Genomic DNA, 72089 nt, shown 5'->3' with positions numbered 1-72089 from the left:
AGTCTATAAATGAGGACTTAATCTCTGATGATTTTGATTTGGTTCAGATACAGATACGGACAGCCATTCAAACCTTCACTTAGCTTTAACCAACAATGTCAGAACAATATGTTTTACATTATTCGCATGTTTTACTCAGGAAAATTTAATATTTGGTAAAAATAATATTTGAATACAATAGTTTTCATCGAAAACAACGTACATGGGTAAAAATCTCAAAACCGACAAATTTTCTGATTATCAACTTGCAAAAGTAAAAGTGTCCCTAATATAATTTTTCTCTTGATATTAGAGAATATGATACTTTAGAAGTACTTTCTAGTTCAATGCAGTGCATTGATGTGTTTAATTAATTAGAAAATAATTAATGAATGAGCCTAATTCGCCAGGACATTCAACTCCATTACGGATCACAAAATGGAAAGTAATTTTAATAGCGCTAGGTTGCTTTGAAATATAAAATCATTTTCAGCAATTAACTTTAAGTGTGAATACAGTTCAGTGTTAATACAAAGGGAAACTGGCTTTATAAAATGCATGATTGGACATTTGTGTGCTCGCTCCATATTTCAAAAGTTTGCCTAGACAACAAAGTCATTTACATGAAAGACGGTATTCAAAATATAGTATTTTTCATCTTTTGTCACAACATATATTATCATTAATCCTAATCTAAAGTGTAACAGAGTTATGGCTTAGCAAACATACTGTACTTAACATACACATCTTGATGTCATTGGCTTGAACATTGTACATAAATGTGGCATCTATGCATCACAAGCAGATGATCTTCATACACATGTTGCCAAAAGAGGAAGCATATGAGAGTTATCTCCCATAATGCAGTTATTTTTTGAGTATTGTACGTTGTAACGGAGTTGAGTGCCTTTTGAGTGACGTCTTTTTTTCCTAATTTTTTTTTTTCAATTAGGTTTTAGATGATAATGATAGGATACATGTAATTAATGTTCATTTGAGTGTCTGAAAAACAAAATTTGTTACATTTTTATAATATTTAGATATAGACTAGGTATTATTTTTTTATTCTGGTCCAGCTGAGGGACAGCCATGTTTTAAGTAAATCCAGAAAATATTTGCTTATAAACAAACAAATATTAACTTGAAAGTACAATTTTTTAGCATTTTACATTTGAAGAAAGGTAATCTACTTGTGAATAGCCTTGAAAAGGAAATCAAATATTTTAAAATACAGTTCTGCTGATGTACAGGTCAAGTGGGAAATTGTTCCGGTTTTGAAATTTTCACCCACATACAAAATGAGTAAAACTCTCTTTAGACAAAATTCAAAGAAAAATTGTAGTTTCTATTAAATAACAAAATAAGATAGCATTCATGTACTTCATGTTGGTCACCTCTACTTACTCTGTTTGCAGAACCGTGAAGTCCACGTTTAGATATATTTTATATTTTTATATTTAGTAGATTTATATTTTTAAGACTGACATTAAGAACCCGAAAAAAAGTTATCTTACTTAAAAGTATAGATCAACTAAATATAAAAATATAAAAAATATTTAAATGTGGACTCTATTATTTTGGTTATCATATTTTTTTATTTTGTAGATTTATATTTTTAAGTAAGATAAGTTTTTCTAGGTCTAAATGTCAGTCTAATGAATATGGGAAGTAAAACATTTTTAAACAAAACAATTGACAATGTTATGAAAGAGATTTCATTTACCGCTGGCGTACAGTGAAATCCCGTTTATCCGGACTCTGGTTTTCTGTTGAAATTATCCGGGTTAACGAGTATCGGGAATAACAAGTCATAGTCCCAGAATAATGTCACTCCCCGCAGTAACTGTCAGATTATGCCTTCCGGATTAACGGTGTCCGGGCTAACGAGGTTTCTCTGAATTCGGTGACGACAAAGCGCATCTCGTTAACATGGCTTATAACACTGGATTCAGGACTGACTCCATCCCACATACAAACAACTGTGGCCAAACACCCTTGAACTAGCGACCTTTTAAACTGCAAGGGCGGTTGGTGGTTTTCGGATTTTAATGGTCGTTTAAAACCGTTTGAGAAGCGTGACTGAATCAATTGGTAGTGTACCGGAATAGGATATTCCGCTCCAGTATTCCCGTCATACAATCTCTGTTGTTGGTACTAAACATAAAGATTCTTTCATTCAGCTTTCAGTAACCTATATCTTTCAGGACTAATGAAATGGAAACAAACAATTGTAGCTTTTTTATGACCCATATTAAATTATTCTGGAATGTTGGTTAGAAACTGAATATTTTTCGGTCACTGAATCAAGGCGTATCCTGAAAGAGGAAGCTAATTTTTTTCACAATCACCATCTTTATTTTCAGGGCGTCCAACATATCCTTTTTGATAGTAAAATCTTAGGCAAAATTATTTTGTAAAATACACTGCCGAGCAAGAGAAAGTATGCACTTGAAAATTTGACCAAAATATTACAATTCGTTATTCAAACATTACTAGGTTGAAAACAGTCGCTGAAACAACAAACAACTGCTCTGTGTTAAACAACAAACAACTGCTCTGTGTTAAACAACAAACAACTGCTCTGTGTTAAACAACAAACAACTGCTCAGTTTAAAACACAACTATGAGATCCGTATCAAATACATCACCATCGAATTTCGATTTCTTGTTTGTTTCATTTTTAACCACTATGTAACATGAGTGTATACTTCCTTTGCCCGGTAGTGTAGTCGAGTGGATGACGTAACACTGCTCTGTGAAATACAGACCCTAAACATTGGCGTAAAGCGAGACTTAAACAAAGAACGAAAGTGACTGGGTATGAATATTCTACAACTGATTTGCAGCCACGCACCTACACACCAATCAGTAACCAATCACACTTGATCTCGCACTTCCCCGCTTCCCGCGAGACTTGAATCGACCGAACTATAACGTAAGACTGTGAGATTTGAGTGTGGTCTACAGTTCCTTTCCATCAACAATGACGGAATTCATTTGCTGAGCTGACTCAAAGTCTGCGACAGGTTCTTGCTTGTGGAAGTAACTCACTGTCGAATAACGATTTCTTGTTTGTTTCATTTTTAGCCACTATCAAACATGGGTTTATACTTTCTATTGTCCGACAGTGTATGCAAATGCAAGGCTACTTATGAATACCCTGATGTGAAAACCAGGCACGCCAGAAACCCATGATCGTGGGTTCGAATCCAGGTTCGCCCTAATTATGCTTCAAGGTTTGTCTAGACCATTCCCGTGCTCGCGACTTTCACCAGATCTGCATCATTTCGGGCTTTCTCCCCACATCAATCTGACACCCCGTGATATAGATTCCCCAGTGGGACTGCTTGGATTGTTGGTCACACTATCAATCACTGGATTGTCTGGTCAAGACTCGATTATTTACATGCCGCCCTCATATAGCCGGAAGACTGCCTAAGGGTTGAACAACAAACAACTGCCGAGAGTTGAACAACAAACAAACAACTGCCGAGTGTTAAACAACAAACAACTGCTCTGTGTTGAACAACAAACAACTGCCCTGTGTTAAACAACAAACAACTGCCCTGTGTTAAACAACAAACAACTACCCTGTGTTAAACAACAAACAACTGCCCTGTGTTAAACAACAAACAACTGCCCTGTATTTAAACAACAAACAAACGACTGCCGAGTGTTAAACAACAAACAACTGCCCTGTGTTAAACAACAAACAACTGCCCTGTGTTTAAACAACAAACAAACGACTGCCGAGTGTTAAACAACAAACAACTGCCCTGTGTTAAACAACAAACAACTGCTCAGTGTTAAACAACGAACAACTGCTCAGTGTTAAACAACAAACAACTGCCCTGTGTTAAACAACAAACAACTGCCCTGTGTTAAACAACAAACAACTGCCCTGTGTTAAACAACAAACAACTGCTCAGTGTTAAACAACAAACAACTGCCCTGTGTTAAACAACAAACAACTGCCCTGTGTTAAACAACAAACAACTGCCCTGTGTTAAACAACAAACAACTACCCTGTGTTAAACAACAAACAACTGCTCAGTGTTAAACAACAAACAACTGCTCAGTGTTAAACAACAAACAACTGCTCAGTGTTAAACAACAAACAACTGCACTGTGTTAAACAACAGCAACTGCCCTGTGTTAAACAACCAGCAACATGATATTACTGAAATATTGTTCAAAGCTGCGTTAAACCGAACACTTGCTTACGTCAGCACACTGATGTTTCACTGTCGACGTGCGGCTACAAGTATACTTTCAGGCAGATTTCGAGTCATACAGCTGGCGACCGCCTCCGTGGTCTAATGGTAGAGCGTCCGCCCGGAGAGCGGAAGGTCCGGAGTTCGATCCCCGGCCGGGTCATACCAAAAGACGTTAAAAGATGGTACTTGTTGTTACCCTGTCTGGTGCTCGGCATTAAGGGTCTAAAACAAGGACTGGTCGACTCGGAGTCAGTATACTGTGTCTGAGTGGGGTATTCATGTTAGACTGCGCCATGGTATCTCAGTGAGCTAGCACTATAAATCGGCATCAGTCGACCGGACTACTACAAGCAGCCACACAAACACACACACGCGTACATACACGTCGCTATATAAGTGCAATAATCGTGGACGCGACGTTAAACCCGCTGGCACGGGTGGCCCAGTCGTCTAAGATGCCGCAATTCGCTATGCGGAGTTGCGTCCCTTGGGCACGCCAGAAACCTATGATTGTGGGTTCGAATCCCGGTTCGCTCCTATTATGTTTCTAGGTCTGTCAGCACCATGCCCCTACTCGTGGTAAACGTCTGAGACCTGCATCACTTCTGTAGGCCCTCCCTCATAAAGCAGGCATGCCGGGATATGGCTGGAACACTGTTGAAAGCGGCGTTAAATCCAACTCACTTTGATAAACAAATGATATTATATACGGATATATTACCTGAGTTTGTGTTAATTTGTAAATTGTTTTTGTGCAATTTGTTCTTTTTAAAAGTATAAGGTTGCCGAATCAGAAAACAAACAAGCAGACATTTATTTAGATGTTAGGCTTTTTAATTTATTAATTTGTAATTATATTTTTTAAGAATTAATGACTTCCGACCATACTAACCAGGAATGAGAAGAGGAAAATCTTAGTTTAAAGCTGCTGTGATAAGTGAGTGAGTGAGTGAGTGAGTGAGTCCGGTTTTATGCCGCTTTTAGCAATATTCCAGCAATATCACGGCGGGGGACACCTGGAATGGGCTTCACACATTGTACCCATGTCGGGAATCGAACCTGGGTCTTCGGCGTGACGAGCGAACGCTTTAACCACTTGGCTACACGACCGCCCCTGCTGTGTTAAGGCTGACCATAGTAATATGCTTGTAGGAAAACATCACAAATTGTTTCCTTGAATGTTTGTTTGTTGTTTTACGCCGCACTCAGCAATGTTCCAGCTATATGACGGCGGTCTGTAAATAATCATCGAATCTGGACCAAACAATCGAGTGATTAATACCATGAGCATCGATCCACACAATTGGGATCGATGACATGCATCAACCAAGTCAGGGAGCCTGACCACCCGATCAAGTTAGTCGCCTCTTACGACAAGCATATTCACCTTTTACGGCAACCATGGGTTGCTGAAGACCTATCCCGGATCTTCACGGGGCCATCACATCTCATGTATGAAGGGGTGGCAAGTACACAGCCCACAGTGATGGGGAGGTATTGTCATACTGGGTGGCCCAGTCGTCTAAGGCGTCGCGATTGGCTGTGCAGAGTTGCGTCCCTTGGGCACGCCAGAAACCTATCATTTTGGGTTCGGATCCCGGTTCGCCCCGATTATGTTTCTAGGTTTGTCAGCACCATACCGGTGCTGGTAGGTTTCGCCGTCTCATCGACGTCGTCAGTACGCCTGATTCTGTCATTAGACACTGTCGCCATTCTTTCCTCTGCGGCTTCAAGATGTTGACGGTTCTGTGGTGGATGAGGACGCCTCCTTGGCCCACCTGCACAATGCGATCTTAGCTCTTAGACTATCTTAAGCCTATGTTAAAGTATGGGAGTTACGACCATGCTAGCACTCAGATCGCTTTGTGCAAGTGGGCCAAGATCTCACGACCCAGATACACACTAACACCCCCTCCCCCATCCCCCACCCCCCTCCCACGTTGGATTTATGTATAGTCGGGGAGCTGGCCATGGAAGAACGGCGACGTTGTGCTCTGCCAAGAAATCCTGGGCGACTCTTGCAGTGCAGTGCAGTGTGCGGCCTCGCGTTTCGTACTGTAAGAGCGTTTCCTGCTGCTGTTGGTGAAGGAATGGTAACACCAAGGGTTGAAGTACGTCATCCCTGTGTTGAGGTTGCCACGGATTGACAAATGCCGTCCGTTGGTTGCCACCACCCCACCTCCCCCCCCCCCCCCCCCCCCCCCCCCCGCCCCTCTATCTAAGATGCGATTAATGCGATTGTGCCAGTCATGGATCTCCCCGCGTTGTACTTTCAGTTGCACAGTGATGTTAATGGGTCAAGGCCATTCCACGGAAGTGGCGGTTGCCTTAAAAGCCTGCGACACAGAGACGTCGTAGCATAGTATGTCCACTGACGCGTCTGTCTAACGCTGTTGCTGCTGTTACGAACTTTGCGCACAATCTACGTTTGCAAGTATGGGACACTTTCTTAGCGTGTAGGTTCGGGTCGTAAGGGTGCATGACATTGCCAGCTAAAACTGTTACTCGACACTTTAGGATCTCCTTTTATTCTTTTTTATTATCCTTTTTTGGTCCGTTTCTACCACAATTTCTGAGTGCCTGTGTTTTAGACCGATTTACACACTCGTCAAATGTTATTTCTAAACATGGACATTTACAAAACTATCGGTAACTTCTACCACATTGTGAGGTGAAATTGGGTTTAACGTCGCGTCCAAGATTATTGCACTTATATAGCGACGTGCATGCTCGTGTGTGTGTGGCTGCTTGTACTAGTCCGGACTGAGATACCATGCCGCAGTTTAACACGAATACCCCCTCAGACACAGTATACTGACTCCGAGCCGACCAGTCCTTGTTTTAGCCCCTTAATGCCGAGCGCCAGACAGGGTAACAACAAGAACCATCTATTAACGTCTTTTGGTATGACGCGGTCGGGGATCGAACCCCGTACCTTCCGCTCTCCGGGCGGAGGCTCTACCACTAGACCACGGAGGCGGTCCTACCACATTGTAACCCACTGTTCTCAATAGCATGCCTACGTGTTTAACTTCAATGTGTATCTGAAGATAAAAAAGACACATGCCTTGACAGTTTATCTGGATGATCATCATTGCTGACTTGATAGTGTCAATTCTCTGAGTATGTAGCAAATCAGGGATAACAACAGGTAAACGACGACCAAGCACTCGGGTAATCGACGACTAAGCACTCGGGTAATCGACGACTAAGCACTCGGGTAATCGATGACCAAGCACTCGGGTAGACGACGACCAAGCACTCGGGTAATCGACGACCTAGCACTCGGGTAATCGACGACCAAGCACTCGGGTAATCGACGACCTAGCACTCGGGTAATCGACGACCAAGCACTCGGGTAAACGATGACCAAACAATCGGATAAACGACGACCAAGCACTCGGGTAAACGACGACCAAGCACTCGGGTAAACGACGACCAAGCACTCGGGTAAACGACGACCAAGCACTCGGGTAAACGACGACCAAGCACCCGGGTAAACAATGACCAAGCACTCGGGGAAACGGCTACCAAGCACTCGGACAAACGATGACCAAGCACTTGGATAAACGACGACTAAGCAGTCGGGTAAAGGACGACCAAGCACTCGGGTAAACGACGACCAAGCACTCGGACAACCGACGACCCAGCATTCGTACAAACGACGACCAAGCACTCGGGGAAAAGACAACCAAGCACTCGGACAAACGACGACCAAACAACAGCGTGTGGTATCGGTGATTCGAAATATTGACAGTAACAGTCGCTATTTCAGACGAATATATGTATGTTATTTCGATGTTTCATATATTTATTTAAAATAATATTTTTGTGTGTTTTGTTTGTTGGTTTTTGTCACAACCAGAATATACCTGCGGACACTAAATTCGGACAAACAATATTATTTTCTGAAATGCGGAGCAAAACAAAATACATTTTACAGGAAATCCAGAATACTCAAAGAACATTTTGTGTGTGTGAAACCTGATTCTAAATTGCTCTTTTTCTGGAATAAACTTTCTCTTACGAAAAACTCAGTTTCGGTCAAAGGATTTAAGAGGAATTGACCCCTTTGGAGCTTGATCAGAGGATCCGCTCTGTCAACATGCGATGTTGTTCTTGATGCGTGTCGTTACTGGACAAATAAGTCAAACCGCTGAAAACCGCTTCTGTTTTTTTTTTAAAAGAAAAAAAGAAAACGTCTTGACTTATTGCATAATCAAGAAGTAATAAGCATGTGTGTTTTCTTCCACTTCTGGCAAATAGACTTTCCTCAGGGACAGACTATGCAATAATCTTGATGAGGGCGGAACGTGGATTGGCGGAAGATGCTTCTCACTGTTTTTCTTTCTTTGACATTTGAGAAACAGTATTAATTCGTTCCAGAAAATGTTTGGGAGAAAAATTGCGTGAAGTTTTACAAAATAATATTTGTTTGCTGGATATGGTGTACGTCCTGAAAAAAAACTTACAAATGGACAAATCTCATTTCACTAAGAATGAACAGTGACCAGGAGAAAATAATCTATCTCTCCAACCAAAATTACATACAGGAACATCCCAATAGACCCTCAGTCATTACAGGATCCGCTGATCGTGGGGGCATTATGAAAAAATGACACGGCCAAAGAAGTAGGGAGGTGGTTGCCAAAATTTATCACAACTTGAGGTGTGTGTGCGTGTGTGTGTGTGTGTGTGTGTGTGTGTGTGTGTGTGTGTGTGTGTGTGTGTGTGTGTGTGTGTGTGTGTGTGTGTGTGTGTGTGTGTGTGTTCAATACATGATACAGTCCTAAGACCAATACAACCGGACCACCCACTTATACTAAATTAGGGGGCACGGGTGGTCCAGTCGCCTATGGCGCCGCGATTCGCTGTGCAGAGTTGCGTCCCTTGGGCAGGCCAGAAACCTATGATTGTGGGTTCGAATCCCGGTTCGCCCCGATTATGTTTCTAGGTTTGTCAGCATCATACCCGTGTTCGTGGGTTTCACCGAAGTGGTAAACGTCTGAGACCTGCATCACTTCGGGCTTTCCTCCCACATTAAGCTGACACGCCGCGATATAACTGGAATACTGTTAAAAGCGGCGTAAAACCCAACTCACTCACTCACTATACTGAATTATATACTATACTTATACTATACTAAATTACCATTCCCTAATTAAGCAGTAAATGCCAGCTACCTGTGTCAATTGCATTTTAAAGCGACCTCAACACTTCTACTGTTGAATGGCAGCCTATCTAGGCCTGTAATACTCTGACGCTCCGTCACTTCCACGCAAATACATCTGTGGCAAGTATGGTCCCAATACGACAGGGTACTTCAAGGTTATAGTGAGATCAAAGGCGACCTTAGTTCTGGAAAAAGACAAAACGTTTCTTTTCAAATGTCAAAAAAGGCATCACGTCCCTCAACCTCTGTTCCCCTGGAGGCTCGTTCGTCTAAGGTGCCACAATTCACTGTGCAGAGTTGCGTCCCTTGGGCACGACAGGAACCTAGGATCGAGGGTTCGAATCCCGTTTCGCCTTAAATTCTAGTTCTTGGTTTGTGGGTTTCACTTCTAAGACCTGTATCACTTCAGACTTTCCTCCCACATTAAGCTGACAGGCCGTGACAGAACTATTCAAAGCGACGTTAAACGCACTCCAGTATTCCAGTTATATCACGGCGTGTCAGCTTGATGTGGGAGGAAAGCCCGAAGTGATGCAGATCTAAGACGTTACCACTTTAGTGAAACCCACGAGCACGAGTATTGTGCTGACAAACCTAGAAACATAAACGGGGCGAACCGGGATTCGAACCTTTGATCATAAATTTTGGCGTACCTAGGAAAATAGTGGCGCCTCAGACGACTGGGCCATCCGTACCGTCCAAGCGTCATTTTAGATTCTGACAAGACCACAGAGTTAAATAATTCTTATAGGGGACTAGAGCTCATCTCGCGGGGCAAGTTGACAGTCCCAGCTAGTATATACTCATACAAAGACTCACTCACGCAGTCACTCACTAGTGGCGGTCGGGTAGCCTAGTGGTTAAAGCGTTCGCTCGTCACGCCGAAGACCCGGGTTCGATTCCCGACATGGGTACAATGTGTGAAGCCCATTTCTGGTGTCCTCCGTCCTCCCTCCCTCCCTCCCTCCCTCACTCACTCAGTGCTATTGTATCCCAGGACCAGTATTAAGAACATCATCTCGGGAGTCGGTTGACATAGTCTTTCAGTCCTCTCGTCACAAAGGATTTTGGTTTTTTTCGGAATCTACTCCTCGATTTTTTATGAAACATCTTGATTTCTAAACTGCCGGAAAAAAGAAAGTGTACACCCATGTTTGACGGTGGCTGAAAATGGTTATTCCATGGTGACGAATTTGACACAGTTATCATAAGCGATATTACATGCATCATATCAGTGATTCTACCAAGAAATTACTCGATTCTGATTGGTCAATCATAGTCTATTAAATCCAAATAAACTGACTGAGACAGCTGGTTTGACGCCCGCATCACCGCGTAAGCTAATGTTCATAGAATCGTAATATTTTCAGTCATTGTCGGTAGACATATTTAGATAATAAAAATACAAAGTTGCCGTTACTACAATATTCAAAGGAAATGTGGCAATACATTTCGTGCAGAAAACACGATAGAAATCTACAAAGAGAATGTATTTACGTTTTGGAGACAACAGAGAGCTTAAAATTTGGCGCTTTTCTATATACGACTGTGACGTCATATATTTTGCGTCACAATGCGCGATATGGCGTCATAATGGTGACGCGCGGTGTAAAACGAAAGCCTTGCAAAGTTTGCTAAGTTTGCTTTTGGGATGCGCAACTCATGTTAACTTACCAAGTTTCCGTTCGGTTCCAGATTCAATTTAGAGCGGTTAAATCTACAGGTAACCTAGCTCTACATTGAAAACACAGTATGGGTATCTCCTCAACAGGCGACGTGCACGGGACGCCTCAAGAAACATGGCGTCGCAATGTCACAGCCCACAATAAGGAGCATCAATACATTCAAAGGTAAAAAGGCCAACCAGATTCTGAACGTTTTTCTTATTTTCAAAATTTACTAAAATAGCTGTAAACGTTACATGAGCCAATAGATTTTCTCATTTATATCACCCTAACTGTAAAACACGAAGGAAGCTTTGTTGTAAAATCCAGTGCTGTGGTTGCGGTTGCTTGTTGTTGCCCAATGCTGTAGTTGTTTGTTGTAGCCAATGCTGAGGATGTTTGTTGGTGTCCAATGCTGTAGTTGTTTGTCGAGCAAAGTGCTGTGGGTGTTTTTTTGTTGTCCAATACTGTAGTTGTTTGTTGTGAGCCAATGCTGTGGATGTTTGTTGGTGTCCAATACTGTAGTTGTTTGTCGAGCAAAGTGCTGTGGGTGTTTTTTGTTGTCCAATACTGTAGATGTTTGTCGAGCAAAGTGCTGTGGGTGTTTGTTGTTGTCCAATACTGTAGTTGTTTGTCGAGCAAAGTGCTGTGGGTGTTTTTTGTTGTCCAATACTGTAGTTGTTTGTCGAGCAAAGTTCTGTGGGTGTTTTTTGTTGTCCAATGCTGTAGTTGTTTGTCGAGCAAAGTGCTATAGTTTTTGTTGTTGTTGTACAATGCTGTAGTTGTTTGTTGTAGCCAATGTTGTGGATGTTTGTTGTTGTCAAATGCTGTAGTTGTTTGTTGTAGTGAAGGTTGAATTTTCAAGCGTATACTTTCTTTTGCCCGTCAGTTAATAAGGATGTCTGTTCAAAGACAGTCAAGGCTTTTTCAGGTACCTGATCGCCAATCTTGTCACGAACTAGCTGGTATATAATATAATAAACGACCTTCAAAGAATTCAGTTTTAGCCTAAACAGAAGACACAACGCTTGGTATTAAAAAAACCCACAACATCCGCTTTTTCCTACCGGAATATTGCAAATTATTTCATCCTCTCATTTACAAAATGTCCACAATATCCTGACTTAAAAATGTCTAAACAAAAAATATTATTTATTTGACATATTTAAAGTACAACTGTTCTCATAGGTCATAAAAAAACTGCCCGGAAAAAGAAAATATACCCAAGTTTGATGGTAGTTAGAAATGAAACAAACATTAATGGTTATTCGATGGTGATGTATTTGATACGGGTATCATAGGCGATATTACATGCATCATATCAATGGGTATCTGGGAACAGGTCAGCTAGCCTATTAACGTTTGTAATTTCTTTGTCGAATCCAATTTTCAAGTGTTTTTTTTATTATCTTTTGACCTGAAGTTTATGTCTATTTTAACTTTGAGATGAAATGCTTGAAATACGTCATTCCAAAGTGATTAGGAAAACAGTGTCATTCGTGTTGAAAAGGTCGAAAGGCATTTAGTATATGATAGATATAGCACTGTAGACACTGGCCAGATATTCGGCCCATGCAATATAAATCATATCAAACGAGATTGTCTTACTCCCTATAAATATATAATCGTATAAGGGCATCTCATAATGGTATTATTTGGGGCATGATTCACGGGTGCCGTGACGGTGACGGCGGGGAGGACGTCATGGCGGGCTAGACGTAGGAGTAGTGAAGACAAACGAGGGGATCATTCGTCACCTACAGACACAGCTAACACTGGGCTACAACGTGCAAGAACAACACCTACAACATAGGGGGAAACAACTGAAGTGCTGGGCAACAACAAACAGCTACAGCATTGTGCAACAACAAACAGCTACAGCATTGGACAACAACAAACAGCTACAGCAATGTGCAACGACAAACAACTACAGCATTGTGCAACAACAAACAACTACAGCATTGGACAACAACAAACAACTACAGCATTGTGCAACAACAAACAACTACAGCATTGTGCAACAACAAACAACTACAGCATTGTGCAACAACAAACAGCTATAGCATTGTGCAACAACAAACAGCTATAGCATTGGACAACAACAAACAACTACAGCATTGTGCAACAACAAACAACTACAGTATTGTGCAACAACAAACAGCTACAGCATTGTGCAACAACAAACAACTACAGCATTGGACATCAACAAACAGCTACAGCATTGTGCAACAACAAACAGCTACAGCATTGTGCAACAACAAACAACTACAGCATTTGACAACAACCAACAACTACAGCATTGGACAACAACAAACAACTACAGCATTGGACAACAACAAACAACTACAGCATTGGACAACAACAAACAACTACAGCATTGGACAACAACAAACAACTACAGCATTGGACAACAACAAACAGCTACAGCATTGTGCAACAACAAACAACTACAGCATTGGACAACAACAAACAACTACAGCATTGTGCAACAACAAACAACTACAGCATTGTGCAACAACAAACAACTACAGCATTGTGCAACAACAAACAGCTATAGCATTGTGCAACAACAAACAGCTATAGCATTGGACAACAACAAACAACTACAGCATTGTGCAACAACAAACAACTACAGTATTGTGCAACAACAAACAGCTACAGCATTGTGCAACAACAAACAACTACAGCATTGGACATCAACAAACAGCTACAGCATTGTGCAACAACAAACAGCTACAGCATTGTGCAACAACAAACAACTACAGCATTTGACAACAACCAACAACTACAGCATTGGACAACAACAAACAACTACAGCATTGGACAACAACAAACAACTACAGCATTGGACAACAACAAACAACTACAGCATTGAGCAACAACAAACAACTACAGCATTGGACATCAACAAACAACTACAGCATTGTGCAACAACAAACAAATACAGCATTGTGCAACAACCAACAACTACAGCATTGTGCAACAACAAACAACTACAACATTGTGCAACAACAAACAACTACAGCATTGTGCAACAACAAACAACTACAGCATTGTGTAACAACAAACAACTACAGCATTGTGTAACAACAAACAGCTACAGCACTGGACAACAACAAACAACTACAGCATTGTGCAACAACAAACAACTACAGCATTGTGTAACAACAAACAACTACAGCATTGTGTAACAACAAACAGCTACAGCACTGGACAACAACAAACAACTACAGCATTGTGCAACAACAAACAACTACAGCATTGTGCAACAACAAACAACTACAGCATTTGACAACAACCAACAACTACAGCATTGAGCAACAACAAACAACTACAGCATTGTGCATCAACAAACAGCTACAGCATTGGACATCAACAAACAACTACAGCATTGTGCAACAACAAAAAATTACATCGTTGGACAACAACAAACAACTACAACATTGTACAACAACAAACAACTACAGCACTGGATTTTACAACAATGCTTTAATCGTGTTTCACAGATTGGGTTATGTAAATTAGAGAATCTATTCGCTCATGTGACGTTTACGGCGATTACAGTGAATATGTAAATAAGAAAAACGTTCAAAATCATCTTGGACTTTTTACATGTGAATGTATTGCGTTTTAACTTGGAGATCTGAAGGCCTCGTGTTTGTTGTGAAATGCGAACCGGTTTGACATCAACATGTATAATTCTTTTCTAATAACGAAAATAATACAATATTTTCACATTTTAACACCTGAATGCTGTCATAAATTAGTTCATAGTTACAAGGTTCGCTCACCAGTCGTGTTAGGTTTCAGCAAAAGAGTAAATGTCTGAGACCTACATCCTTCAGGCTTTCCCCCCACATCAAGCTGAAACGCCGTAATATAACTGGAATAGCGTGAAAAGTGGCGTTAAACCCAATTCCCTCACTCACCTCACTCACTCATTCGAGATTGGCAATTTCTTTTAGATAACGTCATGTGCGAACAAAACAAAACAGACACACAGTGGAAATACAGCGGAAGGACTTAGCAATTTTGTAGCAATATATCCCAGTGCAGTTGGCAGTAACTCTAGAAAGATCTTGATTTGTAAAAAAAACTGTCAACATGTCAGTAACGTGTGGTCAGCAGGTCAGTAACACGTGGTCAGCAGATCAGTAACACTTGGTCAGCAGGTCAGTAACACGTGGTCAGCAGGTCAGTAACACATGGTCAGCAGGTCAGTAACACGTATTCAGCAGGTCAGTAATACTTTGTCAGCAGGTCAGTAACACGTGGTCAGCAGGTCAGTAACTCTTGGTCAGCAGGTCAGTAACACATGGTCAGCAGATCAGTAACACATGGTCAGCAGGTCAGTAACACGTGGTCAGCAGGTCAGTAACACGTGGTCAGCAGGTCAGTAACGCATGGTCAGCAGGTCAGCAACACGTGGTCAGCAAGTCAGTAACACGTAGTCAGCAGGTCAGTAACACATGGTCAGCAGGTCAGTAACACATGGTCAGCAAGTCAGTAACACGTAGTCAGCAGGTCAGTAACACATGGTCAGCAGGTCAGTAACATGTGGTCAGCAGGTCAGTAACACATGGTCAGCAGGTCAGTAACACATGGTCAGCAGGTCAGTAACATGTGGTCAGCAGGTCAGTAACACATGGTCAGCAGGTCAGTAAACACATGGTCAGCAGGTCAGTAACACATGGTCAGCAGGTCAGTAACACATGGTCAGCAGGTCAGTAACACGTGGTCAGCAGGTCAGTAACGCATGGTCAGCAGGTCAGCAACACGTGGTCAGCAGGTCAGTAACACATGGTCAGCAGGTCAGTAACACATGGTCAGCAAGTCAGTAACACGTAGTCAGCAGGTCAGTAACACATGGTCAGCAGGTCAGTAACACATGGTCAGCAGGTCAGTAACATGTGGTCAGCAGGTCAGTAACACATGGTCAGCAGGTCAGTAACACATGGTCAGCAGGTCAGTAACATGTGGTCAGCAGGTCAGTAACACTTGGTCAGCAGGTCGGTAACACTTGGTCAGCAGGTCAGTAACAGGTGGTCAGCAGATCAGTAACACTTTATCAGCAGGTCAGTAACACGTTGTCAGCAGATCAGTAACACGTGGTCAGCAGATCAGTAACACATGGTCAGCAGATCACTAACACTTTGTCAGCAGATCAGTAACAGGTGGTCGGCAGGTCAGTAACACGTGGTCAGCAGGTCAGTAACACGTGGTCAGCAGATCAGTAACACTTTGTCAGCAGATCAGTAACAGGTGGTCGGCAGGTCAGTAACACTTTGTGAGCAGGTCAGTAACACGTGGTCAGCAGATCAGTAACACGTGGTCAGCAGATCAGTAACACGTGGTCAGCAGATCAGTAACACTTGGTCAGCAGATCAGTAACACTTGGTCAGCAGATCACTAACACTTTGTCAGCAGATCAGTAACAGGTGGTCAGCAGATCAGTAACACGTGGTCAGCAGATCAGTAACACGTGGTCAGCAGATCAGTAGCACTTGGTCAGCAGATCAGTAACACTTGGTCAGCAGGTCAGTAACACTTTGTCAGCAGATCAGTAACACATGGTCAGCAGGTCAGTAACACTTTGTCAGCAGGTCAGTAACACTTTGTCAGCAGATCAGTAACACGTGGTCAGCAGATCAGTAACACTTGGTCAGCAGATCAGTAACAGGTGGTCGGCAGGTCAGTAACACTTTGTCAGCAGATCAGTAACACGTGGTCAGCAGGTCAGTAACACGTAGTCAGCAGGTCAGTAACAGGTGGTCAGGAGATCAGTAACACTTGGTCAGCAGATCAGTAACACGTGGTCAGCAGGTCAGTAACACGGGGTCAGCAGATCAGTAACAGGTGGTCAGCAGGTCAGTAACACATGGTCAGCAGGTCAGTAACACTATGTCAGCAGGTCAGTAACACTTGGTCAGCAGGTCAGCAACACTTGGTCAGCAGATCAGTAACACTTGGTCAGCAGGTCAGTAACACGTAGTCAGCAGGTCAGTAACACTTAGTCAGCAGGTCAGTAACACGTGGTCAGCAGGTCAGTAACACATGGTCAGCAGATCAGTAACACCTGGTCAGCAGGTCAGTAACACTTGGTCAGCAGGTTAGTAACACTTGGTCAGCAGATCAGTAACACTTGGTCAGCAGATCAGTAACACGTGGTCAGCAGGTCAGTAACACTTGGTCAGCAGGTCAGTAACACTTGGTCAGCAGGTTAGTAACACTTGGTCAGCAGATCAGTAACACTTGGTCAGCAGATCAGTAACACGTGGTCAGCAGATCAGTAACACGGGGTCAGCAGATCAGTAACAGGTGGTCAGCAGGTCAGTAACGCGTGGTCAGCAGATATTCCATAGTTCCTCCCCCACTGCCCGGCTCAACACAAGGCGATATCCTATAACTATAGACAACCATATATCAGGCTCCTAGTCATTATGAGAGGAACTACGTTTGCATCGTCAACATAGTCTATCCCCTTGATAAATCTAAAATCTCGTCAAAATTGACCTGCCTTCTGGGATTTGCATCGAGATTAGATAGCTTCAGCTGCAAACCCAGACATGTTTTTATTTAAAACCATGTTCCTGACTTTTTTTTTAAAGAAAATAATAACCTTGCAACAATGTCATTTTTGTGGCAGGCAATTTGTTTGGCTTTTTCCAGAGGTCTGTAGCATAGCTATTTTTGTCAAGAATGTTCGGGGACAATCTATTTTTCGATAAAATCCCAACCACCACCACCATCAACGTTGGTTTGTTGTTAAACGCCGCATTCAGCAATAGTCTGGGCCAGACAATCCAGTGACTGAAATCGCAAGATACGGTGACATGCATCAGTCAACTCTGACCCTGACAGCGCTGCGCCCTTCGTCGCATCTTACAACAAGCATGGGTTGCGGAAGACAAATTGTGCAACTATATACAATGTGCAGGGCAACTTATATTTAACTATTTGATAACGTCAGTGATAATTTAGCTCAGGGCCTAACTGTCTGATACATAAGTTATGACTAAATATATACATAAGAGCTAAGGCATGCAGTATTAGATTATCTACAGACAAAAAAAAGCATACACTTGACACCAACAATGATCTTCGTGTAAAATACATCTCCAAAAAATAAACATTTCCTGTTTGTAAACTGTTTTTGGTATATTATGACCTTAACATATTAAAACAATTACAAACGTAAGCGACCCGTGAAGATCCGGGGTAGAACAGGTCTTCAGCAACCCATGCTTGCCGTAAAAGGCGACTATGCTTGTGGTAAAAGGCGACCAACGGGATCGGGTGGTCAGGCTCGCTGACTTGGTTGATGCATGTCGTCGTATCCCAATTGCGTGGATCGATGCTCATGACATCAATAACTGGATTGTCTGGTCCAGGCTCGATTATTTACAGACCGCCGTCATACAGCTGAAATATTGCTGAGTGCGGCCTTAAACAACAAACAAACAAACAACAAACGTAAGCAGTGTCTGAAACTCAGCAGAGTAAACTGGGAGCCCAAACATTTTACCCCCCGAAAAAAACACTGTAGGCAGCAAACATATTCGCAGAAGCAGGGCGACATACTCTTGCAATAAAATTACAAAACACATCCAGTCAACCAGAAGCTTTTACTGCCATCGCACCGAGTTCCTAGAGACTCTATGGCGATAGATGAAGCCGTGTGGTGATAGATGAAGCAAGATAAATACCGTGCTAGGTTACGACTTGTGACAAAGATTAGTCATGCATATATTTTGGCATTAATCATCGCGTCCGAGCCTTCAAATCGAGGCGTCGAATGCTTAGATGTCATTTCACTTCCATTACACGATCGCACGAAAAGATGGAACCAGTAACTTAGGTGTAAGTTTGACAATTTTGAAAAATGTGGTGTTGATTCTTTTTATTACTTTATTTTATTTATTTACGATTTGCTTGAATCGTCTTTTTTATTGCTCTTTGACATGTTCGATGTGGACCCGTTGTCGAAGCAAGTGCCCCTGATTATATCCTTTTCAATAATATTGCGGGAAATAGTTCATGATATTAAATCTATTGATAAATTATGATAAATTGAAAAGAAATTCGCATGTTCTAACTTTGTGAAAAGTGATAGATTTAAATAAGGAATGATTTGACAGATAGGTTTATGAAGCTAAATATTATTTTGACGAGGCTTCGGTGTGGTGTTGGTAGAGATAACGAGCGAGTACTTTGACGCTTGGCCCTGTATCACCAAGCAGTCTCAGTGATATGATTTATTTACCATTTTTACAGCTTAAAATAATCTGCTGAATTTTTTAATCTATCAGCCCGAGAACAATCTGTCGGCCTCGGGCCTAGGGCCGATGTCTATTTCGAACACTGAACGTAAGTCCTAAGCACAAATACCCGTATCAAGTACATCACCATCGAATATTATTTCATGTTTGTTTCTGCCTCCATCAAACTGGGATGTATCTTTCTTTTGGCATTGTACTTGATTTCCACGTACTTCCTGCGATTTTCCAAGTAGTAAACACGCCTATCCTTCATAACAGATATCTCAGCGGTAGTTTCAACTTCCGACAATCCTCCCCACGCAGAGCGGAAAATTCTGACCGACGCTATCCCTATACCAATCAGAAGGGTTCTCCCAGTGATACTGACAACTTTATAAGTGACGATTTACGATCAATAAGATCAAGAGTCGTGGGTCACGGTGTAGTGTCCGCGCGTCCGTGTCTGCACACCAGGTAAACCAATCAGTGACCGCGGCCAGGTGTGCATTGAAATTCCTTACGGGCATATAAACCCAGAAATTTTATATCTGCAAGCACTGGTAACTGTTGGCAAGAAGTGAAACACTGTGTATTGTGAAACGAGCTGTCAGTCAAGAGTGAGAGGCAAGTCGCATGCAACACGCGCACGTGGGTTGGGCACAGAACAGAACAAAACTGGCGGCTTCCTGCGCTGTTCTGTCTTTTCACTACCCCGCGAGCAACATGATTAGGGGCCAGCAGAACACGCTCGTGTTGACCGCCGTATTCCTTGGGACCCTAGCCTTGGCTACCGCGTTTTCCCTGGAGCCATTTGCAGGTAGGTGACTTTTGTGTACCTCTGTTTCTTTTAAGTCTACAAGATCGTTATACTATCGTTTAGCTTTCGTCCGAGTCTCTCAACGCGCACGCCACACATATATCTACGTGTGTATTTTTTATAGAGCTGAATGTCATTTGAAATAGGTAATTGAGATAGTTTTACAGGTATTGAATATTTTAAATATTCCCCCCCCCCCCCCCCCCCCCCCCCAAGCCTTTTGGAAGCTTATTAAACATATCTATTTAAGAAATAAACTGCCGGGAACAGAAAGTCGGCATCTTTGTTTAACGGTGGCTAAAATGAAGCAAACAAGCAATGTTATTCGATGGTGCTGTATTCGTATCCAACTTGTGTTTTGGACCTTAAGTTTAGAGAGTTTCAGAGCCTGTTTTTCGGCCTCGTCACGTTTTGATAACGTTTATAATTTGTTGTTCAAATCCAATTTTCACATGCTTTCTTTTGCCCGGCAGTTTATATATATAAGTGATCAGGTTTATAGCCCAGTCAATTACAGCACTACAGTAAACTACGGTTATAACGAACTCAAAGGGAGTACTAATTTTAGTTCGTTATAACCGTAGTTCGTTATAAGCATATATACAGCATAACTACAGCAAATAGTCGGGACCAAAAAAGTAAGCTCGTTATATCCGTCAATTCGTTATAAGCGTGTTCGTTATAACCGTGGATTACTGTATTTTATTTACAAAAAGCTGTATCTGCGCTTGTCCCTCGGACCCTTTCCTACCTGAATCGTTTGTTGATTATCTGACGGAATTAAGATTATTGAACTTAGAAGATCTTTTGTAAAGGCCAATAAGCTGATGAGATTGGACCCTAATATTTATATATATATGACTATATAACTATATTCATGAAATAAAAGTTGATGGAAATATTCAGACATAGAGGGTAAACTTTAATCCATCGAAATCCATGCATGTTTTATGCATAAATTTGTTTAATTTCCCCTGGACATTCATACGTTTGCTTTGCTGGTGAATTTGATTAGACGACTCGGTTCAGTAAATGACGCAGTAATGACTCGTCGGCACAAGTCAATGTCTAGAGTTGCGTCCCTTAGGGGTGCCAGGATCCTATAGTCGTGCGTTCGAATCGCATGTTTGCCCTGATTATCATTAATGGTTTGTGAAAAAAGTTATAACTGTCTAAGATTCCACATTAAGCTGAGAACCTCAGATACAAATGAATTTCTGCGAAAAGCGGCGTTAAACCAAACTCTCGCCCCTCCTCTAACCCGGAAGTGGTAAACCTTCTTAGACGCGGAAGATTAAACACTTAGCCTATTATTGATATGTATCATGTCCCAATATTTGATAAAAGATTTCATTCAGTATCTTTTATGCGTTAATATTAATATTTATCAAAGAAGTTGTCTGGTAAACATCACCCATTGCATTATGACTTAAGTATTCAAGAATGACGTCATGTATCAAGGAAGTGTATAAATGTAGAATACTAAACGAGCTCCCGTGTAATACCAATTTTATGAAACGAGTGACAACTATTCAAGAGTTTCATAAAATTGGTTTTAAACGGGAGCGAGTTTAGTATTTTATTTATTACTTGCCATTTTATTACGTTTTTGATCGGCTGACACCTACACGATCCACGGTAAGTCCAATTGAGTTTAACAGAATAATACTTCAAACACGTCATAAGATGAACTAAGACTATCGCAACTCTCATACTTTAACTTAGACTAACTACTGCAGTTGCGCTACAAAACGAGTGGGCCTTGCACCTCAAAGTTTACAAAAACGTCACAATACCCGATGACGTAATTTGTGGAAGATCCATCGGCGAAACATTGCCATGTGACGTCAGCCTAGCAACAAGGTTGCTGGGGTCATCGTGTGTGCATAAGCTCCTCTCAGTGATCTATCACTTCCACACGCACTGTCGTTAAAAAAGCCAAGGGATGTTGAGAGCTTTCAATATTTGTTCGTGAAACGTGTTCCGAGAGTACATAGGCACGCGTTTTGGTATTACAAAATGTGTAATACAGCTGTATGTTTATTAAATGGGTGATCTCTTCACGGGCAAGTAATAAAGAATATTACTTATAACCTTCTGTATTTATATTAACATTACGTGTTTTGGGTATTTGCGGGTGCTATTGAGTAGTTCGACACGCGGACATACAGTAAACTACGATTATAACGAACTCAAAGGGACCACTAATTTTAGTTCGTTATAACCGGAGTTCGTTATAAGCATATATACAGCATAACGACAGCAAAAAAGTAGGTTCGTTATATCCGTCAGTTCGTTATAAGCGTGTTCGTTATAAACGTTGTTTACTGTATTGCTTTTTGAAACCTCCGCCTTCCGCAGTTGGTTCAGAATGAAAATACAGAGTAGTGATTTATCAATAGTACCCGCAAATCTGATAGCACGTCATGTTTATCTCCTTAATTTACAACAGCGACTCGTTTGTGCCTTTATTTCTCGCTACTACAGAAGCCGACCCTACTTCCCAATGATTTATATAACTGGCTGAGTTGTCGATAGGTCAATGTGACTGATTCTTCACTCGACTGTTTGTTATCCCGACGGTGGAGATAACATTCATAAAAAGAGACTCACGCCTCTTTCGCATTCTCGCACTTTTGAAGGGCTCAGATTACCAGTCGCCTAAGGCGCCGCGATTCGCTGTGCAGAGTTGCGTCCCTTGGGCACGCCAGAAACCTATGATTGTGGGTTCGAATCCCGGTTCGCCCCGATTATGTTTCTAGGTTTGAGAGCACCATACCCGTGCTCGTGGGTTTCACCGAAGAGGTAAACGTCTGAGACCTGCATCACTCGCACTTTTGGTACATTTAGCTCGTTTCCAAAGGTCGAGTTCGCGAGAATGCGAGATTCCGAGAATGACCCTTACAGTATTGCATACACATCCCCTTCTTTACAATATAAACACGACCAGAAAACATCAGTGGAAATACACTACCAGGCAAAAGAAAATATACACCCATGTTGGATGGTGGCTCAAAAATTAAACAAACAAGACATACATACACTCCGAGTGAGTGAATGAGTATGGTTTTACGCCGCTTTTAGCAATATTCCAGCAATATCACGGCGGGGGACACCAGAAATGGGCTTCACACATTGTACCCATGTCGGGAATCGAACCCGGGTCTTCGGCGTGACGAGCTAACGCTTTAACCACTAGGCTACCCGACCGCCCACATATACTCCGAAACGTTGTACTTACTCATAATGAGGAAGTTGAAATCCATTAATCTTCTTCCTTATGTGTATCACATCCAAATGCCTTTCAAAGACTTAATAACAATTTGCTAAAAAAAAATGCTTGTTTGGCTGTAACCATGGTGTCTGCTTCTTCTAAGGACGAGATGGACACAAGCATCTGGGTGGTCATCCATCGCTATGGTCAGTGCCTGTGACATTTAGTAGCCACACGACGACCAGACACACGTGATAATTAAGGGCAATGCGATGTGGTATCTGTGTTTGAGGTCGGTCTGTGTAATAACCTTTATGTATAACTCAGTTAGATCGCGTACAGCTCTGAGACCTGTTGGCACCAGATCCGCTTTTCTTACACACCTGTGTGTTAATAACCCATTTGAGATAGCGGGTACCAAGCATGAGTGAGATAGAATTCCCTGTTTGTGATTAGCTACTCTATGGTGATGACCTAAGGTCAGATTATGCGGACTTCATTCCTGATTGTAATTCATTGGGAGCTTTATCATGCTTTAGTCGAATTCATACGTATGAGACGAAACATTTTGGTTTTAGAGTGTTTAATCAATGTTCTTTGAGCTTATCTTGTTTGCATCATCATCATCATCATCATCATCGTCATCGTCGTCGTCGTCGTCGTCATCATCATCAGGGGCGGCCGGGTAGTGGTTAAATTCCCGACATGGGTACAATGTGTGAAGCCCATTTCTGGTGTCCCCCGCCGTCATATTGCTGGAATATTGCTAAAAGCGGCGTAAAACCATACTCACTCACTCAATCATCATCATCATCATCGCTTTGATAATCCACAGATGTAACTGATTTTGTTTTTGCGGAGGGTCAAACTAGGTATGAGTAGTAAGCAGTAATTCGGATGACGTCACTGATGTCCGTTGTGTTATTGCGCTACTGCGATCACGAGAATAGACGAATGCTCAAATGTTGTACTTTTAGCAATGCCTAAGGAACATGATTGTTAGATACCATTTATCGCTTTTGCCGGCTACATTCGTTATGAAACAACTCGTTGTTAGATAAATGGTCTTTAACAGGCACGAATACAGTATTTTCTGTGTCAAACACAAATGACCTGTACAGAACCTCGTTAATACAGACACTCCGTCTGGATAAACGGGTTAGCGACCCATCAACACGTAAATATCAAAGACGAGATTCCTTTGCTCTGTTCACCCAGCAGTGAGTGGGTACCCGGTAGGATGAGATGGTAACGTGGCTGTTAACCTTCTAGCGCCTCACAGGCAGCTTGGGTTGTATATCCCCAGGGAGCTGAGAATGAATATCGAGTGCGCGCTGATCCATTCACCGGGGTAATAATGTAAGCGCCATGACCACGCGAGCTGGTATGGAGTTTAGCGCCATACAAATGGACTCATTATTATTATTATCATTATTTGTAATTTCTTACCCAAACCGTGAACGTGTAGGCTCTCCACGCGGACGTCCCGGGTTCGATTCCCGTCTTGGGTACAATTTGTGGAGGCCATTTCTGTTGTAACATGGCTGGAGTTTTGCAAAACGCGGCACAAAACCTTACGCGTTCATTTATTAAGTCTGACGTATGATGAAATGAGATCCTTCCATCGACGGGGCATGTGATGGAGAAGATAACGAGATGACATATTGTCATTAATCGTGAATAAATACCCATCTGATTGCCAAGACACCTTCTTGTAATAAAACTCTACAAGCCGGTTGGTCTCTATGGACATCATGACGTCATAGTGTTTTATGTGACGCCACATGCTTGTCACATCATAATTGACTCATTTCTCGTTTTGTTTGTTTGTTTGTTTCTCTCTTTGTTGTATAACGCCGCAAGCATGGGTTGCTGAAGACCTATTCTGCTCCGGATCTTCACGGGTCTTTCCCGTTTTGAGTTTTGTTCTAAATATGCCTGTTCATCTAGCAGTGAATGTGTAATATAAGATAGCTACGCGATAAATCGCAAAGAACAATGAACAACGAAGTGTGGGTTATTTCCCCTCATGGTTTATTCTCCCTGCAGTGTTTTACTGTACGATACACAACTCCCACTCGTCGTTTATTTCTTAAATCACCGCCGTCGTCATCGTCATTATGATTGTGACCGCCTCCGTGGTCTAGTGGTAGAACGTCCGCCCGGAGAGCGGAAGGTCTGGGGTTCGATCCCCGACCGCGTCATACCAAAAGATGTTAAAAGACGGTACATGTTGTTACCCTGTCTGGCGCTCGGCATTAAGGGGCTAAACCAAGGACTGGTCGGCTCGGAGTCGGTATGCTGTGTCTGAGTGGGGTTTTCATGTTAAACTGCGGCATAGTATCTCAGTGAGCTAGCACTATAAATCGGCATCAGTCCGGACTAGTACAAGCAACTACACACACACACACACACACACACACACACACACACACACACACACACACACACACACACATACACACAACAAAGTGCAATAATCTTGGACGCGACGTTAAACACCATTTCACCTCACCATTAGATTGTAGTTTCTAAGATAGACCTTAAAGTGTTATATATAAGACGCTCTCTTATTGCCACTGGAAGCTGTTGCACAGACAGTTAATGGTAAACATGATTGAAGGGACTGGACCAGTCGTGCTTTGGGTATTCTAAGATTTCCAGTGTTTCCATGGGAATGTCTCCTGTCACGTGATGTACAACACAGCGCAGCCAATCTCTCATCCACTATTCCAGCTATAGGACAGCGGCATGTAAATAATCATGTCTGGACCAGACAATCCAGTTATTCATATTGAGAACAACGATCCACACTGTCGGGGTACGATGACACGCAAAGTCAGCCAGCCTGATCGACCAGCAACTCTGACCAGATTCACCACGACTGCAGCTCATTAACCCCTGTACAGCGCACTACTGAAAGAGGCAGCTCACCATATTAACTGCCGGGTTAATAAAAGTATGCACCTATGTTTGATGATGGCTTAAAAAGAAACGAACAAGAAATGGTTATTCGATGGTGATGTATTTGACACGGGTATCGCAGTTGTGTTTTGGACCTTTAGTTAGCAGGGTTTAGGGGACTGTTTTCAGTCTAATAACGTTTTAATAACATTTGTATGTTTTTGTGCAAATCCAATTTTCAAGTGTATTCTTTCTTTTGTCCGGCAGTTGAGACACATGTATGATAGAACAGGAAAGTGCAAAACACAAGGCGAAGGTTTCGGAGAGCTTATAACAAATGGGTATTTTTCTTCTCAGATATCAGTGTGACAAAAGTAACACGTTATTGATTCCATTTTCATTTTTATTTGATTCCTGGAATCCCCAACCCCAATTCTTTATCTGTATCTGATACTTCAATGTCTGGCATCAGGGAAAATAATAGACGGCTTCGGACTGCGTGTCGGTAAAACAATTGACAAGACATCAAACATGACCGTTCATTACTCTTAACAGATTGAGTAGTTTAGGAACTGATGGTTATTTTTCTATATCCAGTTACAAAGTGGCTTTAAGACAGTTTGATGTTTTTGTTCTCCACAATGATGTGATCTTGCTTGGCTGTGGACTCGTGGGTTTCACTGAAGTCCGCGAATCTGTGACAGGCATCACTTTGAGATTACGTCGTAAATTAAGCTGAAACTCGTCATAATTCACTCACTCACTCACACACCAACTCACTCGCAGTCTGTGTGCGGCCGGGCCTAGGATTGATCCCAAATATTGGTGGAGTTTGTCAACATCATTTCTTATCTGTAACTGAAATACTGTTCAAGATGGCGTAAAACCTGGCTCACTCACTCACACACAAACACACACACATGCACATGCACACGCACACGCACACCTACTCACACTCATTCAAACACACACGCACACACACACACTCACTCACACACACACACTCACCTACTCACTCACTTCCCCACACACACTTATTCACTCGCCCACTCACACACCAACTCACACACTCACCTACACACTCACTTACACTCACTAACTCACTCGACCCGTGAAGATCCGGGGTAGAATAGGTCTTCAGCAACCCATGTTTGCCGTAAAAGGCGACTTACGGAATCGGGTGTTCAGGCTCGCTAATCTGGTTGAAGCACGTCATCGATCCCAATTGCGCGGATTGATGCTCATGATATCAATCACTGGACTGTTATTTACAGACCACCATCATACAGCTGGAGTATTGTCATACATTGGAACCCCGGGAATAAGAGGCGATCGATATTTTTAGTTAATCTATTTTTCACACATATTTGAGTCACCTGTTTGTTGGCTGTGATTACTGATATGAAATATTGTTGATATTGTAAAGGCATTCTTGTTATTACTTGTAGCGGCAATGGCATGGTAGTGGAAAACCTTGGAATGTAGCTATAACACTGTGGTCTGTAGTCAGCAATATGAGAAGTAGTAGCAGCAGCAATAGTAGTAGTGCTAGTGGTTGTAGTAGTAGTAGAAGTAATAGTAGCAGTAGTAGTAGTCATGGTAGTAGTAGCAATAGTCGTACTAATAGCAGAAGTAGTAGCAGTAGTAGTAGTAAAAGTAATAGTAGAAGTAGTAGCAGTAACAGTATTAATGTTGATAGTAGCAGTAGTAGTAGTAGTAGAAGTAATAGTAGTAGCAATAGCAGTAGTAGGTGGAGTAGTAGCAGCAGCAGTAGCGCTAGTAGTCGTAGTAGTAGGAGGAGTAATAGTAGTAGCAGCAGCAGTGGTAGTCGTAGTAGAAGTAATAGTAGTAGCAATAGCTGTAGTGGTAGTAGTAGTAGTAGTAGTAGTAGCAGCAGCAGTAGCACTAGTAGTCGTAGTAGTAGTAGGAGTAATAGTAGTAGTAGAAGTAATAGTAGCAGAACTAGTACTAGTAGTCATAGTAGTAGTTGAAGTAGCAGTAGCACCAGTAGTAGTAGTAGTAGTAGTAGTAGTAGCAGCAGCAGCAGTAGCACTAGTAGTCGTCGTAGTAGTAGAAGTGGTAGGTAGCAATAGTTGTAGCAGCAGTATTTTACACAAGGAAGAGATCGCATCAATGACAACTAATATGCCAGCAACAAATTATCCCCTGCATGTCAAAGCGAGGCCAGGCCAGGACTAATTTACAACTTCCGCTTGTTAAGACAGGCGTTTCCCGTGTGACACCCTTTCTCGGAACGTCAACCGAGGGTCGTGTGTTTACAATACGGTGTTCGACGTATTAACAAACATCGTAAATGTGTTGTGGGGCGGGACACACGTCGAGATACGGTTAAGTCGAAGTTATAATTAAACAAATGCCTCTGTGAATACGGCTTAAATGTTTGACAGACTAATTGTGTTGAATCCTGCACGAGACTGTATGTGGGGCTGACCAGTTGGGTGATTTATGGTCACTGCGGAACTGGATCGTAAAGAAATAAAGTATTATATTAATATTGCCGTAATAAAACGATTTGGACTCGCTCTGAACAGATTCCAGCATAACTTATGAGGAATGCGTATTCAGTGTTGATCGGGTGAAGTGGGGAATTGTGTATTCAAGGTGAAATGGTTTATATGGGTTTTTGTGCATTCAATGTGGATCGAGTGGGTTGTTGTGCATTCACGGTGGATCGAGTGGGGTATTGTGCATTCACGGTGGATCGAGTGGGTTGTTGTGTATAGCCTCGTTGTTCATCAAAGCGGTAAAACCATTTCCATAGCTGTAGTGAGTGAGTGAGTGAGTTTGGTTTTACGCCGCTTTTAGCAATATTCAAGCAATATCACGGCGGGGGACACCAGAAAAGGGGCTTTACACATTGTACCCATGTCGAGAATCGAACCCAAGTCTTCGGCGTGACGAGCGAACGCTTTAACCACTAGGCTACCCGACCGCCTCTTCCTAGTTACAAGAAATATCAGCTAAATGTAGTGTCCAAGGTACGAATACGACTATGTCATGAGCATGGGTTTATGAATCACTATCAAATATACGCATTCCCACGACTCGTCGAAGACCTGGGTTCGATTCCCAAAAAGGTGGGAATGCGTGAAGCCAATTTCTTGTGTACTCTGCTAATACGAAACTCAGTTCTGCAGGTCTTCATTGAATTCACGACAGGGGACGAGAGGAACCATCAAATATAGTATGCACATATCTACGCCGTCGGGGTACGATGACACAACAAACCAGCCAGCCAATGATTCATGAGATCACAATGGATCATGGGGTCGGGAGATTATAGTGTTCAGGGAGTCATTTTCATCGTGAAGTTGAGTATGGCTGTACTTACCATTTCACATTTGTGAGCAACTCTTGTCATTCCAGGCAAGCCGAATGGCGGCTCATGCCCCGCCCGTGGTCACTTTAGCGACTTGGTTCCGTCTTCGCGCGACTATTTTGACGAATCTTCTTGCAGGTTACGGAAAGGGGCGAATAGAGACGGAAAGAGGCGAGTGTTGATGAAGCATTTGGGTCTTCTCGGCTTATTCCGTTAGCTAAAAGATACCTCAGGCAACAATGGAGTAATGATACTGAATGATTATACTGTAAGCCCCATTTCTATGGATCCCTCCACATTTTCTAGCAAACATGACAGGCGACTTTGCGAAAAGAAAATGTTTCCTAATATTACGTATACAGTTTGATATCGAGTAACATTTACATAAGGGTCATAACTGCCGTCCTCCTATTGTGTTGTGTAATATGATAGTCACGTGAACTAATAAACTTAGAAAATACAGTTCCAATATGGATTCTTCACAATGCAGACCGAGGTGTCCTATTTGACCGAGGTGAACCGAGTGCTCTTTTGAAGGTTACGGAAAGATGCGAGTGATGAAGATCGATCATGATGGTAACTGCAGATAATGTTTGAGCTTTTGTTCAATACGTACGATGTCACTACGATGTTATGATCTGCTCGTGGGATGCTCGTGGGATGCAGGTGTCAGGTTCATGAAAAGGTGACGTGCACGGCACAAATCCCATGGTACCGACATGCTGTGTTCACAGATTCCATACAACTAGCAGACAAAACGGTCTCGTGTTCCTATTTTAAATCTCCTTATTTTCAACCCCGCTTGTTGATTTAAATACTTAGCTCCAGACACAAGGGGGGTTGTAACGCTGTTAATGGCATGTGGTTTATTTCAGGAACAATTGAAGACAATCAATTATTGGACAGGTGCGACACACAGAGTACAAGATCAAAGTAACTTAATGACGACTCTGATTACGTCACGGTTGGTCATTATTGTGGTTCTAGGTGAGGTGGCCTGGTGGTAAAAGCGTTGGCTCGTCACGCCGAAGACCCGGATTCGAATCCCCATGGGTACATTTTCCGGTGTATCCCGCCGTGATATTGCTGGCATATAGCTAAAAGCGGCGTAAAACCATACTCACTCACACACATTGTAAATGGAAGAACAGCTTTTGACAAACCGGGTAGCCTTAATTTTATGTCACCCCCCAGGATGTACTACAGTGGAATACTTCATAGCATCTACTGAAATGTTTTCCAGTATTATCAGATTCGAGGTAAAGTCCCGAACGGAGTCAGATCATCTGCCTACAGTTAGTGTCTTAAAAACTATTTCAACCCCCCCCCCCCCCCCCCAAGTCTGAGATGCCACTGAATACAATTACAGTAAACTACGGTTATAACGAACACGTTTATAACAAACTGACCGATATAACGATCTTATGTTTCCGTCCCGACCATTTATTGTATATATGCTGTATATATGCTTATAACGAACTACGGTTATAACAAACTAAAATTAGTGGTCCCTTTAATTTCGTTATAACCGTAGTTTACTGTACTTATAAATTAGGAGAGGAGAGGAGAGACAGTCAATGTTCTGCTTTCGGTACTGATATCTCTGTTGAAAAGAGTTCAAAGTTGTGACTCAATAACGACATAAATGCAGCTTTAGCCAAACTGGTACCCTACGCTGTTGTGGTGCTGTAGGCAGGAGCTACATGTATTAAATCATCAAAGTGTAGTTCATGACGTCAACCTCCGTGGTTTAATTTATTTAACAAGGATTGTGCAAGGCTCAAGTCAGAGAAGTATAGGTTGTTCTGAAATTACATGTGTGAATCAAATCTACGAAGGTACTTGAGTGAAAAACATGATTTTAGACGATGTTGTCAGATAAAACGTGAAACTTATTGAGGAAACATCAATGAAATCAATCTGCAAATGATTTTGGAGGACTCTCAAGCCTTATGTGTCAAAATCTCGGGAAACCGATGTTATAGCGCCTCAACAATGGTTTTGATTACTGTAAGGAAGCGTCGAAGCGTCGATACAACAGTATATAATTACAGTAAACTACGGTTATAACGAACATGCTTATAACAATCTGACCGATATAACGAACTTATTTTTTAGTCCCGGCCATTTGTTGTATATATTCTGTATATATACTTATAACGAACTACCTTTATAACAAACTAAAGTTCATCTGTAACAGTTGTTACTAACTACAGAGAAGTTTCTTTCTGAGATATCTCGGGTAAACTATTTACAAACATTTTAAAAAATCGCTTTACGTTCGTGGCTGGAACTATATGGATTGCTTCGTGAAGAACACGGCGGGTTTAGGTCCGGCTATTCTACACCTGGTGATATAATTTATTTAAATTACACGCTCTGTGTTCTAAGTATCTGTGTAGGCCCAAAGGCTGTTCTTACTACGCCTTCATAGACTTTAAGAAGGCATTCGACCTTGTAGATAGGAAAAAGGTTTATATATCCGTCCATCCGTCCGTCCTTCGCTCAACCTTATCTAAAAATGCCGTCTTTCTTCACCCCGCATTAAGCAGGGTGTTGGATAATCCAGTGTGTGATGTGTGCTCTCAGTACGAAGCAAAAACGTTCAAGTTCAGTTCTCTACTTTAATCTAATCAGACGATTTGTTTTCAAAGGTCTCGAAATCCCGCGAATTGTCGCGAGAGTTGGTTTTAATTGAACTGCGCCTGCCAGACACGTCATGCTAATCAGATGAACCTGCTCGTGGGCTGACACGCTGTTGAGATGCGACACAACTCTGACATGAGATGGAGAGTACCACGCTTGTCTGTGAGGGAATACCTGCTGATTAGATTACCACGGCAACCAGACAATGCCACTTGCCGGAGCATCAGTTCTTTCACACACTGCAATGTTTTTCAAAGTGCTTTATTATCCAATACAATAAACTACGGTTAATACGAACTCAAAGCGTCCACGAATTGTAGTTCGTTATAAGCATGTATTCAGCATATATACACAAATGGCCAGGACCAACAAAATAATTTCGTTATATCTGTTAGTTCGTAATAAGTGCGTTCGTTATAAGCGTAGTTTACAGTATTAGTAAATGAATAAGAACTGACAGCGCAGTAAACATATTAATAAATATAATCAACACTCAAGATACACACAAAGAACTGATCCCGTGTATGCCTAATTAAATAAGCAAAAAGTAAGAATTGTGTTTAATATTACTTAATATAAGATAGCTACGCGATAATTAGCAAAGAACAATTAATGAAGGACGAAGTGTGCTATATTTCACGATAAAACCCTGTCCTATCATGACGTCATTTCTGGAGATTCAAACATGCGCTCGCAACTTGATGACGTCAAATATTTGGACGAGGTTATTTTTTAGAGGGGAGTGTCTAGTGACACACACTCACACACACACACACGTGCATGCACGTCACTTATATAAGCGCAATAATCTTAAACGCGACGTTTAACTTCACTTCACCTCACCCCACCTTTCTCCTAGTACATGTAAGTTATACTTCTTAGAAATGTAACTCCCATATTTCTGTATTTTGGGCCATTCGCCTCTATACTGAATAAATTGTCTTGTCTTGTAAATGAGTGATTGAATATAGTTTTACGCCGTATTTAGCAATATTCCATCAACATGGTGGAGTACACAAGAAATGGGCTTCACACATCGTCCCAATGTGGGGTATCAAACCCAGGACTTCGGGGTGACGACCGACCGCTATAAACACTGATTTAGTTTTGCTGTGACAGGAGAAAACAAACACCATGATCTGTTTCAGGAGGACTATGTCCAGTGTTTCATGTTTCAGTTTTGCCCTCAATCAAATTTATGTTCCTTGAGAGAATACCAAAACCCACATCCCATTTGATCTCTTATCACAGCAGCTTCCACAAACTACCCACCCTCCAAAAAACTCACTACCCTCCCCTTTTTTCAACCCGTGAAGATCCGGGGTAGAAAGGGTCTTCAGCAACCCACGCTTGCCGTACCAGGCGACTATGTTTGTCGAAAGAGGCGAATAGCTGGGCTCGCTGACTTTTTGGATGCATGTCATCGTATCCCAATTGTGTGGATCGATTCTCATGTTGTCAATCACTGGATTGTCTGGTCAAGACTCGATTATTTACAGACCGCCATCATATAGCTGGCATATTGCTGAGTGCGCCATTAAACAACAAACAAGCAAGCAATCAAACACATTTTTTTATCCAACCTGTCCATCTTAACGAGCTATTTCTTCTGAGCGTATTTCCCCCTCTCGCATAGCATGATTGGGTGAAAAATTGAAGGTGATTGAAGGTTCCTGGGTTCGATTCCCAACATGGGTACAATGTGTGAAGCCCATTTCTGGTGTCCCCCGCCGTAATATTGCTGGAATATTTCTAAAAGCGGCGTAAAACCATACTCACTCACTCACTCACTCACTCACTGAAGGTGATGGAAAAGGTATCCATGCACGTGCAGTACATGACAAGCAACAGTCAATGTGGGTATGAAATGCTCAGTTTCCTGATGCACTCTTGTAAATTGAAAATGCGACGGGTTTTTTAATACTTTTATCTTTTATAATCTGCGTGACCCGTCAAAAATAATGCTGAGTATATATCATTTCATCATTGTCAAATTCCGTCATTCTCTGCGTGCCAACCCACGGTAACAGTTAAAACATAATAGTAATGTTTAAAAAAATCATACAAAAACATTTAGAGCCTTCCTTAAACCCGCACATTGCCGAGCGGGGTGTGCGCACGCTTCATGCACGCTCACACGTGCTGTGACACTAGATCCGGCAACCAATAACAATCCATCATTACAGAGTTTCTTCCACAAGCAAGAACCTGTCGCAGACTGTGAGTCAGCAAATGAATTCCGTCATTGTTGATGGAAAGGAACTGTACACCACACTCATATCTCACAGTCTTACGTTATAGTTCGGCCAGTGTGGTGAAGAACAGGGGTGATTCAAATCTCGCGAGAAACGGGGAAGTGCGAGATCAAATGTGATTGGTTAAAATGGTCATATGTCGGCGCATGGCTGCAAATAATTTTCAGCTCGTTGTTGTTTTTCGTACAATAAAACACTGCCGGGGGAATACACGGCGAGAAGCGCACTCGTGGTCGTTGTTTATCGTACAATAAAACCCTGCAGGGAGAATAAATCACCAAGTGTTTTATTATAAGGGTAACGCTATTTTTCAGGGCATTATCATTTGAAAAAGCCCGAGGTCTTCCATTAACTGCCCAACGAAGGAGGGCAGTTGAAAAGAGCTACGGCTTCTGCAAATGGTAATGTCCTGAAAAAAGCGTTACCGTTATTATAGCTAAAATGGATGGAATTTGTTATCAAATAAAAAGAAACAACAATATTGGCTTTGAAACATTTACTGCAATCAACACGAATGTCAACAGTGTCAATCAACACTGACCCACTTTTACAAATATGGAAACGTCAAAGAACAAACACGATGACGTCACTATTGAACGTGACGTCAACATTTCCTATCCTATGACGTCGACTAACAACGGGCGTGATAATGACCTGTCGTCAAGTTAATATGAGGGCATTATGAAGCTACAGTGGCCCGCTCATTTCTGATAACATGCGGGTGGTTTAATGATAATTATATCCATTTTAGATATAATATACGATGAACAACGACAACGAGTCGTTCATTTCTTATATCAGATATCAACATTATTTACAGCCTCTGGAGGATGGTGAAAATATACAAGCTCTAAAATATTTACCCGCATTTTAATAATGACGACTCTCTCTATAGAATTGTGGGAGGTCAACACTAGTTCGGCATGGCTTTAAATATTCATGGGGATCAAATGGGAGGTAAACATACTGCGTTTTCGACGTAGAGCTATGTTGCCTGGAGATTTGATTTCGCCTGATAGAATTTGGAAACGACCACACCTTACATTTAGTCCCCAAGGGTGAATCACGTGATACCTTACTATTCCCCACGGGTGAATCAAGTGATGCTTTACTGTTCCCAGTAGTTAATCACGTGATACTTTACTGTTCCCAGTTGTGAATTACGTGATATCTTACTGTTCCAAGTAGTGAATCACGTGATATCTTACTGTTCCTAGTAGTATATCACGTGATACTTTACTGTTCCCCACATGTAAATCACGTGATGTACTGTTCCCCACATGTATATCACGTGATGTCGTTCTGTTCCCCACATGTGAATCAAGTTCCCCATAGTTCACGCAAGATATTATTTGTCGGATTCTAATTTGCCAGAAATATGTAATTTCCTCGTTCAATCTTGAGTGAGTGAGTATGGTTTTACGCCGCTTTAAGCAATATAACAGCAATATCACGGCGGGGGACACCAGAAATGGGCTTCAAACATTGTATCAATGTGGGGAATCGAACCCGGGTTTTCGGCGTGACGAGCGAGTTGTTTAACCACTAGGCTACTTCTTCTGTTCAGTATGGAATCGGAATGAATTCCGTCTTTTTTTTAGGACCCGATATTAATATTTTCAATCTATTCAATATGTCAATACGTCTATCAATATCAACATATCCCGGTAGTGTCAAGTTCACCACCACCGCGTATACGTTGCCAGTTCACGAATACAGAGATTATTTCTGATATCGAAATTCTTCAATATTGTCTTGAGACGGTGCTCCGTCAACCTGGATTGTTTAACGTCTCGTCAACATGTTCTTGTTGTGAAATAAGTAATTCAAGCATACAAGTGTTTTTGTGGAACTACTAAATAATCTTCAGCCTAATCAATAAACAGTCATTAGTGGGGGCGGCAGGTCATAAACCCTCCTTATACACAAAACGTGTACACGCTACACTTCATATCACGACGGTGGAGGCCTCGCTTCACAGAGCTCCATACAGCGTCGTACCGATTTTATTGACAGGCATTTAGAAGTTGAAAGTACACGAACACATGGCACTTTTTATGGATAGCAACTTCTTTTATTCTTATATTGATGTTTGTTTATTGTTTGTAGATCCTGAAGGTATTCCTTGGCAATGAACATGTGCAATAATTACAGGTTTACCTGTAAACAGAGCTCCGCAGCTGTGCCGTTTCTCATCGGTTTTGTTTCGAGATATTTGAATGACCAGATCCCTAAAACTGGCTCTTTAAAAGGCATTCGTTAACACTCATGTCATTTGTGAACAAGCCGAGTGGCGACACGTGCCCATTATATCCAATTGGGTCTGTCTTCGCGCAAACGGGCACAGACAAAAAACCAGTCAAGTTGTACCAGCTCCGGTTATCTCCCTTTGTTTTGATCATCACATGAATGTTTTCTAAAATTAACAGTTCACTTGGGTATATCAATATAAATTTACTTATAAACAAATAGCCAAGAACATATACGCGCAGTCTGATTCTTCACTTGGGATTTTTTAACAGGGGTGCTCTGTTTTAACATTGGACGTAGTATGCTTGATGTTTCACATATTTAGAAGGGGACGTTTTCGTTGTCTTACAAGTGCGTTTTTCCCGAGACCGGTCGGACGCATCAAACAAAAATACGTTAAAGATTATGTTTGTTGTTAGCCAGCCTGGCCCCCGGCCTTAAGGGGCTCAAATAATGACTGGACGTCTCTCTCTCTCTCTCTCTCTCTCTCTCTCTCTCTCTCTCTCTCTCTCTCTCTCTCTCTCTCTCTCTCTCTCTCTCTCTCTCTCTCTCTCTCTCTCTCTCTCTCTCTCTCCCCCGCCGTGATATTGCTGGAATATTGCTAAAAGCGGCGTAAAACCATACTCACTCACTCACTCACTCACTCACTCTTTCTCTCTCTCTCTCTCTCTCTCTCTCTCTCTCTCTCTCTCTGGGCGATGTGGTAGCGTACCGGTTAAAGTGTAAGTGTGCCGGTTAAAGTGTAAGTGTACCGGTTAAAGTGTAAGTGTACCGGTTAAAGTGTTAGTGTACCGGTTAAAGTGTTAGTGTACCGGTTAAAGTGTAAGTGTACCGGTTAAAGTGTAAGTGTACCGGTTAAAGTGTAAGTGTACCGGTTAAAGTGTTAGTGTGCCGGTTAAAGTGTAAGTGTGCCGGTTAAAGTGTTAGTGTACCGGTTAAAGTGTTAGTGTACCGGTTAAAGTGTAAGTGTACCGGTTAAAGTGTAAGTGTACCGGTTAAAGTGTTAGTGTACCGGTTAAAGTGTTAGTGTACCGGTTAAAGTGTAAGTGTACCGGTTAAAGTGTAAGTGTACCGGTTAAAGTGTAAGTGTGCCGGTTAAAGTGTTAGTGTGCCGGTTAAAGTGTAAGTGTGCCGGTTAAAGTGTAAGTGTACCGGTTAAAGTGTTAGTGTACCGGTTAAAGTGTTAGTGTACCGGTTAAAGTGTTAGTGTGCCGGTTAAAGTGTAAGTGTACCGGTTAAAGTGTAAGTGTGCCGGTTAAAGTGTAAGTGTACCGGTTAAAGTGTTAGTGTACCGGTTAAAGTGTAAGTGTGCCGGTTAAAGTGTTAGTCTACCGGTTAAAGTGTTAGTGTACCGGTTAAAGTGTAAGTGTACCGGTTAAAGTGTTAGTGTACCGGTTAAAGTGTTAGTGTGCCGGTTAAAGTGTAAGTGTACCGGTTAAAGTGTAAATGTACCGGTTAAAGTGTTAGTGTACCGGTTAAAGTGTTAGTGTACCGGTTAAAGTGTAAGTGTACCGGTTAAAGTGTAAATGTACCGGTTAAAGTGTTAGTGTACCGGTTAAAGTGTTAGTGTACCGGTTAAAGTGTTAGCGTACCGGTTAAAGTGTAAATGTACCGGTTAAAATGTAAGTGTACCGGTTAAAGTGTAAGTGTACCGGTTAAAGTAATTCATGATGGCTAATCATATAAGCGAACGTTGTTTTGATGTATCCTAGCAACATCCTCACCAGTCAATGATTATGCAAAAAATATATCATATTTTTCTCAAACCACTGATCTTAAACAATATGCCTGCTGGAAACAACTGAAAGCGAATAACAAATATCCATTTATAACTTGAAAAGATCTTTTTAAGAGTCAAAGTTCTGGGATTAATTAGTCCTAAATGGGGTAATAACGGACAGCTGAATAAAATGGCGTGTACTTTAACAAGTGTGCGTCTTGGTATTAATGAATCTATTCACATTTACGTCACATATGTGTGATCCATACAACATTCGTTGATCTTGGGGTGAAGCAAAAACCTCAGTGATGTCTCTGACTGCAATATAGGCTCATTGATTGGGCCAATAATGTGGTAAATGAATATATAGTCGATAGAACTGCGGGCATATTTCAGTCGAAGGTAGCTGCAACGCCCTATATAGCTCAACAGGTCACCCTGCGTTTGTGAGGCTTTTTGTACTGATTGGAATAGGGCAATGGACTCATTGATATTTAGCATCCAAAACTGGCCTCCAAGGTAGTGAGTGACTATGGTTTTACGTCCCTTTTAGCAATATTCCAGCAATTTCACGGCGGGGGACACCAGAAATGGGCTTCACACATTGTACCTATGTCGGGAATCGAACCCGGGTCTTCGGCGTGACGAGAGAAAGCTTTAAGCACTTGTCTACCTGACCGTCTCGCTTCCAAAGTAGCAATCCCTACAATAACATTGCAGCACAATACTTTGTAGACTATTGAGGCGTCAATGGTGCGCCAGACATCTGTGATCGTGGTTTCGAATCCCGGTTCGCCCAAATTGTTTTAGCACCACAGCTTTAACAAAGTGGTAACCGACTTAGGCCTGCATAACTTCGGGCTTTCCTCCCACATTAAGTTGACATGCCGTGGTATAACTGGAATACTGTTCAAAGTGGCGTTAGGCCCAACTCACTCACTCACTCATACGCCGGCGTTAAACCTCACTCTCTCACTCGACAGGATCAGTGGTATCTTAAGAAGACTAGTACGAGTTACCTGTGGGACAGACGTGCTAGATCGTGTCATATTCACCTTTATACCCAACCAATAAATATTACAATGGACACGTAATTGACTGTATACTATTCATACTATATCCCGCACGTGATTAGTTTGTGGTCATCAGTATCGACACAGGAGCCCGCTAATAACATCTCAATAACACAGATGATCGGATTTCTGAAACAATGTCACCACTTCCGGTATAAACACCACTTCCGGTCAGATCGTGCCTCGGAGTTGTTGCATTTTATTATTGCTATTTATTGCAGATTCAATCACCTTAGTATTAATCTTATTGTTACACTCGTTGATTATTTATTCTATCTGCAAAACACACCTCACACGTAGGAAGACAGTGGGAATAATTTTTTGTTAAGCCGAAGATACAAGTGTGTGACGAGAAATGCTTTCGAACCATTCCCCTGAAATAGTACCCAGTACTTGTTCCGTGTTTATAATTGTTTAGTTCAAGTATGATATTAGCGGTATGCTCGAATCGCCATGCCTGGGATGCAAATCGTGAACAGATTTAAAAGTTAACTAACTAATGGCATAGCGCCTTTCAGTGGATAAGGATTAACGCGCTGTGGAGGAGTTTATTGTGTTTGTTAATGGCAGACATTAAACTCTCGTAAATCGCGGAACAGGAGACAAAATATGTGCGTGTAAGTCTGGCTTCATTTAAAAACGTGTGGATTTAACAAATGAGTTTTCGTAGAATTTAGTTGGGCGTGCGAGAGGAGCATAATTAATTGTTATTCTCTGTTTAAGTTGGGTTGGACTTCAGTCATTGTGAAAACAGTGGGAGTTGTTCATAATGTGTTGACGCCTCGTTGATTGATTTTGAAGTTTAGCGTGTTGACTGTTTCCAGACCAGAGTTCGAAATTCCTTGTAATTCTGTGATGATGTAGACTTCTGATTGGAGCGTGTATGTGTGTGTGTGTGTGTGTGTGTGTGTGTGTGTGTGTGTGTGTGTGTGTGTGTGTGTGTGTGTGTGTGTGTGTGTGTGTGTGTGTGTGTGTGTGTGTGTGTGTCTGTGTATGTGTGTTTGTGTGTGCGGTCTCTCAGAAACTTGTGATTGTGGGTTCGAATCCCGGTTCGCCCGGATTATGTTTCTAGGTTTGTCAGCACCATACCCGTGCTCGTGGGTTTCACCGAAAAGGTAAACCTCTGAGACCTGCATCACTTCGGGCTTTTCTCCCACATTAAGCTGACACGCCGTGATCTAACTGGAATACTGTTAATAGCGGCGTTAAACACAACTCACTCACTCACTCACTGTTTGTTACAGGAGATAAACACGCCCTGAATAATGTCTATTAAAGAAATGTGTTCATTGTGTAGACTGTAGCATCAATATCACTACTGATGGGACCCGTGAAGATTCCGGGATAGAATAGGTCTTCAGCAACCCTTGCTTGCCGTAAAAGGCGACTATGCTTGTCGTAAGAGGCGACTAACGGGATCGGGTGGTCAGGCTCGCTGACTTGGTTGATGCATGCCATCGATCCCAATTGTGTGGATTGATGCTCATGATGTCAATAACTGGATTGTCTGGTCCAGACTCGATTATTTACAGACCGCTATCATATAGCTGCAATATTGCTGAGTGCGGCGTTAAACAACAAACAAACAAACTACTGATGGGTTCGAATTTTATCTAACTATACGGTCTATCCACCTGTTCCTTGTGGCCTACTATTTGTTATATTCAGCCGTTCGTTCCATCAAACCGTTCGTTTTATTCAGCTGTTATATTCGGTATATCCAGTTATTCGTCATATCCAACTATTCGTTCAATTCAATTCTTTATTCATGTTCATGTGTAGGCCAGCGGCCCATGGTACAACTATTCGTTATATCAAGTTATGCTTTTTATCCAAATGTTCGTTCTATTCATCAACAGAAAAAGTCTCAGAAATGGTCATCACACATTAATACCCATGTTGGGAATCGAGCCCGGGCTTTCGGCGTGACGAACGAACGCTGCAACCATTAGGCTACCCCACCACCTGATCCGATTAGGACCCCTGGCCTGGTAACCCCAACCCCAACAACCCCATCGCCATGAGATGGAGCAATAAACCTGAAACACATCGGGATCCTTCACGGAGGGGTAGCCTAGTGGTTAAAGCGTCCGCTCGTCACACCGACGGCCCGGGTTCGATTCCCGACATGGGGACAGTTTGTGAAGCCCATTTGTGGGCGTCACCCTGATATTACTGGAATATTGCAAAACGCGTCGTAAAACAATACTCAACACGCATTTAGAATAATATATTTTTAACGTCGTCTGATCCGAATGGTTTGGCGTTGTCGAGCAAGGATTCCGAGATAGCAATGTGATATAATTCAATATAGGGACGCTACCTACGAGTGTTATTAGATGATGTCCCCCATCTGTTTGTATTAGTATGCGCGCGCACCCTACAACAACAAGATGAAAATGTCATTCATTGTAACGAATGGTTTTGTTACGGCGCACGGCGAGACCAACACAACCTGAATAAGTGACGTTGACAAACAGGGAACGCGATAAACGCTTGAGATACGGGATCGTTATGCTGAATGAATGACGGCTTCGTGAAAATATGAATAATTCTAAATGATGAGTGTGATGTTGTGATAACTGTTTAGGACATTGGTATTTTCTTGTCAGATGAAATGTTATCTCATTCAGAGATCTGATAAAGCTGACATTGTTATGATTGCCGAAGCGACATGTTCTGAAAAGAAAAGGGAAATTTCTGCTCTGTAGTTTCGTTGTGCAATGGAGATAGAACGAAAGTACCTCCGCCATAAAGTGTCGTTTTACTCGCGTGATATATCTAATTTAAGTCGCTATATAGTTGAAATAATGCCGATGTGACGTTAAATTTTGACTCACTCACTCACTATTAGATTTATGTTTGGAGATAATAATAAATAAATCTAGCACTAATTCCAGCAATGTCACGTCTTGGCACACGAACAATCATTTCTCGTCCGGCATCGGGTGAAAGTTCCTGAAAGTTTCGGGAGTAGGGTCCATGTATTATCATGGTTTTCCAGGAGAAAACAATCTGGAGAAAGAAAGTAGTTCCGCCACTCTATTGAAGTATTTGCGTTATCCCACTATTTGTTCTGGTCAGCTTTTCATTCTATCTATCATTCGTTATGTCCAACTGACCTCAGATGCAAAACGTTTTCTTTAAAGTATTCACTGTAGAGTTATTCATGGTTAAACCTTAAACCATAAAGGCAATTCAGGTGCCAATAGTCCCTAAGGGGATGCCAAGATAATTAACTAATAACCTATCATCCTCGGTTAACAAAGGCCTTATATTTCCATAAAGATGCATACCCTGGGCCCACTTGCTTCCACATCGACGTGACGTGACGGGAAGTGACGTCACCATGTCCATCGTTCTTATGACTCATTTAACACATACTTTGTCTCGCTCAAGGCTCTGATTTGATTGGACAGCACTTTTTCGCACCCCGTCTTTAGAATTGGGCTCAATACGGGCATGTTGTAGCAATCGTTGCATGGTATTTATCACCATAGAAATGGGATGTAATACCCTGCATAACTGAGGATGTATTGTAGATTAGTGGAGCTTTAGATCAGTCACTGGTAGCCGGAAGAGGTTGGTGGGGCTATATGTCAATCATTGGTCGCCGGTGTTGGTGGTCGGAGCTAAATGTCAGACACTGGTCGCCGGTATAGGTTGGTGGAGCTATATGTCACTCACTAGACACCGATATTGGTGGTCGGAGCTATACGTTTGTCACTGGTCGCCGGAATAGGTGGGTGGACCTATATGTCAATCATTGGACACCGATATAGGTGGGTGGAGCTATACGTCAATCATTGGTCGCCGGTGTTGGTGGTCGGAGCTAAATGTCAAACACTGGTCGCCGGTATAGGTTGGTGGACCTATATGTCAATCATTGGACACCGATATAGGTGGGTGGAGCTATACGTCAATCATTGGTCGCCGGTGTTGGTGGTCGGAGCTAAATGTCAAACACTGGTCGCCGGTATAGGTTGGTGGAGCTATATGTTACTCACCAGACACCGATATAGGTGGTTGGAGCAATATGTCAGTCACTGGACACCGATATATGTGGGTGGAGCTATATGTCAGTCACTGGACACCGATATAGGTGGGTGGAGCTATATGTCAGTCACTGGTCACCGGTATTGCCAAACAATGTACGGCAAAGTCGTGGGTGGTAATTACTGTTATACGAAAACTGTTATATATCAAATGTCAATAATTATCCCCTGACGTGCAGATTCAGTATCTATATTTATAAGAGTCTCGTGTCATGTCATATAGATGTAACTGATCAGTACTTTACACCACGGAATTTTTTTTGCTTTATTATCATTATTATTATTACTAGGGCTCCCTGCCTACAAGGCAAGAGTCCTATTGTAATTGTTCGATTTATTATCATCATCATCATCATCATCATCATCATCATCATCATCATCATTATTATTATTATTTTTATTTTTATTATTATCATTATCATTATCGTCATTATTATTATCATCATCATCATCATCATCATCATTATTATTATGATTATTATATACAGGGGAACATTTGAACTAAGTCACTTGCCCAGGGTGACACCACACGTTTCGCAACTTGTGTTCAGGAGTATGTACGTATTTGTGTCTCCACCATCTGGCCATCCACCATCGAACGAGTGGGTTGTTTTGAGTGCACAGGGTGCATGTTCTGTACGCAAGGGGTAGTGACACCACAATGCTAACGTTGTTGGTCCCAAGGCTGGATAACAACCCGTCTAACGCTGTCCTCATATAATGATAGTCCATATAATAACACTGAGATCTACTGATGAGCATTGTTAGGGCTGGTACCCATGAAGATCCGGGGTGGAAAAGGTCTTCAGCGACCCATGCTTGCCGTAACAGGCAACTTGTCGTATGAGGCAATTAACAGGATCGGGTGGTCAGGCTCGCTGACTTGGTTGATACATGTCATCGTATCCAAAATGCTCATGATGTCAATCACTGGATTGTCTGGTCCAGACTCGATTATGTACAGACCGCCGTCATATGGCTGGAATACCGATGATAGCGGTGTTAAACAATAAACAAACAAACTACTGATGGGTTCGAATTTTATCCAAATATACGGTCTATCCATCTGTTCCTTGCAGCCTACTATTTGTTACGAAACTGTTGTGGTGATAACGGATCACACCCACGTAATATTAGTTAGTATAAGGAATGTTTAATGTTATTTCGTTACATTTCACATTAATACAGTTCTTTCTTGTAAAAAATGTTTATGTTTCTCTTTGGCATTATGTTGCTTTATTAAATATGTACTTTAGTTACCTCAGAGGTTATACTTCATACGGGTCATTACACGCTAGCGGACACATGGGAGGTGGCCCCGTGAACATCCGGGGTAGAATAGGTCTTCAGCAACCAATGCTTGGCGTAAAAGGTGACTATGCTTGTCGTAAGAGGCGACTAACGGGATCGGGTGGTCAGGCTCGCCGACTTGGTTGATGCATGTCATCGATCCCAATTGCGTTGATCGATGCTCGTGATGTCAATCACTGGATTGTCTGGCCCAGACTCTATTTTTTACAGACCGCCATCATATTGCTGGAATATTGTTGTGTGCGGCGTTAAACAACCAACAAACAACATAGAAGGTGGGGTGGGGCTATTCTGATTTTGGTTTTGTTTTGTTGTTTAACGCCACATTCAGCAATATTTCAGCAATATTTCAGCTTTAGGGCGGCAGTCTGTACATAATAATTGTCTCTTACGACAAGTACAGTCGCCTGTTACGGAAAGTATAGTCGACTGTTGCGGCAAGTATAGTCGCCTGTTACGGCAAGTATAGTCGCCTGTTACGGCAAGTTGCGTAAGATCCATGTGAGTGTTAGGTGTGGGGTTATCCAGAATTCCGGGTCTTGACCATTTAGAGAAACCCTGGGTAAATTTCTGTAATTTTAGTACACAGCCAGAATGACGATAAACATGGTAAATTTAGCAATAGCCTCTTTTTACCTTTCTGATTCAAACTTATTTTGTGAAATTATTTATGAAAAATCGATGTTCTTTTAATTATTTTACAAAAAGACACCTTATGTATCTATTCTGGTCGGAATCGAGGGAGGCAAGCGGAATTTATCACACCAAACCATCATCTATCACGATTTTTACACAAGCGAGCCTATAAAAATAGTATTTTCCTTCAAACTTATTTCAAACCAAATCATCATCCAAAGCTTGAAATGATCTGTCATACCTGTTTGGAATCTGCACCTTTCTTTACCGAGCTGGACAGTGATGAATCGCGCTAATGGAGTGGGGGTGATCAGATAAGATCACTTAGTCCCATCCACGCCAATAGCATGTACATCTTTGTCCGATGTTTAGTCTCGGAACATGCGGAGGAATATGGGGAAAAATAAGCCATGTCTCAAATATCTCTCTTTTGACACGACGGTGTAGGCCGCCGGTCATTATTCATAGGCCAATACCGTGGGCCGACTGACGGCTCGGGTAAAACAGTAATAAGTTGGTAGGAATGTATCGTGAAAGTGCAAAAAGGTTCGATTTATCAATCGAAGCATTCGGAACCACTCGCGTCTTCCCGGTACTCCTCGGGAATGTTTCGGAATGGATCGTGTTGGTGACAGCACCAAATAGTGAAGCTTGTTATTGCAATTACTGATACGGCAGAAAGAGAGACATTCATACCTTATGTGAGGGCAATTTCCGATTTACTTATATAGTTATCCAGATTTTGGGGGGTTTAGGTTATCGAAAAAAATTAATTGCACCCGAAGTTGCTTGAAAAAATAAGTTTTTAGTTTGTTGTTTAACGCCACACTCAGCAATATTCCGGCTATATGACGGCGGTCTGTAAATAATCGAGTCTGGACCAGGAAGTCCAGTGACTGACATCATGAGCATCGATTCATGCAATTGGGATACGAGGACATGCATCAACCAAGTCAGCGAGCCCGACCACCCTATCACGTTAGTCGCCTCTCACGACAAGCATAGTCGCGTTTTATTGCAAGCATGCATGGGTTGCTGAAGATCTATTCTAAGCCAAATTTTCAAGGGTCTGAAAAAATAAGTATGCTTGAGACTGTACATGTAAATATATCTAGTGCCGTATAAAATCACTGTGACCCAGCCCCACCCCGTGGCTCATAATATCAATCACCTGTCTCATTATCTGCATCGTATCCCAATTGCGTGGATCGATGCTCATGATGTCAATCACTGGATTGTCTGGTCCAGACTCGATTATTTACAGACCGCCGTCATACAGCTGGAATATGGCTGTGTGCGGCGTTAAACAACAAATAAACAAAAAAGCATTATATACAGGCCGCCGTCATTTAGCTGGAATATTACTGAACGTGGCGTTCAACAACTGTGAGGTGAAATGGGGTTTAACGTCGCGTCCAAGATTATTGCACTAATATAGCGACGTGCATGCACGTGTATATGTGTGTGTGTGTCTGCTTGTACTAGCACACTGAGATACCATGCCGCAGTTTAACATGAATTCCCCACTCAGACGCAGTATACTGACTCCGAGCCGACCAGTCCTTGTTTTAGCCCCTTAATGCCGAGCGCCAGACAGGGAAACAACAAGTACCATCTTTTAACGTCTTTTGGTATGACCCGGCCGGGGATCGAACCTTCTCCGGGCGGACGCTCTACCATTAGACCACGGAGGCAGCCTCGTTCAACATCTGTTTGCGTTGTATATAAACTTCATAGACGCTGTCCGCTTGACCACATACATTGTTGTCCGTTGTCCATGCTTGTCGGTCAATGGCCAGTAATTTTCTGAATGGACGAACAAGTATTTTGTTCTCTTCAAACATCAATCGACCTAAAAATAGATAATGCAAAACCCACGCACCTGTTTTGCCACATGCTTCTAAAATGATTGTGACATGATTGACAGATATATATTAGATATCACGTGGACGCCATGAACAAAATTGCGTGGCAACCGTTGCCCACTCGAGAAGATAAGTTCTGGCAATACAATCGCTTTTCTTTATGATGGTTTAACGAATGGTCTTTGTGATATTTCGTGCATGTCGTGGGACGTATAGCTGCACGTGATTCATGAACATAACTCAACTCGGGTTCTGAACTCAAGTGATCTTATTTCTATATTTTTTTATCGTGTATAGGTTCTGCGTGTTGTGTCTGTAAGATCTGTATCTTGTTTTTTGAGTAAAACATGAACTATAGGAATATATATGCATACTCACAGACAAAAGAAACGCGAATACCATATATGTCGGTTAATATATAATATCCTTATTCAAGATATTAGATTGGTTCTATGCACACACGAACACACCGATATGTTGTGAGCAACGACGCTCATGAACGCATCACATGTGACATCATCAACTCATGGTGCACTTCTTGTTACGTGCAGGATTAGCGTGTAAAGTTTGAAAATCACGTGCAGCATATCGTGATAAGAATAAAGACACTGTGGTAACACTTGGACGATTGTTAGTTTCGTCATTAAGTGGGGGTACACATTGGAAACATCTCTTCTTTTCGTCCATACTTCTCTATATGTTTCTATGGTTTGAGACCGCCTCCGTGGTCTAGTGGTAGAGCGTCCGCCCGGAGAGCGGAAGGTCCGGGGTTCGATCCCCGGCCGCGTCATACCAAAAGACGTTAAAAGATGGTACTTGTTGTTTCCCTGTCTGGCGCTCGGCATTAAGGGCTAAAACAAGGACTGGTCGTCTCGGAGTCAGTATACTGTGTCTGAGTGGGGTATTAATGTTAAACTGAAGCATGGTATCTCAGTGAGCTAGCACTATAAATCGGCATCAGTCCGGAATAGTACAAGCAGCCACACAAACACACACACGTGCATGCACGTCGCTATATAAGTGCAATAATCTTGGACGCGACATTAAACCCCATATCACCTCACCTCTATGGTTTGCGTTTCTTTCGCGGTAAGTATATATTTATATATGCACTTCGCCAAGGAGCTTAAGTACTTCACATTGATTTACTCAGTAGAGTTAATTTGATATCATAATGTCTTTTGTTTTCACATTTCATAGCTTGGGTCTGCGTGGGGTATCACTGTTTAACTGCGGCATGGCATCCCAGTCGCCACTGGTATAGACTAGTTGTGTTTGTTTGTTGTTTAACGCCGCACTCAGCAATATTCCAGCTATATAACGGTGGTCTGTAAGTAATCGAGTCTGGACCAGACAATCCAGTGATTGACATCATGTGCATCGATCCACACAATTAGAATACGATGACATGCATCAACAAAGTCAGCGAGCCTGACCACCCGATCCCGTTAGTCGCCTCTTACGACAAGCATAGTCGCCTTTTATGGCAAGCATGGGTTGCTGAAGACCTATTCTACCCCGGATCTTCACGGGTCGAAAAGACTATGGGACTTATGGGTTGTTAGCTGTTCAGGTCATACGTTTATTTAAACCCTGACATACATGACATCTGTCATAAGGTTTACCGCCATAATGACTTGGAGACTGCGAACGTGCTATACGCACGGCGGCCATGTTGCCCGAATAAGCTACTGCGGTCGTTCACTGTGAAAAGTCAGTCTGTAAGGGAGGTAATCGCATATTAGTAAAACAATGGTGTAAGATGTCAATCATGGAATAAATTGAAACCAATATTATTCATTTTGTTTTAAACATGCCTGCGTTAATTGAGCATTTTGGGATATTATTTTATTGTGAATTTAATTTCTTGGCCATTTTAATACAGACGTGATGATTTGTCGCCGATGTGTTGATGCTTCAGTATCACGTTTGCTGGCACGACTTCGTTTCAAACAACAGGGCTATGACAAAGTCATAGGTGGTTGATGTTTTGACACATGTCTCATTGATTCCGGTTTTTTATCAATTATGTCAGCATGCTAACCATTACAGAACGTAGGTGATACTGTCTCGACAGACACGAACTCTAGCTGTCATATGTCACCTGACGGTAAAGGTAGTGCTTGGTGCTTGTAATGGTAGTGTTTGGTACTTGTAATGGTAGTGCTTGGTACTTGTAATGGTAGTGCTTGGTACTTGTAATGGCAGTGCTTGGTACTTGTAATGGTAGTGCTTGGTACTTGTAATGGTAGTGCTTGGTACTTGTAATGGTAGTGCTTGGTGCTTGTAATGGTAGTGCTTGGTACTTGTAATGGTAGTGCTTGGTACTTGTAATGGCAGTGCTTGGTACTTGTAATGGTAGTGCTTGGTACTTGTAATGGTAGTGCTTGGTACTTGTAATGGTAGTGCTTGGTACTTGTAATGGCAGTGCTTGGTACTTGTAATGGTAGTGCTTGGTACTTGTAATGGTAGTGCTTGGTGCTTGTAATGGCAGTGCTTGGTACTTGTAATGGTAGTGCTTGGTACTTGTAATGGTAGTGCTTGTAATGGTAGTGCTTGGTACTTGTAATGGCAGTGCTTGGTACTTGTAATGGCAGTGCTTGGTACTTGTAATGGTAGTGCTTGGTACTTGTAATGGTAGTGGTTGTAATGGTAGTGCTTGGTACTTGTAATGGCAGTGCTTGGTACTTGTAATGGTAGTGCTTGGTACTTGTAATGGTAGTGCTTGGTGCTTGTAATGGTAGTGCTTGGTACTTGTAATGGTAGTGCTTGGTACTTGTAATGGCAGTGCTTGGTACTTGTAATGGTAGTGCTTGGTACTTGTAATGGTAGTGCTTGGTACTTGTAATGGTAGTGCTTGGTACTTGTAATGGCAGTGCTTGGTACTTGTAATGGTAGTGCTTGGTACTTGTAATGGTAGTGCTTGGTGCTTGTAATGGCAGTGCTTGGTACTTGTAATGGTAGTGCTTGGTACTTGTAATGGTAGTGCTTGTAATGGTAGTGCTTGGTACTTGTAATGGCAGTGCTTGGTACTTGTAATGGCAGTGCTTGGTACTTGTAATGGTAGTGCTTGGTACTTGTAATGGTAGTGGTTGTAATGGTAGTGCTTGGTACTTGTAATGGCAGTGCTTGGTACTTGTAATGGTAGTGCTTGGTACTTGTAATGACAGTGCTTGGTACTTGTAATGGCAGTGCTTGGTACTTGTAATGGTAGTGCTTGGTGCTTGTAATAGCAGTGCTTGGTGCTTGTAATGGCAGTGCTTGGTACTTGTAATGGTAGTGCTTGGTACTTGTAATGGTAGTGCTTGGTACTTGTAATGGCAGTGCTTGGTACTTGTAATGACAGTGCTTGGTATATGTAATGGTAGTGTTTGGTACTTGTAGTGGCAGTGCTTGATAGTAGTCGTAATAATGACAGTAGTAAAGGTAGTTATAGTAAGGGTAGTAGTAGTAGTAGTCGTAGTATTGGTATCAGCAATAGTTACGATAGAAGTAGTAATGGTAGTAGCAGCAGCAGCAGCAGTAGTAGTAGTAGTAGTAGTAGTAGTAGTAGTAGTAGTAGTACACAGTAACAGACACATAGTGGTAGTCGTGTAAGTAGTATATTTTGATGTTTAACGTAGCGCTCAGTAATATTCCAGGTCTGTGTTACTGCCTGGGACAGACACCATCAGGGTACAATGTCACACACAGGCCACACAGTCGAACCACCTCTTCCGGGGTCAAGTGGTACTTAAAGTTTTGTTTAAGATACATCTTTTAAGGGCATTTATACCACTACTACTACTACTACTACTACTACTACTACTACTACTACTACTACTACTACTGACTCGCTGACTCGCGAAGATCCGAGTTTGAATGGGGCTTCAGCAACCCATGCTTGCCGTAAGAGGCGACATCTGGTACTCTAGATCCCTAATATTTGTTGCATTTAACCACTTTCTAAAGGGCATTGTGTATTCATGCTAGCAAGTAGATCCCATTTTGTCCATTCACTGGAGAAACGGATATCTACATTATTCTATCTATCGTCCTATCTGTCGTCTGCTCTGGCCGCGGTCGGGGGTTGCCTAGTGGTCAAAGCGTTGTCTCGTCACGCCGATGACCCGGGTTCGATTCTTCACAAGGGTACAATGTATGAAGCCCATTTCCCGGTGTCCCCCGCCGTGATATTGCTCGAATATTGCTAAAAGCGGCGTAAAACCATATTCACCCACTTACTCGATTGCAGTGTCTGGGTTAAAATGATCAGAGCTCCAGATAAGCTTTTGGTGTTGTGGGTATTTTACCCATGCATTTTAAAATCATTGGGTATTAGTAATTCTATCTGCGTATTCAAATTTCTGTTACCCACTAGTTTTTACACATGTGGGTATATAAGTTAAATATTTAAAAACACTATTCATCTAGCCCTGCAAACTGGTGTCGTGTGGGTTTGAGAGCTTTATAGGACTCAAAAATACCACGATACTTCCACACGAAAGTGTGATGGCAAATGATCATGATGTGACTGTCATCGTGGAGTTTGGCAAGGTTGACGGAATGCCCGTTTATAATTTCAAAATAAGTTGCTGATTTGCTAATCGAATACGCAGGGTTACTTCACAATATTTTGATGATACGCACAAATTTTATTTTTATAGCGTATCTGTAATGTTCGTTGCGTATTTGATACGCTTGGATTATATTTTTCTGCGTATTTCTGCATTTCTGATGCGTATTTCACGCAGATACGCAGCTTATCTGGAGCTCTGTAATGATATTAACTTATTTTTGTTTCTTGCCAAAACACGACGGTGTAGATTTCAATTTTATAATTTAACGTGACAAATATTTTCTTCCGCCGTCCTCTCCCCTAGGCAAGACACACGACAACAGCTAGTTCAATCTATCAATGCAAACTGATAGTATGAAACAGAAGAGTCTCCGTGTCTTCAATACCTGAAAATATGAGTGAGTGAGTGAGTTGGGTTTATCGCCGCTTTTAACATTATTCCAGTTATATCGCGGCGTGTCAGCTTAATGTGGGAGGAAAGCCCGAAGTGATGCAGGTCTCAGACTTTGGTGAAATCCACGAGGACGGGTATGGTGTTGACAAACCTAGAAACATAATCGGGCGAACCGGGATTCGAACCCACGATCACAGGTATCTGGCGTGCTCAAGGGACGCAACTCTGCACAGCGAACGCGGCGCCTTAGACGACTGGGCCACCCGTGCCCCCCCACCTTGAAAATATGAACAGAGGCACCAAAGATAGTACAATTTAAAGAGGGGATCATTATGAACATGGACACGATATTAAAATATCATTAGTGAATAGTCGACGTTTCTCGGACACTGATAATTACATCAACTCTTTCCTTTGCTTAGTGTGCGGCCTCGGCGGGGTGGTCAACAGGTTGGTGCTTATGATGATGATGATGATGATGATGATGATGCTGATGATGATGATATTGATGATGATGATTGGTGATGATTGATAATGATGATGATGATGATGATTGATAATGATGATGGTGATGATTGATGATGATTGATGATGATGATGATGATTGATATTGAGGAGGAGGAGGAGGAGGAGGAGGAGGAGGATGATGATGATGATGATGATGATGATGATGACCCTAAATATCGCTAAGTATCCATGTTAAATTGATTTGTGGCTTTAACTATATGACAGAACATATCCTAAATGCGGACTATTACGTATAGAATACTAAACGAGCTCCCGTGTAATACAAATTTTATGAAACGAGAGAATAGTTCTGGTATCTGACGAGCGAAAGCATATACCTCACATGTACCTGAAAGATTGTTATTGTGAAATATATATAAAAAAGATTGTTATTATGAAATATATTCCTGAAAGATTGTTATTGTGAAACACATATCTAAACTATTGATATTATGAAACATATTCCGACAAGATTGTTATTGTGAAACAGGTATCTAATAGATTGTTATTGTGAAACACGTATCTAATAAATTGTTATTGTGAAACACATATCTAAAAGACTGTTATTGTAAAACAAACGTCTATAAGATTGTTATTGTGAGACTCATATCTACACGATTGATATTATGAAACATATTCAAAAAAAATGTTATTTTGAAATAGGTATCTAATAGATTGTTATTATGAAACATATAGTTAAAAAGGTTGTTGTCGTGAAACATATAGTTAACAAGGTTGTTGTTGTGAAAAATATAGTAAAAAAGATTATTGTGAAACATACGTAAGGCTGTCATTGTGAAACACATACCCAAAAGCGAATCGTGTTTGTCACGTGGCTGACTTCCACCATGGTCCACGTGAACGAGTTGTGACGATTGTCTTCTTCATTTTTTAGATAAATTAGCGATTGTCGTGTTGGGGAAAATATTTTTTTATGATCTGGATAAACAATAGTCGAGCAGTTCATCATGCTATGAGTCAGAAGATAGGGAATATTTTAGAAATATTACTTTCCGCAAAAAAACGAAATAGCTTATCAGTTTTCAAAAGCACACGCTATAAATTCACATATGTAAGATGACATATATATTCTATACTGCCCCACTTTTGATAGGGATATATTTAACTTTCTATGATACACAAAACTGATGTTTATGAGTGAGTGAGTGAGTTAAGATTTACATCACGTCGGCAGTGTTTCAGCCATATCGTGACTACAACAATTTAAACATACATACGAAATATAAACTTTCTAAAATATCTGTCAGCAAAGGACAGTAAAATAACAAGAGTATCACAGACATATTTATAACTAATATGGAACGATAAAACGATATTACGATACATAACAATACATGAGAAAAACGAGCTAGAGATCGCCAGCATCCAAAGTTAGGCCACCATACTAGGGGCCGTGGGGGTTTACCATACTAGGGACCGTGGGGGCTTACCATACTAGGGACCGTGATAGATACCATACTAGGGGCCGTGGGGGCTTACCATACTAGGGATCGTGGGGGCTTACCATACTAGGGGCCGTGGAGGCTTACCATACTAGGGGCCGTGGGGGCTTACCATACTAGGGACCGTGGGGGTTTACCATACTAGGGATCGTGGGGCTTACCATACTAGGGGCCGTGGAGGCTTACCATACTAGGGGCCGTGGGGGTTTACCATACTAGGGACCGTGGGGGCTTACCATACTAGGGATCGTGGGGCTTACCATACTAGGGGCCGTGGGGGCTTACCATACTAGGGATCGTGGGGCTTACCATACTAGGGGCCGTGGGGGCTTACCATACTAGGGGCCGTGGGGGCTTACCATACTAGGGACCATGATAGATACCATACTAGGGATCGTGGGGCTTACCATACTAGGGGCCGTTGGGGTTTACCATACTAGGGGCCGTGGGGGTTTACCATACTAGGGATCGTGGGGCTTACCATACTAGGGACCGTGGGGGCTTACCATACTAGGGACCGTGATAGATACCATACTAGGGACCGGGGGGCTTACCATACTAGGGACCGGGGGGCTTACCATACTAGGGACCGTGGGGGCTTACCATACTAGGGACCGTGATAGATACCATACTAGGGGCCGTGGGGGCTTACCATACTAGGGATCGTGGGGGCTTACCATACTAGGGACCGTGATGGCTTACCATACTAGGGACCGTGATGGCTTACCATACTAGGGGCCGTGGGGGCTTACCATACTAGGGATCGTGGGGGCTTACCATACTAGGGATCGTGGGGGCTTACCATACTAGGGACCATGGGGGCTTACCATACTAGGGGCCGTGGGGGCTTACCATACTAGGGACCGTGATGGCTTACCATACTAGGGACCGTGGGGGCTTACCATACAAGGGACCGTGGGGGCTTACCATACTAGGGGCCGGGGGGCTTACCATACTAGGGACCGGGGGGCTTACCATACTAGGGACCGTGGGGGCTTACCATACGAGGGACCGTGATGGCTTACCATACTAGGGACCGTGGGGGCTTACCATACTAGGGACCGTGGGGGCTTACCATACTAGGGACCGTGATAGATACCATACTAGGGGCCGTGGGGGCTTACCATACTAGGGGCCGTGGGGGCTTACCATACTAGGGACCGTGATAGATACCATACTAGGGACCGTGGGGGCTTACCATACTAAGGGCCGTGGGGGCTTACCATACTAGGGACCGTGATGGCTTACCATACTAGGGACCGTGGGGGCTTACCATACTAAGGGCCGGGGGGCTTACCATACTAGGGACCGGGGGGCTTACCATACTAGGGACCGTGGGGGCTTACCATACGAGGGACCGTGATGGCTTACCATACTAGGGACCGTGGGGGCTTACCATACTAGGGACCGTGGGGGCTTACCATACTAGGGACCGTGGGGACTTACCATACTAGGGACCGTGGGGGCTTACAATACTAGGGACCGTGGGGGCTTACCATACTAAGGGTCGTGGAGGCTTACCATACTAGGGACCGTGGGGGCTTACCATACTAGGGGCCGTGGGGACTTACAATACTAGGGACCGTGGGGGCTTACCATACTAGGGACCGTGATGGCTTACCATACAAGGGACCGTGGGGGCTTACCATACTAGGGACCGTGATGGCTTACCATACTAGGGACCGTGGGGGCTTACCGTACTAGGGGCCGTGGGGGCTTACCATACAAGGGACCGTGGGGGCTTACCATACTAGGGGCCGTGGGGGCTTACCATACTAAGGGCCGTGGGGACTTACAATACTAAGGGCCGTGGGGGGGGCTTACCATACTAGGGGCCGTGGGGACTTACCATACTAGGGGCCGTGGGGGCTTACCATACTAGGGGCCGTGGGGGCTTACCATACTAGGGACCGTGGGGGCTTACCATACTAGGGGCCGTGGGGGCTTACCATACTAAGGGCCGTGGGGGCTTACCATACTAGGGGCCGTGGGGGCTTACCATACTAGGGGCCGTGGGGACTTACCATACTAGGGGCCGTGGGGGCTTACCATACTAGGGGCCATGGGGGCCTACCATACTAGGGACCGTGGGGGCTTACCATACTAAGGGCCGTGGGGGCTTACCATACTAGGGGCCGTGGGAACTTACAATACTTCAGCTTCCCTCACGGCTCCCCAGCAGGATTTACACCATCCCTTCAGCCGCTGGCGATTGTAGTCACTTGTAGCTATCAATTAAAACTGACAAATATTCTACGATTAAAAATGGGGTAGACCAAAATTGATGTTTATGAAATACCAAGTGTGCATGAAACAAGAGATGATATATCTGATAAATTCTACTAAACGTTCGGTAGTAAACATAGAAAATAACACGTGCATTGCAAACTAAACCAGGCAACCTATTTGTGAGTGAATGTTGTTTTGCGTCACTGCATGCAGTATTTCAGTAACCTGCTTGTCGTAAGAGGAGATTAACGGGATCGGGTGGTTCGACACAACCGGAGTTAGACTGTCCTAAGGGTCATCGCACTACAATACACCATGTATATTTTAACTTGTCATGGGAATCAGTCAGCTCGCTGACTTGGATGATGAATTCATCGTATCCCAATTGTGTAGATCGATGCTCATGATGTCAATCACTGGATTGACTCGACAATTTACAGACCGACGTCATCAAGCTGGAATGTTGCTGAGTGCGGCGTTAAACAACAAACAAACAACATTGTAAGAAATGGCTTCATTTTACGGTGAAGATTGAATAAAAATTGAAAGTTGCAAAAGTGGTTGGGTGCAATGGTGCAGTTTATTGATCAATTCGTATACATTTCACCACTATATTGCCTTTTACGCCCAATGGTGCTAAAAGCGGCGTAAAACAATTCTCCCTCACTTGAGTGACAACGACTTACAACTTTGAGTTGTTTAGTGAGTGTGTATGGTTTTACGCCGCTTTTAGAAATATTCCAGCAATATCACGGCGGGGGACACCAGAAATGGGCTTCACACATTGTACCCATGTCGGGAATAGAACCCGGGTCTTCAGCGTGATGAGCGAACGCTTTACCACTAGGCTACCCTCAAGTTTTAGATGTTAATCGTGACCGACCTTCACCCAAGACTTGTACAGAACAGTGCCTTTTTTTTAAAAAAAAAACAAAAAAAAACATTGAACGATAAATACGCTATATGGAAATATCAAACTAATTCTGGATATATAATGATATAAAATACGATCATTAATCATCTTAAACGACTTTGATGGATACAGTCATGCCGTTTACCTATAAAATAGATCGTATTACAACTTGTCAAAGGATAATAGCTTTTGTTGCATCTTCTAAGGAAGATATTGTGTGAATAGGATGTGTAGATCAGTTGAATATCAAGGGTAGTGTCTCTTTAACGTGGAATGTGATATCACCGCTGAATGTCACGACAGCTTTTAACGGTTTTGTGTTTTGTTTTGTTTAGTTTTACGTTTTGTAAATTTTCGTTGTGTCTTTTGTGCAGTGAAAAACGGTAAATGTGAACGGATTAAGACAAATCACGTATTTCGTTAACATTATCCAGATTAATTAAACGTGCGCATGCAGAAATGTTCCTGGTAAAGATCCGGGTTAGAACTGGTCAAACTAACTTGGATCAGTGCTCACAATTGTTCGGAGGGAAAGGTTTCCAGATTAACGAGGGTTCAATGTGTACAGTATCGGGAGTAGAGCTTCAATAATTGCTGAATGAGTCGCAATGTGTATCTTCTAGGGTAGGTAGTTTAGCTCAATAAAAATATAATTTTACGAAATACTGTTTAGCCTTTTGCAGAAACTGTTTTTCAAGCAAGGATAGATATCGTCACGATTTGTGTTGCGTTTGTCAGATGAGACTGGTTGACGACGTCAGTCTATACTAGTCACGGCGTTATTCTGAGTCACGTTAAGGGTGCGTTTAGTTGTCGAAGATGGTTGGTGATGATGATATGCCTACAAATCTGTTACGACTCCTAAAACACTGAGGAGTGGTGCTGATGATGACGGCGGTGGTGGTGGCGGATTGGCTACTGATGATGATGATGATGATGATGATGATGATGATGATGGTGGTGGCGGTGCTACTCATAGTGATGATGATGATGATGATGTTAATAAACTATATGGTGAGGAGGGCGTTGACACCATGCCAACACTTGCTACGACACCCAAATTCAGAGCTCTAACTTCTACGACAAACATGATGATCCTCGATAATCCAGGGCATTATGTCACGATACACATCCTGTACCCATTTGCTACCATAACTTCGTTTGGACTACAAAAGTCGTCCAATCAAATAACTCTGATAAGCGTGAGAAGATCTGTGCTACGATGGCGATAGGAGAGATGGTGGTGGTGACGTCACTTCCGAAACGGTGATTAATGGGTCCTGGATATTAATCGTAACAGAAGGGAGAAATAAACACTTGATACTCGAGGATGAACATGATGTATATGTAGCTGGGGAGCTATTCTGACCTCGAATCCCCACGGACATAACAATCTTCATTACACGGATCCCATTTTTTGCTTTGTTTCTTTGCACTTTTCCAGCTATATGACAGCGGACTGGAAAATCCAGACAATCCAGTGACTGAAATCATGAGCATCGATTCACGCCCATAATTAACCTTTTTTTCCACTTGCCTTATAAAGATGGCGCCCACGAATAAAGATTGTATTTTATACATTTTTCCAGTGATCTTTTTTGTCATTATTGTTTTCTAACTAGACCTTAACTTAAAGTTAAAAAACAATATTTGTTTACAGAACGCCGTCGCATGACAGAGACCTACTGTGTGGTGTCAGGCAATACATAATTACTTCTTTATGCAAATTGTGTGAGTGGCGTTGCTACCGATGGGGCAGGACATGTTTACCATTTTCGCGAACATTCGGTGTCTTCACTGATTTTCAGTGATCCATTTATATAATTTTCACCGCTATTTTGCCTGTTCCACCGACTGGAATCTGTTTCGGCGGATAATCGGGACTGGTTACTCTCTGGCGTTGACGTAATATATTTACCTCCCATAGTTACCTGACGCCATTATATAAAATTGAAGATTGTTCAAATTGGCGTCAAACCCAACTCACCCACTCGTTCATTGGTTCATTGTTTATTACCGTATGTATTCTATTAAATACCCGTTACCATCATGAAACAAACCTACGGTTAAATCTTACATTTCCTGGTTGGTTGGTTTGTTGTTTAACGCCGCACTCTGTAATATTCCAGCTATATGGCGGCAGTCTGGAAATAATCGAGTCTGGACCACACAATCCAGTGATTAATAAAACACGTTATTGGGATCGATGACATGCATCAACCAAGTCAGCGAGTCTGACCACCCGATCCCGTTAGTCGTCTCCTACGACAAGCATAGTCGCCTTTTACGGCAAGCATGGATTGCTGAAGACCTATTCTGACTCGGATCTTCACGGGTCACATTTCCAGGGGGTAGTTTATGGTTAAGTCGGGGTTTTTATTACTTGTGTGCAAACCAGGTTTGGTATCTTCTCCAACAATGTGATTAAAGCTGTCTGTGGTGATGGGACGTCAGGGTAGTCTAGCGGTACATGCGTTGGCTCATCGCGTAAGCCTGGGTTCGATCCCCAACACGTGTGACGCCCGTCCTTGGAGACCCATCAATAATGATAAAATGATAAATGTCTATGACATTCGCGTCTTCGAGCTTTCCTCACATTGGTAACCGACACGCCATGATATAAAACTATATACTGTTCAAAGTGGCGTCAGGGGCGGTCGGGTAGCCTAGTGGTTAAAGCGTTCGCTCGTCACGCCGAAGACCCGGGTTCGATTTCCGACATGGGTACAATGTGTGAAGCCAATTTCTGGTGTCCCCCGCCATGATATTGCTGGAATATTTCTAAAAGCGGCGTAAAACCATACTCACTCACTCACTCAAAGTGGCGTCAAACCAACTCACTCACTCACTCACTGATTGTTTCAGATTCGCAGCCGTCCCCGGCCCGGACCCGCCTCCTGGAGCTGCTGTACAACATTGACGGCCTCTTGCAAGCCTCTGCACATAGCTCCGACCTACCAGATAACATAAAGCTCGCCCAACCACGGGATACAGACTTCAAAAGTAAAGGTGAGGGTAAATATATATCTATTTCTCTCTCGACGGATAAATCACTTCAAAGTCTCTCTTTCACGTTAGATAAATCACTTCTCTCTCTCGTTAGATAAATCACTTCTCTCTCTCGGTAGATAAATCACTTCTCTCTCTCGGTAGATAAATCACTTCTTTCTCTCGGTAGATAAATCACTTCTCTCTCTCGTTAGATAAATCACTTCTCTCTCTCGTTAGATAAATCACTTCTCTCTCTCGGTAGATAAATCACTTCTCTCTCTCGTTAGATAATCACTTCTCTCTCGTTAGATAAATCACTTCTCTCTCTCGTTAGATAAATCACTTCTCTCTCTCGTTAGATAAATCACTTCTCTCTCTCTCGTTAGATAAATCACCTCTCTCTGTCTCTGTCTCCCCCTCTCTCTCCCTCTCCCACTATCTCTCTCCCCTCTCTCTCCCTCTCCCCTATCTCTCTCTCTGCCTCTTTCTCCCCTCTCTCTCTCTCCCTCTCTCTCTGCCTCTCTTTCTCCCCCCTCTCTCTCCCTCTCCCACTATCTCTCTCCCTATCTATTTCTCCCCTCTCTCTCTCTGCCTCTCTTTCTCCCCCTCTCTCTCTCTCCCTATCTATTTCTCCCCTCTCTCTCTCTCTGCCTCTCTTTCTCCCCCTCTCTCTCTCCCTCTCCCACTATCTCTCTCCCCTTTCTCTCCCTCTCCCCTATCTCTCTCTCTGCCTCTCTTTCCCCCCCTCTCTCTCTCCCTATTTATTTCTCCCCTCTCTCTCCCACTCTCTCTGCCTCCCTTTCTCCCCCTCTCTCTCTCCCTCTCCCACTATCTCTCTCCCCTCTCCCCTATCTCTCTCTCTGTGTCTATTTCTCCCCTCTCTCTCTCCCTCTCTTTCTCCCCCCCTCTCTCTCTCCTATCTCTCTCTCTGCCTCTTTCTCCCCCCTCTCTCTCTCCCTATCTATTTCTCCCCTCTCCCTCTCCCTCTCTTTCTCCCCCCTCTCTCTCTCTCCTATCTCTCTCCCTCTCTCTCTCCCTCTCTTTCTCCCCCCTCTCTCTCTCCTATCTCTCTCTCCTATCTCTCTCTCCATCTCTCTCTGCCTCTCTTTCTCCTCCTCTCCCTCTCCCTATCTCTCTGCCTCTCTTTCTCCCCTATCTCTCTCTCCCTCTCTCTCTCTCTGCCTCTCTTTCCTCTCCCTCTCTCTCTCTCTCTCTCTCTCTCTGTCTCTCTCTCTCTCTCTCTCTCTCTCTCTCTCTCGTTCCCATCAAAGCCCATGTGTAATTAGTCTGTAAAAATAGCCTCCCTCTCCACTGGACCTTCTCCCGCAATAATCAGATCACTAACACAAACTTGATGTATTGTAAATTACTTCTGTCAAATATCCCTCCGAGATTGTCCCCTGCCGTGAAAAAGGTGTATGTATCAAAATCATACCACAGAAATCCTACAAAAGTAGTCACGAAATAAAAATGAATTTTGAGCCTTTTTCAGGTAAAATGTGTAGGCACTGGAAAATTACCATTAAATATTAGTTTGTGTCGCTTGGTTCAAGCTAAGGCGATATTTGGAGTTCCTTACATATAAAATATATCAGACTGTAGCATGGTCTCCGCTTCACCTGCATGCACGTGACGCTCGTAACACGAGGACAACCCAATCCCGTTGGTCGCCTTTTAGGGGCGGTCGGGTAGCCTAGTGGTTAAAGCGTTCGCTCGTCACGCCGAAGACCCAGGTTCGATTCCCATCATGGATACGATAGGTGAAGCCCATTCCTGGTGTCCCCTGCAGTGATATTGCTGGAATATTGCTAAAAGCTGGATAAAAACTTACTCACTCACTAGTCGCCTCTTACGACAAGCGGGGTGGTCCAGTCGTCTAAGGCGCCGCGATTCGCTGTGCAGAGTTGGGTTCCTTGGGAACGCCAGAAACCTATGATTGTGGGTTCGAATCCCGGTTCGCCCCGATTATGTTTCTAGGTTTGTCAGTACCATACCCGTGTTGGACGGTTTCACCGAAGTGGTAAACGTCTGAGACCTGCATCACTTCAGGCTTTCCTCCCACATTAAGCTGACACGCTGCGATATAACTGGAATACTGTTAAAAGCGGCGTTAAACCTAACGCACTCCCTCACTCACTCTTACGAAAAGCACAGTCGCCTCTTACGGCAAGCATGGGTTGCTGAAGACCTATTCTGACAATAAGCAAATCTTGAATAATATTTACTGCACAGACAAGAACTAATCACACAGTTTCTATGAATAAGTCAACGACTTTTTCAATTGGGTTAGAGTTGCATTGAAAAACATACAAACGATATATGTAATAAAACATTTACCGCAAGTGATACTTACACCGGAAGTGTTTACGTATAATGTGTCTCGTTCACAACACGATTAAAGATTCACACATTAACCTATTGGAATTGTTATATTGACTTGGGGAAGATTATGATTCAAGATTCACACAATAACCTATTGTTATATTTTTCTTGGGGAATAATAAAATGCAAGATTCACACAATAACCTATTGTTATATTGCCTTGAGGAAGAATAAAATTCCAAATTCACACAATAACCTATTATTATATTGCCTTTGGGAAGAATATAATTCAAGATTCACACAATAACCTATTGTTATATTGACTTGGGGAAGAATACAATTCAAAATTCACACAATAACCTGCTGTTATATTGACTTGGGGAAGAATATAATTCAAGATTCACACATTAACCTATTGTTATATTTTTCTTGGGGAATAATATAATGCAAGATTCACACAATAACCTATTGTTATATTGACTTGGGGAAGGATAATTCAAAATTAACACAATAACCTGTTGTTATATTGACTTGGGGAAGATTATGATTCAAGATGAGTGGATGATAGGGAGAGAGGATGAATGGGTAGATGGGCGAGTGAGTGAGTGAGTTTGGACACTTTTATTTTCAAGGCAGGCCGACGACTCAACTAGGCATGTCAACTGAAACAGTGAGTGAGTGTGTATAGTTTTCCGCCCCTTTTAGCAATATCATGGTGGGGGACACCAGAAATGGGCTTCACACATTGTGTCCATGTGGAGAATCGAACCCGGGTCTTCAGCCTTACGAGTGAACGCTTTAACCACTAGGCTACCCCACCGCCCCTCCCATGAAACAAATGAGGGGTACCTATGTAATATTTTCTTTCAACCTAAGTCCGTGTTCTTCCAGGTGACCCTGAACTTGCTAAGAAGAGAGACATGGGTGTCCTCCCGCCCTGGAACGAATTTTGCCGGATGATGAGGATAACGAACTGCTTCCACAGTCAACACTGAGCATGCGCAAACCCAGCCAATCATAACACAGGAAAACATTCGGTGCAGCTGAACACGGTGCTTGACGAGATTTTATGACTATACGAGAGCTTGGCGAGAACGGAGGATGTTATAATGAAAGTGCTCTACAAACTTGCAACAGTGGATTTCTCAATAAAATTATTGATTTATAATCTTTGTTTTGTGGTTTAGTTTGTTTGACTCCGCGCTGTGGAGTACTCGCGACAAGCAATATTAATGTTTCGGCTTTATTTTTGGTCGCCATTGACTATTAGCAGGTCGGTTCCGGGTAGTCAATGGATGAGTGATACGTCCGAGGGTTCCCAGATTGGTCCTTGCTGTTCGGATTGTAAGGACATTATTTACGACAACACACGGAAACTCGATATCCCCTGCGATATGAGACAGTGCCTGACAATGTCAGGTTGACAGGGAACTGAACATGAAATATAACACACGATCATGCATACTTTTGGTTTTACAAGTTTCCATGGTGAATACACAAAGTTGGTTGGTTAGTTGGTTTGTTGATTAACGCGGCACAGAGGCACGGGTGGCCCAGTCGTCTAAGGCGCCGCGATTCGCTGTGCAGAGTTGCGTCCCTTGGGCACGCCAGAAACCTATGATTGTGGGTTCGAATCCCGGTTCGCCCCGATTATGTTTCTAGGTTTGTCAGCACCATACCCGTGCTGGACGGTTTCACCGAAGTGGTAAACGTCTGAGACCTGCATCACTTCAGGCTTTCCTCCCACATTAAGCTGACACGCCGCGATATAACTGGAATACTGTTAAAAGCGGCGTTAAACCCAACTCACTCCCTCACTCACTCTTACGACAAGCACAGTCGCCTCTTACGGCAAGCATGGGTTGCTGAAGACCTATTCTGACCATAAGCAAATCTTGAATAATATTTACTGCACAGACAAGAACTAATCACACAGTTTCTATGAATAAGTCAACGACTTTTTCAATTGTGTCAGAGTTGCATTGAAAAACATACAAACGATATATGTAATAAAACATTTACCGCAAGTGATACTTACACCGGAAGTGTTTACGTATAATGTGCCTCGTTCACAACACTCGCTTTGCACGGCACGTGATCTGTGCAGCAACCTGTCTGTGGTTACACAAATGTTTCAAATTAAATATAATTCCTAGTTTACAAATTTATATTTTCGAATTTACGACGGGTATATTTCTGATCTGCAAACTCATGCAAAGATCATGCTAAGGCTGAAAAGTTGCAATGAACTCACAAAATATGACTAGTTTCCCCTGCTACATTTCGGGGGCACGGGTGGACCAGTCGTCTAAGACGCCGCGATTCGCTGTGCAGAGTTGCGTTCCTTGGGCACGCCAGGAACCTATGGTTGTGGGTTCGCCCTGATTATGTTTGTCAGCACCATACCCGTACTCGTGGGTTTCACCGAAATGGTAAACGTCTGAGACCCGCATCACTTCGGGCAAGATTAAGTTAACACGCCGTCATATAACTGGAATACTGTTAAAAGCTACATTTCAGAGTACACACCATCCACAGTCCTGTACCAAAAGGTAAACTTGTCTGTGAACACATTCAGAATAAGCGACGATGTTAAAAAATACAAGACTAAATATTAATTAACATGATTAAATTAAGATTTAATTACAGAGTGGTGGAGATTTTAAAGACACAATAACAATCTTACACCATATCATCCATCAATACATGTAGCTGCAAACTACTTCACTGTACGCTCCATCTTACAAAAGCGGCTGGCCGCACAACTGGTTCTTATTTAGTGTAGTGGATTAAGGACGTGTGACGGTCAAATATATCACAGGCCTTCGTATCGGCTTCCGGGTTTATCCGAACGGATGTTTGTTATTCCTTACGGGAAACAAAATTATTCAAGATTCTCACAACAACCTATTCTTATATTGACTTGGGGAAGAATATAATTCAAGATTCACACAATAACCTAATGTTATATTGACTTGGGGAAGAATATAATTCAAGATTCTCACAACAACCTATTGTTATATTGACTTGGGGAAGAATATAATTCAAGATTCATAGAATAACCTATTGTTATATTGACTTGGGGAAGAATGTGATTCAAGATTCACACAATAACCTGCTGTTATATTGACTTGGAGAAGTATAATTCAAGATTCTTATAATAACCTTTTCTTATATTGACTTGGGGAAGAATGAGATTCAAGATTCACACAATAACCTATTGTTATATTGACTTGGGGAAGAATATAATTCAAGATTCTTACAACAACCTATTGTTATATTGACTTGGGGAAGAATATAATTCAAGATTCACACAATAACCTATTGTTATATTGACTTGGGGAAGAATATAATTCAAGATTCACACAATAACCTATTGTTATATTGACTTGGGGAAGAATATAATTCAAGATTCACACAATAACCTATTGTTATATTGACTTGGGGAAGAATATAATTCAAGATTCACACAATAACCTATTGTTATATTGACTTGGGGAAGAATATAATTCAAGATTCACACAATAACCTGCTGTTATATTGACTTGGGGAAGGATAATTCAAGATTAACACAATAACATGTTGTTATATTGACTTGAGGAATATTATGATTCAAGATGAGTGGATTCAAGATTCTTATAATAACCTTTTCTTATATTGACTTGGGGAAGAATGAGATTCAAGATTCACACAATAACCTATTGTTATATTGACTTGGGGAAGGATAATTCAAGATTCTTATAATAACCTTTTCTTATATTGACTTGGGGAAGAATGAGATTCAAGATTCACACAATAACCTATTGTTGTAGTGACTTGGGGAAGGATAATTCAAGATTAACACAATAACATGTTGTTATATTGACTTGAGGAATATTATGATTCAAGATGAGTGGATGATAGAGAGAGAGGATGAATGGGTAGATGGGCGAGTGAGTGAGTGAGTTTGGACACTTTTATTTTCAAGGCAGGCCGACGACTCAACTAGGCATGTCAACTGAAACAGTGAGTGAGTGTGTATAGTTTTCCGCCCCTTTTAGCAATATCATGGTGGGGGACACCAGAAATGGGCTTCACACATTGTGTCCATGTGGAGAATCGAACCCGGGTCTTCAGCCTTACGAGTGAACGCTTTAACCACTAGGCTACCCCACCGCCCCTCCCATGAAACAAATGAGGGGTACCTATGTAATATTTTCTTTCAACCTAAGTCCGTGTTCTTCCAGGTGACCCTGAACTTGCTAAGAAGAGAGACATGGGTGTCCTCCCGCCCTGGAACGAATTTTGCCGGATGATGAGGATAACGAACTGCTTCCACAGTCAACACTGAGCATGCGCAAACCCAGCCAATCATAACACAGGAAAACATTCGGTGCAGCTGAACACGGTGCTTGACGAGATTTTATGACTATACGAGAGCTTGGCGAGAACGGAGGATGTTATAATGAAAGTGCTCTACAAACTTGCAACAGTGGATTTCTCAATAAAATTATTGATTTATAATCTTTGTTTTGTGGTTTAGTTTGTTTGACTCCGCGCTGTGGAGTACTCGCGACAAGCAATATTTATGTTTCGGCTTTATTTTTGGTCGCCATTGACTATTAGCAGGTCGGTTCCGGGTAGTCAATGGATGAGTGATACGTCCGAGGGTTCCCAGATTGGTCCTTGCTGTTCGGATTGTAAGGACATTATTTACGACAACACACGGAAACTCGATAACCCCTGCGATATGAGACAGTGCCTGACAATGTCAGGTTGACAGGAAACTGACACATGAAATATAACACACGGTCATGCATACTTTTGGTTTCACAGGTTTCCATGGTGAATACACAAAGTTGGTTGGTTAGTTGGTTTATTGTTTAACACGGCACTCAAAAATCTCATTAAAGTCAGATCTTAGTTCTCGCTACCGCTAAACAAAGATCTGAGGACATCCCATTTGGGGTCACGTCAGAACGACCTCTCATCCGCCCAGAGTGTCGCTTACCAGATCATGAAAGTGACAGTCGGAATGTGATTTCTAATCATGCAGCCTCGAAAACGATAACGGGTTTAACGACTGAATCCATACAATCTAGACCATCTAATAACCATTCCAGAATGTTCTTTTGTTCAGGTTTCAAAGTTTTAATCGAGGATTTGTCAAAATATGTTTCGAAGCGTAGTCGCCAATTTGAAATTAGTGCCGTAAAGCACGAGAAAGCTGCCTTCTGATTGGCTAATGTCGACTTCTTGTCAGTCCTTCAAATGGTCGGTCAAAGTTCGCGCAAGGTCCGGTAATGGGACGTCCTCAGATCTTTGTTTAGCGGTAGCTAGAACTAAGATCTAGTTTTAATGAGATTGGACACTCAGCAATATTCCAGCTATATTCGTGTAAATAATCGTGTCTGTGATTAATATCATGAGCATCAATCTACGCACTTTGGATTGATGACATGCATCAATCAAGTCCGCGAGCCTGATAACCCGATCCCGTTAGTCGCCTTTTACGACAAGCATAGTCGCCTTTACGGCAAGCATGGGTTGCTGAATACGCAAAGTGTTGACATTAACCGAACAATGTTGACAGGTTGGTTTTGAGTTAATATCTGTAAAACAAACCCTGAACCTTAAACCCTAACCCTGATAACAACAAAAGACAATAGGCCTCAACAACGTAATAAATTATCAATTCATAAACTTTTGAAAACTTCAGGGACGACACGTCCGTTAAACAAAGGTGAAACTAGTGATAAGACCAGGCAATTGTTTATCTTTCGGGTTTTCTTTCCCATCACGATTAGGTACTTTTGTGCACTTGTTGTAATTTTCATACATATTTTATTGACATTCAGAAATCAAATGGATCGGACAAAAGTTGTCCTTTCCATAAACATTATACAATCAAGGGATGAATATGTTTATTTGTTTGTTTGTTTGTTGTTTAACACCGCACTCAGCAATATTCCAGCTATATGACGGCGGTCTGTAAATAGTGAAGTCTGGACCAGACAATCCAGTGATTGATAACATGAGCATCGATCCACCCAATCGGGATACGATGACATGTATCAACCAAGTTAGCGAGTCTTACCATCCGATCTCGTTAGTCGCCTCTTACGACCTGCATAGTCGCCTTTTACGGTTAGCATGGGTTGCTGAAGACCTATTCCAACCCGGATCTTCACAGGTCGGATAAATATGTAAATATTTAACATTAAAATAAATAAATTGGATACAAAGTGCAATACTTCCGTGGAAATAGTAACATTAATAATTACTGCTGTGATGAATCGTGTATACCAGTCATCTAGGAATGGGTTGTAAATGGTAAAACAGCATGAAAAATGTGTAAAAATGTAATGTAATGTAATGTAAAAAATATATACCAAATCTCCTTTTTTATATGATATATTTTTGCACACTTTTGAATATAAAGATGTTATCTGTTTTAAGTTAAACTTCTAAGTTAAACTTGCAGCAAAATATAAATATTAATAAATTATTTTTACTGATATAATATATTTTTGCACACATTTCAATGTGATGGTGTTATGTATCAAAGAGCATGAAACATCGCCATAAAGAATTGTGACTTCCAAATGATAATGTGTAATATGTTATATAATGAAGGACACTGCTCGGCAAAAAAAGTATACACCGATGTTGGGTGGTGGCTAAAAATGAAACAGGCAAGAAATGGATGTTAGATGGTGATGTCTTAGATACGGGTATCATGGCTGCGTTTTAGGCGTTAAGTTTGCAGTGTTTCGGGGTCTGTTTTCGTGTCGCCACAAAGCAATAAACAAATTGCAAACGAAGGGGATGAATGATGAGCAGATTATGTCGAGAAAAGAAGAGAGTGAGTGTGGTTTTACGCCGCTTTTAGCAATATTCCAGCAATATGACCGTTGGGAACACCAGATATGGGCTTCACACATGCGGGAAATCGAACCCGGGTCTTTAGCGTGACGAGCGAAAGCTTTTACCACAAGGCTTCCTTCCCCACCGCCCCACACACTCCTATATGAGAGATGGAGGGGCCTAATGTGACATCGCTGGGTCGCAACGCTGAAGACCCGGGTTCGATTCCCCACATGGGTAAAATGTGTGAAGCCAATTTCTAGTGTCCCCAATGGTGATATTGCTGGAAAATTGCTAAAAGCGGCGTAAAACCAAACTCACTCACTCAACGCGACGTTTGAAAACAGGCGCTAGGGCCTTCATCAACCATGTGGAGACCCGTTACGCAACTCTTTTCAATGACTCAATACACAGATTTCGCAGTAACCCCATTTTAAATGTCACCATCTGTTTCATGTACTCTCGATGTTTGTACTTTTCAAAAATTGCCTTCTCTGACATTTAGATAAAGGAACTTGAATGGTAATGTGTTTTCATGCAAGCCCAGATGCAGTTAAAGATTGTTTGTAGTCAAATGAACCTTAACAAAACACATACACATCATTAAGTCAGATCTAAAGAAAGCGATTTCCATCGAAATGGTCAGTATCCTAATAAATGTGTTTCTATGTAAAAGAATCATAGGCATAGATGGTTATTGTACATTTCGGTTAAGAAGAATGAAACCAATAGTTTAATTTTGCAGAAATAAATATGAGGAATACTTTTGTAAATTGTGATGGCCTTGTCATTTCAAAGGTCAACGTTCTCGGGTCAAATGTTGTTTTAATTGATATCGACTTTCCGTGTCATTTATCAGAATGACCACCGTCAAGCCCGACGTGATGCAATTCTCACACTATTGGTGAGGGAGTGTGTGTGTGTGTGTGTGGGGGGGGGGGGGGGGGTTGTGGGCTTCAACTTGCAAACAGAAGAAATGTATGTGCTACTCATTAAAAGTAGGTCCCAGCTAGAGTAACTGACCTTTGTCAAAGTGAAGCTACTCTAACCCAACTCTAACCTTGTCACGACAACGGTCAGACGTTGTTGACAGTCAATCCTGTCATAACGTTAAGAAGTGCAGTCAGATGTACACACAGCGACAAAACGAATTAAGGTAACAATTCAAACATATTTCGGCCAAATCCAACTATTTATATTTATGGAATAGGTTCCATGCCGCAGAGGTCTACGACGACAGATATGGCTACTGATCCCGCTTGGCTAGTGCCCTCGCAAAATTGTTTCACAATTTATATCTCCAAAGGTTGCCAAAACGTGGAAAATGCCATATCTGTGTCACAGTTAGACACTGATATTCAGTATATTAGACAGTTCTTTTGATAATGATAGCAATTATCCCAGTAGTTTCTACAGATTCCCGATGGTTCCTCGATGGCCGAATGACAAGGACGACGCCATGTTTGTTTGTAAACACTGAAAGTAGTCCCTACTTGACCTTTGATATTTTCATCTATATCCACATATGATCCCAACGGATATCGTTTTTATCCGCTGGCTTTATCCTGCCGAAAATATCCACCCATTATATGATAAATATAGTTACATTGTTACTCTGAAATAACACAAAAGATGCGGAATTCGAACCGACAACCATGTGATTCCGGCACGTCTAAGGGACGCAACTCCGCAACACTGTTCTGAAGAAGAAAAGACTTGTACAAGGGGGGGAGGAGAGAGAGAGAATTGATCCCTAAATAACCATGCCGTGGCTATGGTATGCTGTAAGGGACAATCTCGTGTATTCAACCTTTATAAACACCTAAATACGCAAAAAGTGCGAGATTTGGCCAATATTGAGCCTTAGCAGGAGAACAAATGGTTGCTACTGTGAGTAACGATTCCCCGCCGCTGGGGCCTGATGTTAAACCAACAACCTGGTCAGTATTTTTCACCAACAAAAGTTAAGGACCACTCGATTCTTTCATGTTACATGTTACATGTTACAGTAGATAATCTGTCAGGGCAGATTAGCTACAATGTGAAAGAATCGGCTGGTCGTGAACTCTCTTTTTCGGAAGTATAAATTTGTGACCCTAGATCCCCATTTTGTTTGTTGTTTAAAGCAGCACTCAAGAATATTCCAGCTACATGACGGCGGTCAAGACCAGTGATTGACTTCATGAGCATCGATCTTCGCAATTGGGATGCGATGACATGCATTAACCGAGTCTGAGCCTGACCGAGTCTGACAACCCGATCCCGTTAGTCGCCCCTTACAAGCAAGGGTTGCTGAAGACCTATTCTAAACCAGATCATGGGTCGGGTGAGTGAGTGAGCTCCCCTCGGTGAGGTGGGTCCTAAGTGGTAGCAATAATCTGCAAGGATCTGATTTTCATACCGATGAATAATGGCAGTTAAGGGACAACATTCTACACGAGTTCAGAGAGGGGATGTTCCAGGGTCTGGTCCTGTGTCAGATTTAGTTG

At 42.3% G+C, this 72089-nt stretch overlaps 1 protein-coding gene across 2 annotated transcripts; it reads left to right on the top strand.

Annotated features, from left to right (window-relative positions):
* The first annotated feature begins 19878 nt into the window (after nucleotides 1-19878).
* Nucleotides 19879-63887, top strand: LOC139460776 (uncharacterized). 2 transcript variants are annotated; one of them, XM_071242248.1, is made up of 3 exons: nucleotides 19879-20108; nucleotides 60307-60450; nucleotides 63646-63887. In XM_071242248.1, exons 1-3 carry the CDS (start codon nucleotides 19925-19927, stop codon nucleotides 63747-63749), a joined length of 432 nt encoding a protein of 143 aa, XP_071098349.1. In that variant the 5' UTR covers nucleotides 19879-19924; the 3' UTR covers nucleotides 63750-63887. The 2 variants fall into 2 exon arrangements, with proteins under 2 accessions (XP_071098349.1, XP_071098348.1); XM_071242247.1 differs by having other exon boundaries at nucleotides 60307-60456.
* Nucleotides 63888-72089: the final 8202 nt, after the last annotated feature.

The sequence above is a fragment of the Haliotis cracherodii genome, unplaced genomic scaffold (genome assembly GCF_022045235.1).
Source record: "Haliotis cracherodii isolate W230 unplaced genomic scaffold, xgHalCrac1.p SCAF_14, whole genome shotgun sequence".
Classification (NCBI taxonomy): Eukaryota; Metazoa; Mollusca; class Gastropoda; order Lepetellida; family Haliotidae; genus Haliotis; species Haliotis cracherodii.
The sequence above is the reverse complement of the archived record's forward strand: the minus strand, read 5'-3'. Positions and strand labels throughout refer to the sequence as shown.

Coding starts and splice junctions, on each gene's coding strand:
- LOC139460776 (XM_071242247.1), top strand. CDS start 19,925: ATGCAACACGCGCACGTGGGTTGGGCACAGAACAGAACAAAACTGGCG. Junction 20,109..60,306: donor TTCCCTGGAGCCATTTGCAG/GTAGGTGACTTT, acceptor TGATTGTTTCAG/ATTCGCAGCCGTCCCCGGCC. Junction 60,457..63,645: donor CTTCAAAAGTAAAGGTGAGG/GTAAATATATAT, acceptor GTGTTCTTCCAG/GTGACCCTGAACTTGCTAAG.